The sequence below is a fragment of the Heliconius melpomene genome, unplaced genomic scaffold (assembly GCF_056956725.1).
Source record: "Heliconius melpomene rosina isolate 202511_hmr_F unplaced genomic scaffold, ASM5695672v1 ptg000032l, whole genome shotgun sequence".
Taxonomy (NCBI): Eukaryota; Metazoa; Arthropoda; class Insecta; order Lepidoptera; family Nymphalidae; genus Heliconius; species Heliconius melpomene.
This window is the reverse complement of record NW_028181866.1, coordinates 7,375-71,655: the sequence shown is the minus strand read 5'-3', so window position 1 is coordinate 71,655 and position 64,281 is coordinate 7,375. Positions and strand designations below refer to the sequence as shown.

General features: G+C 37.0%; 1 protein-coding gene and 1 long non-coding RNA gene across 2 annotated transcripts; one reads left to right on the top strand and one right to left on the bottom strand.

The window, feature by feature from the left end:
- Positions 1 to 20,582: 20,582 nt before the first annotated feature.
- LOC146526464 (uncharacterized) lies at positions 20,583 to 23,600 on the bottom strand. The gene has a single exon (XM_085207104.1). It carries the CDS (start codon positions 22,975 to 22,977, stop codon positions 21,574 to 21,576), a length of 1,404 nt encoding a protein of 467 aa, XP_085063230.1. The 5' UTR covers positions 22,978 to 23,600; the 3' UTR covers positions 20,583 to 21,573.
- Positions 23,601 to 33,219: 9,619 nt separating this feature from the next.
- On the top strand, positions 33,220 to 50,294 carry LOC146526463 (uncharacterized). Its single transcript, XR_014879410.1, has 5 exons — positions 33,220 to 33,722; positions 33,813 to 33,999; positions 49,107 to 49,217; positions 49,391 to 49,729; positions 49,803 to 50,294. It is a non-coding gene; the product is annotated as an uncharacterized LOC146526463 (long non-coding RNA).
- The last annotated feature ends 13,987 nt before the right edge of the window (positions 50,295 to 64,281 follow it).

Genomic DNA, 64,281 nt, shown 5'->3' with positions numbered 1-64,281 from the left:
GATACAAGGCAAAAAATAGTCAATCTACTGTTAAAACAGTAGGGTTGGCAGCACTGTTGGTGACATAAGCTCAGTGTTGCCGACCCTACTGTTTGATTTGAACAGTAGATTTGATATTTACACAAAAAAGCCTCTTGTTATCTGTTTTCTGTTTCATTCCAAAATTTAACTGTTTTTCAACTAGTGTTCTGCGCCACCTACAATATGCAAATATTTTTGTTAACCACTGTCCACAATAAAATGCAAGAACTACTATATGGCAATATTAACTTTTGCTGTGCTTCGATGACATTACCTCGAATTCAAGGGCAGATTAAACAGTCATATTTTTATGCACGGGGAAATCCCTGTGTAAGAATGACAGCTTCAATGGAGAATAATCACTAACTTTAAATTCTAGCTCATCGTATTGTCTTTTGAAAACAAAAAATACTTGTGAAAGAATTATTTTGATACGTCTATTAGTTTTTGAGATATTGTCCTTTAAAGTAAGCGTGCGACGCGAGATTCCGTCGGGCCGTAACCGACTCGCGTGACGTCACACGTCTAGCAAAACTCGCTCGCTCAGTTCGTCTTCGTTCACTCGCAGTTCGCGCTCTTCTTCAGCTGGCGTTCAATCACAAATTTAGTTTCGTTTAATAAATAATATATAGGTATATTTTGAAAATCTTTTTTTTTTTCACATACATAATGTAATAGCGAGCATTGTATTTTAAAATATTGAAGTTTTGATAGTACTTTGTACAAAAAAACAGTTCTATCCTGCTCGCTTTCATGGCGTGTTGTACCAAAATCTTTTGATTATTTTTATTGTGGTATCCATACTAGAAAGCTTGAATTTTTTCCAACAACACTTGGCTTGGCTTGGGCGTTACCACAAACTTAATCAGTACTTTAATAGAGGCATACAGGAAAAAAAGGAGAGCTCTGCATTAGATTTGCGGCCTTTTTAGATTTGCAGAAGGCCTTTAACTGTGTGCCTCGTCAATGTATTTGGAGGGCATTGCGATCCAAAGGGATCCCTGAGGCCTATTTTGAGATTATCAGAGATATGTACCACGATCCCGCTTTGCGATTCGCAATGGTTAGGACTGCTGATGGCGATACAAAACCCTTTAGATCACAGTAGGCGGTTCACTAAGACTCGGCTTTTAGTTCGTTCTTATTTATTGTAGTGTACTGTCACGGCTCACATCCAGGACCAGCCTCCATGGCTGATGATGTATGCCGATGACGTTACACTCATTGAAGAGAAGCAACTAATGCTGGAGCGTAAAGTGAACCTCTGGAAGGGTGCGCTTGAGAACGGCGGTCTTAAATAAAATGTGTCGAAGACCGAATACATAGCCTGGGGGAGCCCAGACTCGAGCACTGTCCTTATAGGTTCTGAGCCAGCCGTTAAGTTGGAAAAGTTTCAAGTACCTTGGATCCGTTATGCATGAGTCTGGAGGCATCGATCACGATGTCCATGGCTGGATAAGCGCTGCCTGGGCCAAATGGTGGGAGGTTATTGATGTGGTCTGCGACCGCAGAATACCACCCAAGCTCAACGGGCTGATATATAAGAGCATCTGACTGGTTCTATTATACGGCAGCGAATGTTGGCCAGCTCGGCACGCTGAGGAGCTTCACGTCACGGAAATGAAGATGCTGCGGTCTGACGCATTCGAGGTAGTCTTGGGGTCCATGACAGTGTTGTATAGTTTTCTTTTGATATTTCACTTCTGAAACCTAATTATATGTATTATTTATTATCGCCATATATCAATTCAATTCAATTATTTATTATTTAATTACCATTAGCTTTATGAGGCTATTAAATGTAAATATCGTTCACCATTTTATTTGAATTTTGAACGTCCATTTCATTCGCTCAGAGTTTTGTTAGCTTATGCAGTGTTGCCAACCCCGAGAAACGAGAAAACAGTAGTTTCATAAAAAAAATCAGGAGAAAACGGTAGATTAAGTAAAAAAATGCAAATTTCATACTGTATTCGTATAATTAAAACAATCACATACTTTTATTAGTTATCACACATTGGTATATAATCATATTTAACACAAAATAGAACTTAAAAGAGAAATCAAACGAAATAAAAGACTTATTATTTTGTTTGAAAAAATAACTTTTTCATTTTTGGGAATGTGTATACAACACTATTGTTACAAATACAATCTTATTTATGTAAGACAATTGTCAGTGTGAGGGCAATTTTACAGAAAATAAAATAATAATACCCACATAATTATTTATAAAAGAGGAAGGGAACGGCTATAAAAAGTGACGTTTTTGAAGGATTGAGTCAGTGCAGTCGTTATTCTGCCTGTCGTAAGGTGTAAAATTGTGACAGTGTTCAAGTATTTAAAATCAGTGTCATTGTTGGAACTATGCGTTTTAAAACGTGTATAAGTGTAAAGTGTTATATAGAAACAGTGTTAGAAGTGTGTATATGTAAAAGAGGAACAATAAATTGTGGTTATTAAGTATTTTATTATACTTAGCACCTGACATTTTTACAAATGTCAGAAGTGGGATCCAACACCTAAAGATAACTGGTGTTGTCACTACGCCCAAAGCAGACCAACCGGCGCACGACGACGAACACGGTACGTCTGCGACGGTGATCGTAGACAGAATAGACGCGGAGATAATAAGCGGAAGCGATCACAGCAACCGGGATAACCGAAGTTGTAGTCAAAAGCATAGTTATGGTCGCCGTCCAAGTAGCAGAAGGTACAGTCGAAATCGCAGAAGACGTGAACGTGAGGAACAAGGTAGGTGCGTGGTAGCAGGCGTGCCCGTAGTAGTGTTCAACAAAGCAACAGTGACCATGTTTATAAGCCGAAGCGTGAACAGTATGTTTGCCGCTAGCGTGACAGCCGTGCAGATGGCTCTTCTAAAGAAGACAATGAAAATCGTCTTCCTTGAAGTAAGCATCGTTATGAAGGTACGAGCATTTTATTAATAGTAACAGTAATATTAATCAAGTAGAAGTGCAGAAGCGGCACAATATGATAACAAAATTTTAATAAGATATTAAGATGCAAAAGTCAAAGTAGTCGCTATAATTAAAGTCTCCTTTATAACAAATCTAACAGTGTGCTAAAGGTCATCTTTTAGTTTACTTGGTTAAAGTCTGTAGAAAAGTAAATCGCGTAAATGAACTAAGTGAAAATGTAATCGAAAGAAAAAGTAATACAACTAACAGTAACGTGTTCTCAGTAAACGGCATTGTTTTGAATTCTTTCATTAAACTAGGAAGAACTTTAAGTGAAATAAAAGGTCAGAAGTATATTAAATGAAATAAGGATGAAATGGAGCCTTCAATAGGTTTTGGTAACTCGACAGTTACACCCGTAGATAGTTATGATATTTAATTATTATTGATGGCATTTTGGCAATAACGGAAGTGCTTAGTGTCTACTGAATATTTACTTAGGTTATGTTGTTACGGAACAAACATTTATAATGTTTAAGACTTACGATACTTTTAAAATAATAGCTAAATAAAATTATAATTCCCGCAGTATTATCATTTAGTAGAATTGAAGAAAAAAAAGTCTTATAAAGTCAAAGCATCAAACAACGGTTTAACAATGGTTAGTGTATACCATTACAGTATACATATGTGTTAGGGTAGATGTAATAAACTTATAGACGTGTAAAGAATATTTTGTTTTATAAGAATTAAATGAATTTAACGATAAAAATGGTAAACTTATTCTAAAATAACTTGTTGAAGACAAAAAGAAATAAGCTGTTAAAATATAGTTATGTGTTTCAATAATTATAAAAGTAATAATAGTAATTTAAATAAGCAGACCCAAACTTAAAGTAACTTAGAAATAGAAAATGAATAAAAAAAATAATAAGTGTTAATATAGATATTTTATTAAAGGAATACATTTTGAAATTGTTTTGCTTTTGATTCAAGAGAATTAGGTGGTGATCCAGCAAATTAAATGAATTGATATTAGTGCGGTAGTTTCTGCGTTATGGCGCTTTAGATTTTATTTACTGGTCTCAAGGTTAATTTGGTGGCTTATTGTATTCATTGCGGGCAACTTTTGAAAAACGTGTTAATTCCTCGAGATTCTCGCTGCTAGCGCCAGATTCCATAATGTAATTTGTACATAGTAGAACAGTATGGCTAGTAAAATGAGCCACGCGGATGTTTTAAGTTTTAATCCAGTTTTAAATGATAAACAGAACACTGATGTAGTTATTTATGTTTCAAGTAAATTCAACAAAGTGCAAAAAAATACGTACGGTTATGTTTATATTGTGTTTATCACAAGGCACCTGATGCAAAACCAACCAAAGATTAGTAATAAAAATAGTTAATTGTTGTGAATCATTGACATATTTTCCTAAACTATGAAATAATACAACCAGTTAGAGGAACAGATGCTAATTATGTAATTACAATATAAAATGTTATATTTTATATTTACTACTCCAGTTAGACTGACCAGATAGTTGACTTATAAGACAGACATTTAAAAACACGATTTACGTGTTAAGCCTATTGTTACCGTAATCTCTACTCCACTATCAAATGAGCAGGTGGATATAATCGGAGGAGGATAATAATATGTTCCAGTAGTGGTTTGAATATAAGAATAGTAAGGCGAGCAGCGTCATGTTCTGTTGGACTCTCTTGGCTAAACAAATTGTTTATTTGTATATTTTCGAGCTTTTTATCGAATGAGCTACTTTTATATTTTAAATTTGTACAATATAGAAAGTAAATATATTTGTCAGAGTATTATTTACAAATCAAGGTGTCATTAATTATTAGTTATAATTGAATTGAGTATAAGACTGTTTAGAGATCTTAGAATAAAAGTTATACAATAGGAAATAGAATACGGTGTTACAAGTACTTTTTATATAGTAAATGAATCTACTTAATTTAAAGTGTCATTACTATTATTATAACAAACCCTTTTGATGTATAGAAAAGTACACGATAATAAATAGAAATATTCTGTTTAGTATTGCTAGTGCTGTTTAATACTTACTTCAATTCAATCGTTAGCAATTGCGGACAATAATTGTGTTGTTAAATAATATTCATAATAAAGGAATCGGTTGAACGCCGACTGAGGTTTAAAATGTGAGTAGCAACTCTGATAATCTTATATTAAAGTCATTAAGCGTAGATATAAAGAATAAAATAGAGAAACAATTCGTAATAAAATTATAAATGAAGTATTTATAGAAAAGGGGGTCAAATATATAATAGCATAAAAGAACCGCCGTGTAAGTACCAAAACGAATTTTTCGTTAGTTTTTCGTAATAAAAAGGTTACAAGTTTTTAACAAAAAAAACAAATATGACATTTAAGATCTTCTCCCAAGTACAAAAGTGTAGGGGTGTTTATAAAGCAATAGTGGCCATAGATAAAGATCTTTCAGACGATAGTGATTCTCAAGCCAAATTGGGTACTCATGATGATAATGAATGTCAGTTGGGCAGATTGCCCTAGTTTCCGTTGGGCAGATTGCCCTAGTTTCAGTTGGGCAGATTGCCCTAGTTTCAGTTGGGCAGATTGCCCTAGTTTCAGTTGGGCAGATTGCCCTAGCTTCAGTTGGGCAGATTGCCCTAGCTTCAGTTGGGCAGATTGCCCTAGCTTCAGTTGGGCAGATTGCCCTAGCTTCAGTTGGGCAGATTGCCCTAGCTTCAGTTGGGCAGATTGCCCTAGCTTCAGTTGGGCAGATTGCCCTAGCTTCAGTTGGGCAGATTGCCCCAGGGTCATTTGGGCTGATTGCCCCTGTTTCAGTTGGGCAGATTGCCTCTAATGTCAGTTGGGGAGATTGCCCTAGTTTCAATTGGGCAGATTGACTCAGTTTTAGTTGGACAGATTGCGTCCAGTTTCAGTTGGGTAGATTGCCTCCAGTTTCAGTTGGGTAGATTGCCCCAGTTTCAGTTGGGCAGGTTGCTGCCAGTTTCGGTTGGGTAGATTGTCCCCAGTTTTAGTTGGGTAGATTGCCCCAGTTTCGGTTGGGTAGATTGTCCCCAGTTTCGGTTAGGTAGATTGTAGCAGTTTCATGTGGACAGATTGTCCCATTTTCATGTGGACAGATTGTTCCAGTTTCATGTGGACAGATTGTCCCAATTTCATGTGGGCAGATTGCCCCTGCTTCATGTGGGTAGATTGCCTAAGCTTCATGTGGGCAGATTGCCCCAGCTTCATGTGGGCAGATTGCCCCAGCTTCATATGGGCAGATTGCCCCAGTTTCAGGTAAACAAATTGCCGCAAAGCTGATCACCTACCAACTTGGGCCAAGTAGACGCGCAGGTAGCTGCTGCGAGCTACCTCGAGCAGACCATCATCGGTGACAACATCATCTTTGGCTCCGTAAGGTGCCTAGCAGGCTTCTGCCGCCACGTTTCACGGAGGATTATAATCTTCGCTGGCTCGCAGCCAGTGGAAGTCGAGGAGGAGTACTGTGAGGAGGGACAGATTGTCGCAAAGCTGATCACCTACCAACTTGGGCCAAGAAGACGCGCAGGTAGCTGCTGCGAGCTACCTCGAGCAGACCGTCAACGGTGACAACATCATCTTTGACTCCGTAAGGTGCCTAGCAAGCTTCTGCCGCCACGTTTCACGGAAGATTCTAATCTTCGCTGGCTCGCAGCCAGTGGGAGTCGAGGAGCACTGTGAGGAGGGACATATTGCCGCAGGTTCAGGTGGACAGATTGCCGCAGGTTAAGGTAAACAGATTTCCGCAGGTTAAGGTTAGGAGATTTTTGCAGGTTTAGGTGAGCAGATTGCCACAGATTAAAATGGGCAGATTGCTGCAGCTTAAAATGTGCTGATTGCCGCAGTTTAAAATAGTCTGATGGCCGCTAGTAAAGGTGGACAGTTTTCCGCAGGTTAAGGTGAGTAGATTTTGCAGGTTTAGTTGGGCAGATTGTCGCAGTTTAATATGGGCAGATTGCTGCTACTTAAAGTGGGCAGATTGCCGCAGGTTAAGGTTAGCAGATTGCTCTAGATTCAGGTGGGCAGATTGACCCAGGTTACGTGGGTAAAAATTGGCCCTAGTTTAACATGGCAGATTGCCTTTAAATATTGTTTGTGAAAGCTGTAAATCATTTTTGTAAGAGACATTATTACAGTCGATTGTGTAAGAGTTATGAACCATAGTTATTCTCCTTTTGTTTTGTTTTTTTTGGAAACACGAGGTCGTGTTTCGGTGCAGGACGGCCGAACTGTAAGACAATTGTCAGTGTGAGGGCAATTTTACAGAAAATAAAATAATAATACCCACATAATTATTTATAAAAGAGGAAGGGAACGGCTATAAAAAGTGACGTTTTTGAAGGATTGAGTCAGTGCAGTCGTTATTCTGCCTGTCGTAAGGTGTAAAATTGTGACAGTGTTCAAGTATTTAAAATCAGTGTCATTGTTGGAACTATGCGTTTTAAAACGTGTATAAGTGTAAAGTGTTATATAGAAACAGTGTTAGAAGTGTGTATATGTTAAAGAGGAACAATAAATTGTGGTTATTAAGTATTTTATTATACTTAGCACCTGACATTTTTACATTTATTAAAAATCAAAATAACTATAAACTGAAGTTTAAATAACTAGAAACCTATATAAAACACCAACAACATTCGAAAACACATATGGGTCATAATCAGAAAAGTGGACATTTTCGAATTCGTAACGTAACTGATAAGTAACAATACTGATAATGTTTGTTACGAAACTGATGTCATAAGGCATTATACACAACAAAATATATATTATATGAATAAAACTATTGTTTTTTTTTTATTTAATGAGACACAAATTAAAATTTTAAAGATTCAATCGTTGAATTAACAGATTATAAATGTAAGAAAACATAACAAAGTGACAATATTAACAATATAATAATGCTAGTTCGTAACGTAATATACTTATATTTCTAAAGATCACAAAGTTAATGATAAAATTAAATCCACTTTAAAATATATCAAAATTTGAGTTGTTATCACGGGAATTAAGTTTAATTCTTTGTAAGTGTTTATTCCGCATACCTTCATATTTAATAGGATTGGTCTGTTTAAGACGTTTTCTATATCTTTATTGTCTTTCAGCATATGACATAGGAGCCATGGCGCTTACTGAAAATAAAAAAATATGTATCAATAGGTATTTAATAATACTTCATGTTTATTGTTTAGATCTTTAAGAACGCTAGTACAGAACGTATTTGTTTTTAAATAAAAGCCTCGCCCGCTTGAGCTACATATTTATTAATTCACTATCTCCAGAGAAAAAAATAGTAATTACAAAATCACAACTAATTTCAGGAAGAATAAAAAAATGTTTTTTACTAAATCGGTTAAGCCGTTTCTGAGATAAGCGCACGCTTACGCGCACAAACACATAGACAAACAAGCAAACAGGCAAAAAACTTAAAAATCATTATTTTTGGTCACTTTACGTTATCGAAAGTCACCAATTATTTTTTCCATATGCCAACAATTTATTTTTAATTATGAACTAGGCTTCATATTTTCTCAGTTTCGTTACGTAACAAAATATAACAAAATTGAGAATAAAGTCTGAGAAATTCTAACCTTTTTAAATATTTGCTCATAAGCCACGTGTTGCATGTGCAAGCACTGAAGTACTTTTTTGAGATTTTGTAAAAAGAAGCAAATAACATAAACAAGAAAATGAAATTATAGAATACTTACCAAAGTAAAAGCCGTTTATAACCCTGAGATGTATCTTTAGGCATTCCCCTTAAAACATTTGAACCCCTCAACTGCTGGGAGAACACTACTTGTTGTAGCTACGATAGCATTGACTTTTAGAAGTATGGTGCCACAATAAAAACTAATATTAAATACCATCCAAAATAATTGCGTTCATATTTTAATTGTACGTTACTAGCCCTGAGTAACAAAAAGACAATATTTTGGGACAAATTTAATTAATTAATATATATTATTTATTAAATAATGTATCAATAAAAATAGTTCTACTTAATATTATGCATAAAGTAAAATAATATAAACATATCTTTACTTTTTAAAAATTGATTTGTTACGAATATTTATGGTTTTATTTGATTTCAGATATCAAATCAAATCAAATAAAACCATAAATATTCGTAACAAATCAATTTTTAAAAAGTAAAGTGGTGAATGGGACACGAAAAATTGTATGGGAGCATTTTGAAAAGTTTTTTGCAACTAACATAAAATATTATTATTAGCCTTAATACATTTAAAACATTACAAAAATCTTTAAGTTAATAAGTAAATTTATCGTAAATGGCAAAATATTTAAATTATCTTTAAAATTGTATTTTTAAAACGCATTCAAAGTAGCGGGACAAGAAAAGACACAAAATGTACACTTTTTATGATTATGACCCATATAGGTATTTACTCAATGTTAATTATAGCAGCTCTTTTAACCAATTCACAATATTTATTAATTAAAACATTTAAATTACTTTATAACTTGCTAATAATGAGCTATTAATAACCTAGTAACAAATCACATCGACTACAACACGTGTAACTTCAAGTATGTGAGGGCCAAATATGTCTTCCCGCTTAAATTAGTATCTTCTGTTCTGTTCTTTCTATTATGGCGTTCTGAGCGTGCCAGTTGAGCACAAAATCACTTCACCAGTGTCACGTTGAATGGAGCACTCACGAAAGAGGTTGTACGGTAAAAAAAGTTATACAATAGAAATTTAAGTTCTGCTATCCCTGCGGCAAGCCCCACTTCACATATTGCTGCGCAGTTCAGTGCATTCCGGTCTTTTGTGTTAAGTGCACTGGAGGGTTTACAACTGCAGGTAAATATTCTGTCAAAACAGTATGACCTTCTTGACATGAGGAGCAGAAAAAAGATACTGTTGATGCATGGTGTGCCAGAGGACAGAAACTTGAGTGATTCTGCCGCTGCAGTGAAAGTCCTATCCAATCACCTTAAAATGCCTGACCTGGAACTTAGTGACATTAGCCGATGTCAGCGCCTGGGTACCGTGGCAGCAGATAAGCCAAGACCCATTCTTGTGAAATTTCGGGAGTTACTCTTTCGGAATTCCTAACCAAATCCAGGCATGAGACCTTCATGGCAGCCCGGAAACGTCTTGGCATTAACAAATGCTGGACGAAGGAGGGCTATATCATTGTTATTGGACCTGATGGGAAGCGCCATACTATTTCTACATGCACTGAGTTGGATAACATCCGTGACGCGGCTGAGGCTCAACCTACTCTTACAGCACCTGCTGCGAGCTCAATTGCTAGTGATTCCAGGACAAAGCCAATTGCATAGGCCTCGCGAGCGAAGAGAATCATTAAGAAGTAAACTAAAGCAGTTTTGTAGGTCCTATTTTGTCTCAAGTACTGTTATAATAATGTTTTAATTCTTATGTACAATAGTTTAAGTGCTAGTATCGTTTAAAACTACTAATATTTCCACAAAATAGACATTTACCCACTATTTTCAACCTAACATTTACTATTATTATAATGTATAGTTTTTCGCTGACGTTTTGACGGCTTACTGACGTCTAACTTGTCAATGGCTAGAATAGTCTAGGCACGCTCGAAACGCCATATTTCGAGAAATCAATCAATCTAGAATAGTCTATTATTGGCTGTGGTTTTTGTCACAGATCAGTGTCTATGACGCTGTCTTAAGTGTTAAATTCAACGATAAATTTTAGATTATGGAATCGATTATCTTGTATTTTGTTTATCTTTTTTTTTTTTTTCTCTGTATATATGTTTTGTTTATTATTTTATAATTGTAAGTGAATGCTGGCATGGGTGTGATGCAAATTTATTAATTCTATTACTATAACTTAACTTAACTTAACTTTATAATTAATATTATTCATAAACTTATTATTAATTCTTAATTTATATTATCTATTTACTTTCTTATATATATTTATATATAGGAAATATATTTCTTCTTATATTATTTTTATCTATTTTTATATTATTTTATCCAGGTATATATTTATTTTTATATTATTTTATCTATATAGTTTTATGCAACGGTATGCTCAATAACGCAAATTTAAATGGTAACAGCTCCGATGAGGATATATTTTGTCAATGTTCATCTACGTCGTCTAATAATAGTTTTCACAGCACTTTCTCCCAACTCAATACTAAATTGGACATGACATTTCTTAATTCTAACAAGCACTTTAATGTGATACACATAAATGCACAAAGCATTCCCGCCCACTACCCGGATCTTTTGGCTTCCTTCGATGTTAAAAACGTTCATGCAATCTTAGTCTCTGAAACGTTCCTTAAACCATGCTTACCCTCAACATCCTACGCACTACGTGGCTTCCATTTAATCCGCAATGATCGAACAGGGAAAGGTGGCGGTGGAGTAGCCATTTACCTACGTAGCCACATACCCTTTTCTATTCTTGACAAATCCCCTACATTGTACTCAAATACTTCTGAACATATTTTTATTGAAGTCATTTTCGGTACCATAAAGCTTTTATTAGGAGTATTCTACAGCCCATCGCTTCACATAAATTATTTTGATAACTTTGAAAATTTGCTAGACAAGTATGTACCGAATTTCGACCACACAATTATTATGGGTGATTTTAATACATGCATAATTAAAAATGACTGGCGTACTAAACGACTTAAAAATATAGTGAATAGTGCAAACCTCAACCTTCTTCCTACCAGTGCTACCCATTTTTTCCCAAACACTATTCCTTCACAACTGGACTTAATGATCGTGTCTTCTCATGAACGTGTCGTCACTTTCGGCCAACTGTGTGCTGAAGCCTTTTCTTATCATGATCTCGTATACTTAACCTATAAGATTCGCACACCAAAAATCAAGCCCACGGTTATCATGCGTAGAAGCTTCAAGAATTTCAATAATGAGAGTTTCATGAAAAGCTTAAGCCAGATCGATTGGGATAGTGTGTTCAATGCTCCAAGTACCAATGACAAAATTAACATATTTAACTCTCTTCTTATTGAACTTTTTGATATTTATGCTCCTCTTAGACCCGTAAAACTTAAACATCTCCCCGCTCCGTGGCTTACAGACGATATTAAGAAACTCATGGCAAAGAGGAACTCTGCTAAGTCTAAATACAAAAGAAATTGCACTGAAGAAAACCTTATTAGGTTCAAAACACTACGGAATCGATGTAGTAAGACTTGCAGAGATGCACAACGTAAATTTATCCATTCCACTATTGAAAATAACAGCCCTGCTAAAGTGTGGAAATTCCTAGATGCAATGGGTATTGGACGCACACGGAAAACTATTAATATAAGCGATAAAATAAATCTTGATGAAATTAACAAACACTTTTCAAATGTTAACTTACTGAACCAAGAAATTAAAGCCGACACTATTAAGTCAATTTCCGATATCTCCTGCCCTTCTCCTTTTTATTTCTCCTCTGTTTCTACTGATGACGTGAAGAAGCATGTGCTGGCCATTAAATCCGATGCTACTGGTAGTGATCAAATCAGTCGGAAGATGATTCTCTTAACTCTCAACCCTGTACTCCCTGTCTTATGCCACATCTTTAATCATTCCCTTTCCTCAAACTCTTTTCCCAATACCTGGCGCCAAGCTATAGTAACTCCTATTCCTAAGGTACCTAATCCTTTATCTTTTTCTGACTATCGCCCTATCTCCGTTCTCCCATTTTTGTCAAAGGTGTTAGAGCGTATAGTCCATCATCAACTTTCATCCTTCTTAGCTTTAAATAAAATCCTATCCCCCTTCCAGTCTGGATTTCGCCCTGGGCACAGCACGGTTACGGCATTAAATAAAGTAAATGACGACATTAGGTTGGGTATCGATAATCAACAAATTACTATTCTTGTACTGCTGGACTTTTCGAATGCTTTTAACACTGTTGATTTTGATATCCTCTTAGCAATTCTTAAGTCCATTAATGTATCCTCTGATGCTATTGAATGGTTTTACTCCTATCTACATGAACGAGAGCAAACTGTTCGTATTAACGATCAACGATCATCCGTATGTCGTCTTAGTGCTGGGGTTCCGCAGGGTGGCGTCCTTTCTCCTCTCCTTTTTTCCATTTTCATTAACTCCGTTACCAAGCTCCTATCCCTTTCCTTCCATTTATACGCCGATGACCTGCAAATTTATTTGACCGCGGACGTGAATGGCATTGCGAAAGCTATTGATCTAGTAAATTCCAACCTGCATACAATCAGTACCTGGAGCAAGTCATTTGGTTTGGCAATAAATCCCAAAAAGTCACAGGTGTGTTTCCTAGGCAGTCGCCAACAAATAGCTAAATTAAATTTCCCTTCCTATCCTCATATTACCCTTGACAATTGTAAGCTGGAATACAGTAACACTGTTAAAAATCTGGGTATCAAGGTGGACAGCACTCTCTCCTGGGCTCCTCACATCTCTGAACTGAGTCGTAAGATGTACTACACTATTGGTAGGCTAAAGAGATGGAAAAATCTCTTGCCCATACAAACCAAGATCTCCCTGGCGCACTCTCTCTTGCTGCCTATATTAGACTATGCTGACACCTGTTATCTGGACATTTCGCAACAATTGCTCAATACACTTGAACGCCTACAAAACCTGGTTATTAGATTCATCTTCGGACTGAGGAAATTTGATCACATCAGCCAGTATCGTGTTAGGCTGCGGTGGCTTTCTGTAGAAAACCGTCGGAACCTCCACACTGTCACGCTCCTCTATTCCATCCTTTTTCATCCCGATACTCCTTCCTACCTTAAGGAACGCTTTTCCTTCCTTGGCTCTAACTCCTGTATTCCTTCCAGTCTCCGCTCGAAACGTGATAACGTGCTCGAGTTCCCGCAGTGCCGCACTCACTGCTACAGTAAATCTTTTACTGTAGAAGCAGTGAAATTATGGAATGCGTTACCACGCGACGTGAGACGGTCTACGACTATAAATATCTTCAAGCGTAAAGTTAAGAATCATTATCTTCGGATGTAGTATATGTATACCTATTTGTATCTTTATCATTTATGTTATCTTATTTTCTCTTTCCCAATTATATATATATATTTAATGTATATGTGTATGTATATTATCTATATATTTATGTATGTGTATTGTATATATATGTATATCTATATGTATTATGTATTGTATGTACAGGTTATATATTTATTAAGTTTACTTAAGGTTTGCACCACATTTTGCCCTCTCTCTTAGATGTCCTATCCTTGGATTGGTTGCCTGGAAGAGATCACTTTTAGTGATAAGGCCGCCTTTGTGCATTTTATGTCCCAAAATTGTACTTGTGATTCTTGTAAATGTGCAATAAAGACTTTTTATCTTATCTTATCTTATAGAAGAATGCATGTTTAAGAGAGATCCAGTTAAAATACTGCCTTCACCTATAACAATTAAAAAAAATAATTATATATATATATATACAATATATAAATAAAGAGAGTTAGTAATATCTATTATTTAACACAAATGTTAGTTTATAGTTTAATTTTGTTATTCTTAATATATTTACATAAAAATTTACATAACGGACTAAACACAAACATTAACAAACACTGAACATTAAGGGGGCGGGGAACTTTATAAGGAAGGATGTCATATAATGGACGGGTCAATTTAGGACAAGAGAAAAGGATGTGAGAAGGAGAACCGTCGTCGAGGCCACATTCACACAGAGAGTGATCCCTGACCCTGATCTTAGCCAGATGAACAGGCGTACATGCATGCCCAAAACGCAAACGACAAATTGTTGATATAATTCTCCGTTCAGTAAATTTTTGAGTAAAGAACCAAGGTCGCTTTGGGATAGAAGGTTGGATAGAAGCATAGTACTTACCTTTCAGAGACTTTGATCTTTCCCAGAGTTTGCTCCAGGACTCATCTAGATGGACAGATGCAAGGGACAACAAATCCTGGGCCGAATTAGAAAAGTGATTTAATGTGCCACACTGAGTAGCTAACTTAGCGCAGGAGTCTGCCGATTCATTCCCACTAATTCCAGAATGTCCTGGAATCCAGACTAAAGTAATATCCAAACCCTTTAGATAACATGAGTACAATTCTTCACGAATCCTTAAAACAATTGAAGATCTTAATTTACTATGAAATGGGTTACCTCTTAACGCCATTAAGCAACTTAGCGAGTCAGTAAAAATAACCGTCTGTCTAAAGTCATGGGAGTGTGCAAACAGGATTGCTTCTAATAAAGCAACAGCCTCACCTGTAAACACTGAAGATTCGGGAGGACATTTAAATTGTAAAATAATTTTGAATTTTGGGATCCAGCATGCTGCACCAACACAGCCCTCTTTAGAGAGCTTTGATGCATCAGTGAAGATGATCAAACCAATTGAGTTGAATTATATCTTGAAACTTTGTGTTGGTGCCAGGATCTTCTTTGATCAAGCCAAGATCTGTTATGATACGAGGAGCATAAACCAAAGCCTTGTATGATGTACAAAACAATGGGTTAGATGGAGAGCAGGACAAAGGATGAGGAAGATTGGTAAATTTAAGAAAACTATTAAGTACATATGGTAAGGGTTTGTCACGAGGAATAAGGTCGGCTAACTCGGATAGCTTAGACCTTAAAGGATCATCGGAGTCCAGGCAGTTAGAGATAATGGAGGCTTAACAATGACACCCATACGAGTTTTCCAAGCCAACATAAATCACTGCCGTAATGCTCAGCATCTCCTTATGCAGAGTATTAGGGAGTGGTCTGTTGGGCTTGCTGTGGTTGCAGAACCATACAATATACCCAATCACCCTCGCTGGTTTGGGGATGAATTAGGTACTGTAGGTATATTTTGGGGTGCTGGAGAACGGGTTCCACCTTGTTCACTTCTAGAAAAAGGTCAAGGATATGTAGCAGTACAGTGGGGTATTTTGGCAGTAGTAGGGTGTTATATCTCCCCTAACATACCTCTTTCCGATTACGAGGAGTATCTAGATAGACTGGTCAGCTGCGTTCACAGATGCCTACCCCGTCCGTTGATTGTCTTGGGAGACTTTAATGCCCATGCTAGGGCGTGGGGAAATAATAGAGATGACGCAAGAGGAGAAGTAACTCTTGAATGGGCAGCAAGTCTAGATTTACGGCTTTTAAACCGAGGGACAGAAAGCACTTGTGTGCGGTGGCAAGGAGAGTCCATCGTTGATCTAACTTGGGCAACTCCTGCAGCCATTCGCTTCCTGTCGAATTGGCGTGTAGCAGAAGAACTGGTAACGCTTTCTGACCACCGCCATATAATTTTTGACGTGTCCATCCGTCGCGAATTCAACCGCTCTAATTATTTACGTAGAGCAGGCAGTGCATTGCATCGATGGTCTCTTAAGAGGCTAAATAAGGATTATTTCCAAGCTGCTGCCATTGTTGCTTCTTGGCCAGAAAATACTGAAGAAGCTTTTGTTGACGCCGAGAGTGAAGTGGCTTGGTTCAGGAGTACAATGGTGTGGATTTGTGACGCGGCGATGCCCAGAATCAAACACGTCAACTATAGAGCAGAATACTGGTGGTCATCGGAGATCGCCCAGCTACGTGAGTCTTGCTTGCGTACTTGGCGTCGGTACACCAGGAGCCGAAGACGTCAGCGAGTCACCCCAGAAGAGACAAGCCGCGATTATGAGGCGTACCGAGAGGCCACAGAGGCGCTTCAGGTGGCCATTTCAGAGGCAAAAGCGCGGTCCTGGAGAGAGCTCCTTGATGGTTTGGATCGAGATCCATGGGGGCGTCCATACCGTATGGTTCTGGGCAAACTACGGCCATGGATGCCGCCTTTGACAGAAACTCTAGACACGGATCAGTTAAGAAGTGTAATTAATACTCTGTTCCCTGTGATCCGGTCACATTCTCCAGTGGTGTTCTTTCCTCAGGCTTGGTCTGACGAGCTGTGCGTAACTGACCTGGAAATGAAGCAAGTTGTACGCCGTCTCAGTGCTCGTAATACTGCACCAGGTCCTGATGGTATACCCGGCAGAGCTTGGGTTTTGGCCCTACCCGCCCTGGGAAGCAGGCTAAGAATACTATTTAACAGTTGTCTTCGTTCTGCTACATTCCCTAGGGCCTGGAAAGAGGCAAATTTGGTGCTACTTAAGAAGAAATCTAGTAACCAGGGTGCACCCTCTTCGTATCGCCCCATATGCTTACTAGACGAGGTTGGTAAGCTCTTTGAGCGGATTATTGCCAATCGCCTCAATGAACATCTTTCATGCGACGGTCCTAATATATCGGATAATCAGTTTGGTTTTCGACAGGGGCGCTCCACTATGGAGGCTATTCTGCGTGTCCGCTCTCTTACAATGGAAGCTACATCCCAGGGTAGAATATCTCTTGCGGTAAGCTTGGATATTGTCAATGCTTTTAATTCTATCCCTTGGGATACGATTAGCGAGTCACTAAATTACCATCAGATGCCCGTATACCTGCGGGCGATTATTGGGAATTATTTGCGAGATAGATACATTTCATACACGAATCAAAACGGTTACAGAATCCATAGAAGAATGTTTTGTGGGATTCCGCAAGGATCTGTCCTAGGACCACTTTTATGGAACCTTGCCTACGACGCTGTTTTACGTGTAGTACTCCCTAGGGATGTCGAAGTTATTTGTTACGCAGATGACACGTTGGTGTTGGCAACTGGGCCTACTTTTGAGGACACTAAAAGGCTTGCAGAGATCGGTGTTGAAATGATCGTCACAAAAATATATGACCTGGGATTGCGCATAGCGGCTCACAAGACTGAAGCATTATGGTTTCACAAGCTGCCGAGAAGTAGGGATCCGCCTGACACGTATGTTCGTGTAGGTGATCATCAGGTTCACGTCGGTCGGCATATGAAATACTTAGGGCTCACTTTAGACAGTCGCTGGGGATTTGAAGAACACTTTGACCGCCTAGTCCCTCGAATAGACAAAGTAGTGGGTGCCCTGCACAGTCTACTACCTAATCTTGGAGGACCGACAGAGGAAGTTCGTTTGCTTTATGCTGGTGTTGTTCGATCAATGATCCTTTATGGTGCACCTGTCTGGTCCCACAGACTGTCAATTCGGCGCTGTAGAACTAAAATTTGTAGTCTACAGCGCAGAGTGGCTATCAGAATAGTACGTGGTTACCGTACGATATCCTATGAGGCAGCTACATTACTGGCAAATTTTCCGCCTTTAGATATTCTGGCATCTATGAATGCGAGAATATACAGTCGGATTCGAGAGACAGCTGGATCTTCACCTCTGAGCACATTTGATATCAGACGACGGGAAAGCGATGTTGCATTCCAGACGTGGCGTACACGGCTTTGCGAAGAGCGCTATGCTCGCAAGCGTGTCGTTCAAGCGATACTTCCTTCCTTCGAGGCTTGGATGAGACGAAAACGTCGAGTTACGTACCGTCTTACACAGATAATCACAGGGCACGGTTGCTTTGGTGATTATTTGTTTAAGATCGGACGTCAGACATCTCCGATTTGTCTTCACTGCGACAGAGACTCTGATACTGCCCAACATACCCTTGAATCGTGTACCACGTGGGACACGGAAAGGCGGGCTTTAGTGCAGGAAGTTGGACGTAATCTTTCCCTTCCTGTGCTTATAAGAAAAATGTTGCGCAGGGAATCAGCGTGGACAGCCGTAGTCACCTTCTGTGAGACGGTCATGTCACGGAAGGAGGCTGCTGGACGAGAACGGGAGAGGGCCAATCGTCCTGGTCCCTCCTAGTCCTCAATGAATTAGATTAGACCATTGGTGTGCAGTGTGGGGAATCTGCGCACCATATTCTGGTCTGTTGGTGAATTTAATTTTAAAATATAAGAGAGCTCCGTAGAGGAGCGCGTCATCTGAGGAGGGCTACGGACGCGGTTCTACCAATTTCCCGGGTCCTCCCATTGTGTCGAAGTCGGCAGCCGCAGGGGTTTTAGTGGGTAAAAATCCTACATAATCTGATCCTCCCCAAGGATTTGATATCTTTTGAAGATTTCCCCTGCGAAAAAAAAAAAAAAAAAAAAAAAAAAAGACCTTAAAGGATGGGAAGCAAGCTGTAACATTTTGCCCACAAATCGATCGGAGAGATATTGACGGCGGATAGGAAGAGGAGGATCAACACACTCTACCTGGAGTGCGTTAGTGGGAGTAGACCTCATTGCACCTAAAATGATTCGGAGACATTTATATTGAATTCGATTGAGTTTTTCTGACGCTACTTTGTTAAAGGGGTCTAAAACAAATAAACCATAGTCAATATGACTACGAATTATTGCATGGTATAATAATTTAAGAGTATAAGGGTGTGCACCCCACCACACACCAGACACAGTTCTTAAAGCATTTATGCCTTTTTCACATTTTTTGCTGAGATACTCAGCATGTGCAATTCCGTTCAATCGTTTGTCGAGTATTAAACCTAAGAACTTTACACTTTCCGAAAAATTAATGGGAATATTATCATATAAAATGTTAAAATTTGGAATTAGTCTCTTTTTTGTAAATACCACCGCTTGACATTTAGCCACTGATAATGCCAGGCCATGATCAGAAAGCCATTGGTTAAGATAGTGCAAAGCAGTATTCAAACGAAAAGTTATGTCCTCCACAGATTTTGAGCTGTAGTAGAGAACGATATCATCAGCGTATTGAAGTATGTTGCAAAAACTATTGACAGACAGTTCGAGGTCATGTGTGTATAAATTATACAACAGAGGACTCAGAGCCGAACCTTGAGGAAGACCCTTCCAGACGAGTCTGGGAGGTACAGTAAGAAGCGGGTGCTTAACAGATACCGTTCTACCGGTCAGCAAATTGCATATGTAATGAAATATCCTCGGCGGAATACTCAGCTGTCGAAGTTTCTGCCTGAGTACCGGGAGAAGAACACCATCATATGCAGATGCAACATCCAGAAAAACACCAACTAGATACTCTCCTTTGGCATAAGCCCGTCGAATGTCTGTAGTTAAAATACTGAGACTATCTATGGTACCTAACCCCTTTCTGAAACCAAATTGAGAGGGCGCTAGTATATTCCTGCTTTCCACTAACCATTCCAAACGGTTTTTCAAAAGCCGTTCAACAATTTTTGATAAAGTAGATGAAAGAGCAATGGGTCTATAGGAATTAGGATCGGAAGAACATTTTCCTGGTTTAAGTAAAGGAATAATAATTTGGGATTTCCATGAGATGGGAGTATTGCCTGATTGAAATATAATATTTACCAGATTTAAAAAATGGCGCTTAGCTTGTTCACTTAATCTAGTAATAAAAGAATAAGAGACACCATCCTCTCCTGGACTAGTGTCCTTTAGATCCGTTAAGACGTTATTGAGCTCTTCAAAGGAAAAAGGACAATCCATTTCCTCTGAAGATTCAACCGGCGAGGATATAAAAAGGTCATAGGATGGTACAGAAGGAGGGGCCAATTTGTCAGCAAAATCATTAAGCCAAATGGAAGGATTATTGGAGTTCGGAGAGTTGACATTGTTAAGTGATCTGCGAAATCTCTTAACGTTTGTCCACACAAGAGAGGAAGAGGAGCGGGGACTTCGGGATTCACAGAAATTGACCCAGCCAAGTTTTTTCTTTTTACAAATGCATTTTCTAAACTTCGCATCACTGCGTAGGTACTCAATAAAATTCTCCATTGACATACAGGCCGCGTATGTCACCTCGGCAGACTTTCGCCGATCGACAGAATCAGAGCATTCCTGATCCCACCAGGGATTGAACTGCATCCAATTCTGAATGGAGCGCTTTTTAGGAATATGTGAGTCAGCTGCAGATAAAATGACAGAAATAAACCTATCATAGCAAAGAACGACATTCTCATAATTATCAGACTCAGGAAGATTGCCCAACATACAATCCACAGAGTCAGCATACTCAGACCAGTTTGCTTTTTTTAAATTATATTTAACAGTCGAATAGGGATTAAAAGTAGGAGAGTGTGTATTATTGCAGGATAACAGAATTGGGAAGTGATCACTACCATGGGTGGAGGGAAGTACAGACCATGATAGTTGGGAAGCTAGGGAAGGAGAACATAAGGAAAGGTCAATAGCAGTCCTAGGATTCTGATTAGGATTAACCCTGCGAGTCGGTGAGCCATCATTGAGAATGCAGAGATCCACATCGTCAATTATGTCTACCAACGAAGGAGAAAATCTATCACAGTAATAACACCCCCACATAGTGTGGTGAGTGTTAAAATCACCCAGGACCAGCACAGGGCTAGGAAGCGCAGAGATAATAGACTTCAGCTCAAGGAAGAGGGAAGAGGAAGGATGAGGAATATAAGCGGAAAGAAAGGAGATATTAAAAGCCCTCACAGCAACAGCATTAATCTGTTGACTGTGAGGTGGAAGAGGAATACGGGAATAGGAAGAGGAGTGCCGGATAAGAAGAGCACTACCCCCATACCCGTCACTTCTGTCCTCCCGTAAACAGGAGAAACCTGACACCCTAAAATGGGAATCAGGCAACAACCATGTCTCCGAGAGGGCAACAATGACAGGCTGATAAAGTGAAATAATATTCAGTAATTCATGCCTTTTGGGCCGAATACTGTTACTATTCCACTGGAGGAACTTCAATGGATCCATTATTAAGGATTTTATTATAAATTTTAGTAAGGTTCTGGGCAACGTGGGACGGTAAAGGAAATTCATCAGAGGAAGAGATTATGCTCACAAGGGTCTCTGTTAGAACAACTAACAGATCCTTTCTTGACATTGCTGAATTGTCAATGCCCTGATTAAGAGCACAACCATTAGGGAGGGAAGAGGAACAATTACCAGTTATTGCCTGGTGAGCTGACCTATCATATCCCTTTGCTAAAGGAGCGCGGGGACGGGGAGATTGGAACACAGTCTTACGGTAGGATTTGTTAGGACCGACTGGAACACTGGAATGAGGTAAAAGGGATTTATTATTAGGAATTGGTTGGTATGAGGGGATAGGATGGGAGAACACTTCTTTTGCCATATCAGCATAAGAGCGTTGGGAAGAAGGGAAACGTGATGACGCCTCCATATAGGATATGCACTCCTGTGACATTAAAAGTTTGATTGACTGTTGTCTTAAAAATTCGGGGCAGTCTTTGTCAGTGGCAAAATGTTTACTACCACAATACATACATTTAGAATCCTCCTTGGCTATGTCACATGCATCACCAGTATGCAACTGGGAACACCTGTAACATCTAAGCTTTGACCTACACTGTGCTTTAACATGGCCAAACCGACAACAATTTAAACATTGAATGGTAGGAAACTTGTAGGGCTCTACAGGGAGGGAAGAGTGATAGGAAAAGACCCTATCAGGCAACATCTGTCCACGGAACGTAACTACAACCGACTGTGTCGGAATCCATGTAGTTACCCCCTCACTTACATTCTTCCTATTCAATCTCCTGGCTTTCAATACTAAACCACACCCAGAGGGAAATACCAAGGACTCAACTAGCTCATCTAATGAGAAGTCAACGGGAACATCTCTTACTATACCCATTCTAGTGATGTTAAAGGTTGGTATAACAGCAACATATTTACATAGACTCAATAATGGGTTAGTCAAAAATAAATTCGCTGCAGTAGCATTTGAGAACTCAACGCTAATCTTATTGCGACCAATGTTTTTAATACCACCATCAATGATGTCGTTAATTTTATTCTTGTGCAGAAACTGGCCAAATCTGATAGCTCTAATAGAGGTACCAGCTGCCGGGTCAGGAATTTCCCTCGACACATACACAATGAAAGGGCCTTTATCGGACTCAAGGTATGACTTAGCATTTTCGGAAAGGGAGGGGTGAGTGTAAATATTTTGAATTGAAGGAGTTGCAGTGGAAGGATCGATTATGGTTTTTTTAACCATATCAACATCAGGATGAGAATCTACGCTTTGCCTTTTTCTGTTTATCTGTGCTTCTATACCACCCGGATCAGGGGGATCAGGCGGGGGGTCTGGATCCATTTTAAATCCTAACCTACAAACTTAAATATATATAATAACACCAATCTAACTACTAACAACACAAACACTTACTAAAACCAAACACCTTGATAATATGGAACCTCTAAAAACTTAAACTTTTCCACTTAAACTAATAAACAACACTAAATTAAATACAATCCTCACTGACACGTGTGTAAACCAAAACAAACGTTAGCGAAGTCAAAATTAGTATCTTAATAACAAAATGAAAAGAGCGGGCATTTTGACATTGACACATTGCAGTACTATATTTGACAGTTGACATTTGTAGCACGAAAGTCTCCTAACTATATATGTCGGAACGCTAGATTTAAAGAACCATACCATACCAACTATATATGATTGTTATCATAGATTGATTTCTCGATATATGGCGTTTCGAGCGTGCCAGTTGAGCACAATTCAATTGTTATCATAAATAATGTTTGTAATTGACATTTGACACTTGTCATTGATTTGGCGTTTAAAATATCCTGAAACTCTACGGTTCTCCTTCTCACATCCTTTTCTCTTGTCCTAAATTGACCTGTCCCTTATATGACATCCTTCCTTATAAAGTTCCCCGCCCCCTTAATGTTCAGTGTTTGTTAATGTTTGTGTTTAGTCCGTTATGTAAATTTTTATGTAAATATATTAAGAATAACAAAATTAAACTATAAACTAACATTTGTGTTAAATAGTAGATATTACTAACTGTTCAAGACCAAATAATAATTTTAAAATAATAGTTATTTTTCTTAATTTAAATAATTAACTTTATTATACATTATAATTAACATATTTTAAGTAGCAACATTTTATTTGTAAGTTGTTAATAATCTGTCACTATTGACGTTTATGTTTGTCATTCTCTTGTGAATCTGTTATTAAAAGGCTCGCAGCCTTTGACCACCCTTGCGAGTGAATTATTTTTCCATCCTTCTGAATCCTATTTATCCACTAACCCCTTTTTATTTATATATTGTATATATATTGTAAAGTGTTATATAGAAACAGTGTTAGAAGTGTGTATACGTAAAAAAGGAACAATAAATTGTGGTTATTAAGTATTTTATTATACTTAGCACCTGACATTTTTACAAATGTCAGAAGTGGGATCCAACACCTAAAGATAACTGGTGTTGTTACTACGCCCAAAGCAGACCAACCGGCGCACGACGACCAACACGGTACGTCTGCGACGGTGATCGTAGACAGAATAGACGCGGGGATAATCAGCGGAAGCGATCACGGCAACCGTAATAACCGAAGTTGTAGTCAAAAGCATAGTTATGGTCGCCGTCCAAGTAGCAGAAGGTACAGTCAAAATCGCAGAGGACGTGAACGTGAGGTACAGGGACGTCTCAGCAGGCGTAGGTGCGTGGTAGCAGGCGTGCCAGTGTGCGTGGTAGTAGTGTTCAACAAAGCAACAGCGACCATGTTTATAAGCCGAAGCGAGAACAGTATGTTTGCCGCTAGCGTGACAACCGTGCAGATAGCCATCTTCTAAAGAAGACAATGAAAATCGTTCCTATTCGTTCTTCCTTGAAGTAAGCATCGTTATGAAGGTACGAGGATTTTATTAATAGTAACAGTAATATTAATCATCAAGTAGAAGTGCAGAAGCGGCACAATATGATAACAAAATTTTAATAAGATATTAAGATTCAAAAGTCAAAGTAGTCGCTATAATTAAAGTCTCCTTTATAACAAATCTAACAGTGTGCTAAATGTCATGTTATAGTTTACTTAGTTAAAGTCTGTAGAAAAGTGAATCGCGTAAATGAACTAAGTGAAAATGTAATCAAAAAAAAAGTAATACAATTAACAGTGACGTATTCTCAGTAAATGGCATTTTTTTAAATTCTTTCATTAAACTAGGAACTTCAGTGAAATAAAAGGTCATTAGTATATTAAGTGAAATAAGGATGAAACGGAGCCTTCGATAGGTTTTGGTAACTCGACAGTTACAGCCGTAGACAGTTATGATATTTATTTAAATTATTATTGATGGCATTTTGGCAATAACGGAAGTGTCTAATGAATATTTACTTGGGTTATGCTGTTACAGAACAAACATTTATAATGTTTAAGACTTACGATAATTTTAAAATAATAGCTAAATAAAATTATAATACCCGCAGTATTATCATTTAGTAGAATTGAACAAAAAAAAGTCTTATAAAGTCAAAGCATCAAACAACGGTTAGTGTATAGCAACGGTAGATGTAATAAACTTATAGACGTGTAAAGAATATTTTGTTTTGTAAAAATTAAATGAATTTGACGATAAAAATTGTAAACTTATTCTAAAATAACTTGTTGAAGACAAAAAGAAATAAGCTGTCAAAATAAAGTTAAAAGATAGTTATGTGTTTAAAAAATTATTAAAGTAATAATAGTAATTTAAATAAGCAGACCCCAACTTAAAGTAACTTAGAAATGTTAATGTAGATATTTCATTAATGGAATACATATCGAAATTGTTTTGTGGTTGGTGATCTAGCAAATTAAATTAATTGATAATAGTGCGGTAGTTTCTGCGTTATGGCGCTTTAGATTTTATTCACTGGTCTAAAGGTTAATTTGGTGACATATTGTATTCATTGCGGGCAACTTTTGAAAAACGTGTTAATTCCTCGAGTTTCTCGCTGCTAGCGCTAGATTCCATAATGTAATTGGCACATCGAATAGTATGGCTAGTAAAATGAGCCACGCGGATGTTTTAAGTCTTAATCCAGTTTTAAAAGATAAACAGAACACTGATGTAGTCATTTATGTTTCAAGTAAATTCAACAAAGTGTAAAAAAAAATACGTACGGTTATGTTTATATTGTGTTTATCACAAGGCAGCTAACAAAACCTAAAAGATTAGTAATAAAAATAGTTAATTGTTGTGAATCATTGACATATTTTCTTAAACTATGAAATAATACAACCAGTTAGAGGAACAGATGCTAATTATGCAATTACAAGTTAGACTGACCAGATAGTTGACTTATAAGACAGACATTTAAAAACACGAATGACGTGTTAAGCCCATTGTTACCGTTATCTCTACTCCACGATCTAATGATCAGGAGGAGAGGAATCGTATGTTCCAGTAGTGGTTTGAATATAAGAATAGTAAGGCGAGCAGCGTCATGTTCTGTTGGACTCTCATAGCTAAACAAATTGTTTATTTGTATATTTTCGAGCTTACTATCAAATGAGCTACTTTTATATTTTAAATTTGTACAATATAGAAAGTAAATATATTTGTCAGAGTATTATTTGCAAATCAAGGTGTCATTAATTATTAGTTATAATTGAATTAAGAATAACAGACTGTTTAGAGGTCTTATAAATAAAAGTTATACAAAAGGAAATAGAATACAGTGTTGCTGGTGCTAGTTACAAGTACTTTTTATATAGTAAATGAATCTACTTAATTCAAAGTGTCATTACTATTAATAAATAAAAATATTCTATATAGTATTGCTAGTGCTGTTTAATACGTACTTTAATTCAATTGTTAGCAATTGTAGACAATAATTGTGTTGTTAAATTATATTCATAATAAAGGAATCGGTTGAACGCCGACTGAGGTTTGAAATGTGAGTAGCAACTCTGATAGTCTTATGTTAAAGTCATTAAGCGTAGATATAAAAAATAAAATAGAGAAACGATTCGTAATAAAATTATAGATCAAGTATGAAAAAAAAAAAGGGTTAAATATATAATAGTATAAAAGAACCGCCGTGTAAGTACCAAAACGAATTTTTTGTTAGTTTTTCGTAATAAAAAGGTTACAAGTTTTTAACAAAAGAACAAATATGACATTTAAGATATTCTCCCAATTACAAAAAGTGTAGAGGGGTTTTTATAGAGCAATAGTGGCTATAGATAAAGTTAGAGCGTGGGTAGTGTTGACCGTCTTTCTGACGATAGTGATTCTCAAGCCAAATCGGATAGTCATAATGATAAGGAATGTCAGTCTCGAATTATTTAATTTAATGAAGTCTTGTATAAGTTGATAAACAGTCTAGATAAATTTTAATACTATTAAATAAATAGCATGTATGAAGGTTGATGACGGTGGACGAGGCTAGGGAGGTATGTAGGGGCCGTGGCGTTTGGCACTCCTTTCTCTCTGATTGCCCCGCTAGGGATAATGCTTTATCTACATAAAGCATGGAGTTAAGTGAAGTTAAAAGTATAGTATACAGTGTATACTTATGTCACGTAGATAAAGTATACATGTATATGGATTTATTTACTTCTAAGTGAATTGTGATGTTTAATGTATAGTTTAAGATTTAGTTTTAGAGCAATTGCTCTAGTTCAAGATGGGCACATTGCCTCAGTTCAAGATGGGCAGATTGCCCCAGTTCAAGATGGGCAGATTGCCCCAGTTCAAGATGGGCAGATTGCCCCAGTTCAAGATGGGCAGATTGCCCCAGTTCAAGATGGGCAGATTGCCCCAGTTCAAGATGGGCAGATTGCCCCAGTTCAAGATGGGCAGATTGCCCCAGTTCAAGATGGGCAGATTGCCCCAGTTCAAGATGGGCAGATTGCCCTAGTTTCAGTTGGGCAGATTGCCCCTGGTTCAATTGGGCAGATTGCCTCCAATGACAGTTGGGCAGGTTGCCTTATTTTCAATTGGGCAGATTGCCCTAGTGTCAGTTGGGCAGATTGCCCTAGTTTCAGTTGGGCAGGTTGCTGCCAGTTTCAGTTGGGCAGGTTGCTGCCAGTTTCGGTTAGGTAGATTGCCCCCAGTCTCGGTTGGGTAAATGGTCCCTAGTTTCGGTTAGGTAGATTGTACCAGTTTCATGTGGACAGATTGTCTCAGTTTCATGTGGACAGATTGTCCCAGTTTCATGTGGACAGATTGTCCCAGTTTCATGTGGGTAGATTGCCCCGGCTTCATGTGGGCAGATTGCCCCAGCTTCATGTGGGCAGGTTGCCCCAATTTCAGGTAAACAAATTGCCGCAAAGCTGATCACCTCCCAATTTGGGCCAAGTAGACGCGCAGGTAGCTGCTGCGAGCTACCTCGAGCAGACCATCAACGGTGACAACATCATCTTTGACTCCGTAAGGTGCCTAGCAGGCTCCTGCCGCCACGTTTCACGGAGGATTCTAATCTTCGCTGGCTCGCAGCCAGTGGGAGTCGAGGAGGAGCACTGTGAGGAGGGACAGATTGCCGCAAAGCTGATCACCTACCAACTTGGGCCAAGAAGACGCGCAGGTAGCTGCTGCGAGCTACCTCGAGCAGACCATCAACGGTGACAACATCATCTTTGACTCCGTAAGGTGCCTAGCAGGCTTCTGCCGCCACGTTTTACGGAAGATTCTAATCTTCGCTGGCTCGCAGCCAGTGGGAGTCGAGGAGGAGCACTGTGAGGAGGGACATATTGCCGCAAGTTAAGGTAAACAGATTTCCGCAGGTTAAGTTTAGTAGATTTTTGCAGGTTTAGGTGAGCAGATTGCCACAGATTAAAATGGGCAGATTACTGCAGCTTAAAATGGGCTGATTGCCGCAGTTTAAAATGGGCTGATGGCCGCAAGTAAAGGTGGACAGTTTTCCGCAGGTTAAGGTGAGTAGATTTTGCAGGTTTAGTTGGGCAGATTGCCACAGTTTAAAATGGGCAGATTGCCGCAAGTTAAAGTAGGCAGATTGCCGTAGGTTAAGGTGAACAGATTTCCGCAGGTTAAGGTGGGTAGATTTTAACAGATTAAAATGGGCAGATTGCCGCATCTTAAAATGGGCAAGTTATCGCAAGTTAAAGTGGGCAGATTGCCACAGGTTAAAGTGAGCAGATTGCCGCAGGTTAAGGTTAGCAAGTTGAGCCAGGTTACATGAGTAAAAATTGGCCCTAGTTTAACATGGCAGATTGCCTTTAAATATTGTTTGTAAAAGCTGTAAATCTTTTGTAAGAGACATTATTACAGTCAATTATGTAAAAGTTATGAACCATAGTTATTCTTTTAGCTTTGTTTTTTTTTTTTTTTTGGAAACACGAGGTCGTGTTTCGGTGCAGGACGGCCGAACTGTAAGACAATTGTCAGTGTGAGGGTATTTTACAGAATATAAAATAATAATACCCACATAATTATTTATAAAAGAGGAAGGGAACGGCTATAAAAAGTGACGTTTTTGATGGATTGAGTCAGTACGTCGTTATTCTGCCTGTCGTAAGGTGTAAAATTGTGACAGTGTTCAAGTATTTAAAATCAGTGTCATTGTTGGAACTATGAGTTTTAAAACGTGTATAAGTGTAAAGTGTTATATAGAAACAGTGTTAGAAGTGTGTATACGTAAAAAAGGAACAATAAATTGTGGTTATTAAGTATTTTATTATACTTAGCACCTGACATTTTTACAATATATATATATATATATATATATATATATATATTGTTATAGGTGAAGGCAGTATTTTAACTGGATCTCTCTTAAACATGCATTTTTCTATTGTATAATATTATAACTTTTTTTTTAACCGTACAACCTCTTTCGTGAGTTCTCCATTCAACGTGACACTGGCGAAGTGATTTTGTGCTCAACTGGCACGCTCAGAACGCCATAATAGAAAGAACAGAACAGAACATCCTGAAACTATGGCCTATGATTTGGTAGTTAAGTAATGGATTACTATAGAATTATGATTATATTTAATAGATTTATAAAGTTAATGGTAATTAAATAATACATATATGATAATTACAATAAATAATATTTTATAATTGATATTTGACACTTGTCTAGGATTTGTAGTTTGATACATCTGCCTATGATTTGCTGGCTGGTGATAGAAAACAATGGAATTACGATAATATTTGACTTATAGTGTAGGGAACATTACTTATTCAAAATTAATATTAATATATTTACTAGAATCATCCGGACGCAGCGCATTGGAACAATTCAAACCTGTTCCGAGTTTTTTGTTATGCGTGCCGTAGGCTGCTAGCCAGCATCGCCACGTTTAAAGAGTCGGCTAGAATCGCTTGCGACATTCACTTGTGTATCCATTGCTCTCTTAGCTTGCATTCAATTCTCAACCTTAACTTCTTGCTATTACGTGCTAGTTTAGCTTGTATTTTCTATTGGTATTTATTTAAATTTCTCTATTTCCTTCTGTGATTATTTTCTCTTCACGTATCTGTGAGTTAAATAAATTTGGACAATTTCTCCACAAAATTTGGATTTTTAATTTTACTCATTTAGTGTAAATCTTGATGAAATTAACAAACACTTTTCAAATGTTAACTTACTGAACCAAGAAATTAAAGCGGACACTATTAAGTCAATTCCCGATATCTCCTGCCCTTCTCCTTTTTATTTCTCCTCTGTTTCTACTGATGACGTGAAGAAGCATGTGCTGGCCATTAAATCCGATGCTACTGGTAGTGATCAAATCAGTCGGAAGATGATTCTCTTAACGCTCAACCCTGTACTCCCTGTCCTATGCCACATCTTTAATCATTCCCTTTCCTCAAACTCTTTTCCCAATGCCTGGCGCCAAGCTATAGTAACTCCTATTCCTAAGGTACCTAATCCTTTATCTTTTTCTGACTATCGCCCTATCTCCGTTCTCCCATTTTTGTCAAAGGTGTTAGAGCGTATAGTCCATCAACAACTTTCATCCTTCTTAGCTTTAAATAAAATCCTATCCCCCTTCCAGTCTGGATTTCGACCTGGGCACAGCACGGTTACGGCATTAAATAAAGTAAATGACGACATTAGGTTGGGTATCGATAATCAACAAATTACTATTCTTGTACTACTGGACTTTTCGAATGCTTTTAACACTGTTGATTTTGATATCCTCTTAGCAATTCTTAAGTCCATTAATGTATCCTCTGATGCTATTGAATGGTTTTACTCCTATCTACATGAACGAGAGCAAACTGTTCGTATTAACGATCAGCGATCATCCGTATGTCGTCTTAGTGCTGGGGTTCCGCAGGGTGGCGTCCTTTCTCCTCTCCTTTTTTCCATTTTCATTAACTCCGTTACCAAGCTCCTATCCGTTTCCTTCCATTTATACGCCGATGACCTGCAAATTTATTTGACCGCGGACGTGAATGACATTGCGAAAGCTATTGATCTAGTAAATTCCAACCTGCATACAATCAGTACCTGGAGCAAGTCATTTGGTTTGGCAATAAATCCCAAAAAGTCACAGGTGTGTTTCCTAGGCAGTCGCCAACAAATAGCTATATTAAATTTCTCTTCCTATCCTCATATTACCCTTGACAATTGTAAGCTGGAATACAGTAACACTGTTAAAAATCTGGGTATCAAGGTGGACAGCATTCTCTCCTGGGCTCCTCACATCTCTGAGCTGAGTCGTAAGATGTACTACACTATTGGTAGGCTAAAGAGATGGAAAAATCTTTTGCCCATACAAACCAAGATCTCCCTGTCGCACTCACTCTTGCTGCCTATATTAGACTATGCTGACACCTGTTATCTGGACATTTCGCAACAATTGCTCAATACACTTGAACGCCTACAAAACCTGGTTATTAGATTCATCTTCGGACTGAGGAAATTTGATCACATCAGCCAGTATCGTGATAGGCTGCGGTGGCTTTCTGTACAAAACCGTCGGAACCTCCACACTGTCACGCTCCTCTATTCCATCCTTTTCCATCCCGATACTCCTTCCTACCTTAAGGAACGCTTTTCCTTCCTTGGCTCTAACTCCTGTATTCCTTTCAGTCTCCGCTCGAAACGTGATAACGTGCTCGAGTTCCCGCAGTGCCGCACTCACTGCTACAGTAAATCTTTTACTGTAGAAGCAGTGAAATTATGGAATGCGTTACCACGAGACGTGAGACGGTCTACGTCTATAAATATCTTTAAGCGTAAAGTTAAGAATCATTATCTTCGGATGTAGTATATGTATACCTATTTGTATTTTTATCATTTATTTTATCTTATTTTCTCTTTCCCAATTATATTATATATATTTAATGTATATGTGTATGTATATTATCTATATATTTATGTATGTGTATTGTATATATATGAATAACTATATGTATGTGTCTATATGTATTATGTATTGTATGTACAGGTTATATATTTATTAAGTTTACTCAAGCTTTGCACCACATTTTGCCCTCACTCTTAGATGTATTCTATCCTTGGATTGGTTGCCTGGAAGAGATCACTTTTAGTGATAAGGCCGCCTTTGTGCATTTTATGTCTTAAAATTATAATTTTAACTCTTGTAAATGTGCAATAAAGACTTTTTATCTTATCTTATCTTAAAATAAATAAGATCATATTAAATAGTGGTATCACATCTCAACCGCTATAATAGTATTATTGAAAATGTATTATATATCCTCGGCTATCTTCATTATAAATGTTAATAGATTTATCGTTCATATAATCAATTATTATTGTAATTGCAAATGTGGTAACTACAGTACAGGTAAGATATATGTAATTGTACTGGGCTAGAGCAGTGAAAGGCAAGTGTTGTTATAACGTTAAGGGATCCCTTAAGCCTACAATTATGGTCACAAGTCCATGGCACTACTCCAAGCTTCACATCATTTAAAAGGTAAAATAACATTACTTACAGTTACCAACCTTCTGATGTTTGTTCCACACGACAATCATCTTATATATTCCGACAATTATTCTAATTTATCTTTATTTATATTATCTACTATAATTTTTCTAACACATTCGATAAAAATGATAGATAGATAGATAGATAAAACTCTTTATTGCATACATAAACAAACACATAACTATATAGTAAGACAGAAGACGTAGAGTAGCATGCAAGGGCGACCTTATCACTATTAGTGATCTAATATAAATGTTTATTTATTGAAACTCAAATTTATTACATACCTTTTAAATGATGTAATAGCGATTAAAAGGTGCTAGTTGTTTTAATAAGGCATTAGGTAATAAGTTAATTAGTATTAAACAAATGTATTATTTTAAAATAATACAGTTGAGCATGAACACTAATCACTCAAACACACGAAGGAGGTTATACGGTAAAAAAGAGATTATATTACACAATAGGAGAATAAAAAACAAACAAAATTATAAAGAGAGGTCCAGTTAAAGTACTGCCTACTGCAATATATACATGGACATGGGTTAGTAATAAATAGTCTTTTACAAATAAGTTAGTTTATAGTTTAATATTATTATATCTAATATATTTACATAGAGGACTAAATATAAACATTGAACACTAACGGCCGGTTTCTGAATTGAGTATAGTACAAAATCTCAACTAAGTATTCTTAAATGGTTGAGCACGCACTTAAGTTTTTTACGTTTCACACTTCAAAACGTACTTTCGTCAAACTGTAATCAACTGATCATTTGCTCAAATACTTTTGAGCACGGCTGTTGCGTTCCCATACACGTATAAAAACCGATACTTATCGGTAATCTGTTAAATTTTGTATTAAGTTGAGTGTAAAACTAAATTAACATTCCTAAATTGTATAACGTATTTGTGTAATTATTATTTCGTGTAGAAGTGCTTTTTAAAACTAATAATTTCAAATATTAAAATATTCATAATTATAGTAATTGACCGTGTTTCACATGTTTAAATAAAACGGATTATTAATGTCAACCAGAAAATAAATATAAACAACAGAGTGTTACTTTATTTCTAATAAGATCTAAAATGAATAATAAACAAAAAACTAAGCGGGCACCTAACTACACTTTAGAAGAAAAAAACACTCTGCTTTCAATAGTAGCAAAGTAAGTATGTTCAATAATACTATTCTCAATATAAGTATATGGCATTAATATTGTTGTATATTTAGTTCTACTTTTATTACTATGCTTCAGATACCAAAACGTTATAGATTGTAAGAGGACAGGAGCATATTTTGTGCAACAGAAACAGGCAACCTGGAAATCCGTTGTTATGGAATACAACAGCATATGTACGATTGGGCCAAGAGATGAACACATGCTTAAACATTTTTATAACAATATTAAGCATCGCGCAAGAAAAGATTCTGCAATCAAAAATGTAAGTAATAATAATAAATTATATCAGAATACCCATTTTCGCAAACATTTGTATTTAATAGAAAAAACAACAAAAATATTATAAAACTAATATTACTTTATGTCACTACACTTTATGTCACTTTAAGACTTAGGTTCTGAAAAAATTACATTTATTCGTAGAGAGCTTCGCTGACGTTTGTTATGGTTGACACACGTGGTAGTGAGAGTATCTTATTTTTGTGTATAGTATTCATAATTTTTTAGTACAAATTGCAGTTTTTTAAATAAAAGATCTGTGTTGTTAAGGTGGTAGGTTTGTGTAAGTGTTTGTGTTGTTTTTGTCGTTAGATAAAATATATTAATAGGTAAGTTAGGTTAGTTAGTTGTAAAATGGATGCAGAGCATCCACCCGATCCCCCTGACCCTGGAGGTGGCATAGGTGGTTTACAATCGATTTCCCGCAAAAGACAAGGTGATGATACACCTACTAATAACAATGAAGCCATTAAAAAAACAATTATTAACCCGGCCACTGCGACTCCATCCATTCAAAATTTATAAGTCCACCCTTCCCTATCTGAAAGTCCTAAGTCCTACCTTGATACGGACAAAGGCCCTTTCATAGTATATGTGTCAAGGGAAACTCCAGACCCTGCAGCTGGGACTTCCATTAAACCCATTAAATTTGGCCAATTCCTTCACATAAATAAAATAACAAATATCACCAGCGATGGTGTGAAAAGTGTTGGTCGCAACAAAATTAGCGTTGAATTCTCAACAGCTACTGCAGCGAATTTGTTTTTATCCAATCCCATACTCAGCTTATGTAAATATGTTGCTGTTATCCCAACGTTCAATATTACTAGAATGGGTATTGTAAGGGATGTCCCAGTCGATTTTTCACTAGATGAATTTGTAAGTTCCTTGGAGTTTCCCTCTTAAACGTTGCGTAATGCGTTTAAATAGAAAGTGTGTCAGTGAGGGTGTGACTACATGGGTCCCGACTCAGTCGGTTGTAGTCACATTCCGTGGTCAAATGTTGCCTGAAAGGGTCTTTTCATATCATTCATCCCTCCCAGTTGAACCCTATAGATACCCTACTATCCAATGTTTAAATTGTTGTCGATTTGGTCATGTAAAATCACAGTGCAGATCAAAGCCAAGGTGTTACAAGTGTTCAGAGTCCCACAATGGTGAAGCATGTGACAGAAGCAGGGAAAATTTTTATTGTTTATACTGTGAGAGCAAACATTTTGCCTCAGACAAGGACTGTCCTGAGTTTGCAAGGCAACAGTCCATCAAAATTACAATGTCTCAGGAGTGTATATCATATATAAAGGCTTCCGCTCGTTTCCCTCCTGTCCGCAATTCCTATGCCGATATGGCTAAGGAAATATCCTCCCCACCCACACTTTCTAACACCTTATCACCAAACTCATCTGCCCCTGTTACTCCATATAAATCCTACCGAAAGACAGTTTTCCAGTCTCCCCGTCCCCGCGCTCCTTTAGCAAAGGGATATAATAGACAAGCTCATCAAGCCTTAATTGCCAATTGTCCTTCTTCCCTTCCTAATGGTTCTGCTTTAAACCAAGGTGTTGACAGTCCAATGGAATCTAGAAAAGATCTATTGGTTGCACTAACTGAAACCCTTGTGAGTATCTTCCAAACCGCTGATGAACTTCCTATACCGTCCAACGTTGCCCAGAATTTACTAACAATTTATAAAATACTAAACAATGGAGCCACTGAGCTTCCTACAGTGGAATAGTCAAAGTATTCGTGCCAAAAAGCACGAATTACTTAACATTATTTCTCTGTATAATCCTGTCATTATTGCCCTCTCGGAAACATGGTTGGTGCCTGGCTCCCGTTTTAGGGTACCAGGTTTCGCCTGTTTAAGGGAAGACAGAAGTGACGGGTATGGAGGTTGTGCTATCCTTATCCAGCACTCCTCTCCTTATACCCTTATCCCTATCCCTCTTCACAGCCAACAGATTAATGCTGTTGCTGTGAGGGCTTTCAATATCTCCTTCCTCTCGATTTATATCCCTCACACCTCTCCCTCTCTTTTCCTTGAGCTAAAGTCTATTATCTCTTCTCTTCCTAGTCCTGTGTTGGTCCTGGGTGATTTTAACACTCATCACTCATTGTGGGGGTGTTATTACTGTGATGGATTTTCTCCTTCGTTGGTAGACATGATTGATGATGTATCTCTTTGCATTCTCAATGATGGCTCTCCGACTCGTAGGGTTAATCCAAATCAGAATCCTAAGACCGCTGTTGACCTTTCCTTATCTTCTCCTTCTCTTGCTTCCCAGCTATCATGGTCTGTTCTTCCTTCTACCCATGGTAGTGACCACTTCCCTATACTCCTCTCTATACATAATAGACATTCCCCTGCTCCCCCTCTAAATTCTTCCTCTAAATATAATTTAAAACAAGCTAACTGGAATGAGTATGCCGACTCTGTGGATTGCATGCTGGGCAATCTTCCTGAATTCGGTAATTTTGAGAATATCATTCTTTGCTATGATCGTTTTGTCTCTGCCATCTTGTCTGCAGCTGACTTGCATATCCCTAAAAAACACTTCATTCAGAATTGGATGCATTTCAATCCCTGGTGGGATCAGGAATGCTCTGATTCTGTCGATCGGCGAACATTTGCCGAAGAATCATATGCTGCCTGTATGATTATGGAGAATTACATTGAGTACAAGCGCAGAGATGCGAAATTTAGAAACTTAACTGGGAAAAAGAAAAAACTTGGATGGACTAATTTTTGTGAATCCCTTAGTCCTCGTTCTTCTTCCTCACTTGTATGGACGAATGTTAGGAGATTTCGTCGTTCTCTTAACAATAGTTCCAGTCCTACTTCCAATAATCCCTCTCTATGGCTTAATGATTTTGCTAACAAACTTGCTCCTCCCTTTGTACCATCTTATGATTTATTTGTATCCCAACTGATTGAATCTTCGGATGAAATGGATGCAAATTTTTCGTTCGAAGAACTCAAAAATGTCTTAACGGATTTAAGAGATACAAGTCCAGGTGAGGACTGTATCTCTTACTCTTTTATTGCTAGACTAAATGAGAAGTCTAAGAGGCACTTTTTAAATTTAATCAATAACATATTTCAATCAGGTAACATCCCCAAATCTTGGAAGTTCCAAAATGTTATTCCCATCCTAAAACCTGGAAAATCTCCTTCTGATCCTAATTTATACAGACCCATTGCTCTAGCTTCTGCTTTATCAAAAATTATGGAACGGCTTATAAAAAATCGTTTGGAGTGGATAGTGGAGAGCAGAAATATCTTAGCACCCTCTCAGTTTGGCTTCAGAAAGGGGTTAAGTACCACAGATAGTCTCAGTGTTTTTACTACAGACATTCGACGAGCGTATGCCAAAGGAGAGTATTTGGTTGGTGTTTTTCTAGATGTTGCATCTGCATATGATAATGTTCTTCTTCCGGTACTCAGGCAAAAATTGCACCAGCTGAGTATTCCGCCGAGGATGGCTCATTTCGTATGTAATCTGCTGACCGGTAGATCAATATCTGTGAAACATCCACTTCTTACTATACCTCCCAGACTTGTCTGGAAAGGTTTGCCTCAAGGTTCTGCTCTAAGTCCTCTGTTGTATAATTTATACACTCATGACCTTGAATTGTCTGTCAATAGTTTTTGTAACATTCTTCAATACGCTGATGACATCGTCCTTTACTACAGCTCAAAATCTGTGGAGGACATAACTTATCGTCTGAATACTGCTTTACACTATTTAAACCAATGGCTCTCTGATCATGGCTTGGCACTATCAGTAGCAAAGTGCCGGGCGGTAGTATTTTCCAAAAAGAGAGTAACTCCTGATTTTCAAATTTATTGCGGTAATAATATTATCCAATTAGCAGAAAATGTTAAATTCTTAGGCATGATTCTCGATAAAAGACTGAACGGAATTGCCCATGCTGAACATGTCAGTAAAAAATGTGAAAACGGCATCAACGCTTTAAGAGCTGTGTCTGGTGTGTGGTGGGGTGCACACCCTTATACTCTCAAACTACTGTACAATGCCATTATCCGTAGTCACATTGACCACGGATTATTTGTTTTAGACCCCTTTAACAAAGTTGCTACTGAAAAACTCAATAGAATCCAATACAAATGCCTACGAATTATTATAGGTGCAATGAAGTCTTCTCCCACCAACGCACTGCAGGTTGAGTGTGTTGATCCTCCCTATCCTATCCGTCGCCAATTCCTGTGTGATCGGTTTGTTGGTAAAATGTTACAGCTGTCATCCCACCCTCTATGGTCCAAGCTATCTGATTTAGCGGACCTCATTCCTCCGGGCAGGCCCCTACCCTACTTGCTCAATAGTTTCCTGAAATTTACTTCTCTTCCCCATCCCTTGTCCTCTTCTCCATCTAATCCTTTATTCTGTACACCTTATAAAGCTTTAGTGCACCATCCTTCTGTTATCACTAATCTTGGTCTAACCAAGGGAGCTGCTGACACCAACACAAAATTTCAATCCATAGTAAATGAAAATTTTTCAAATCACATCCTCATCTTTACAGATGCATCAAAGCTTTCAAAAGAAAGCTGTGTTGGTGCAGCTTGCTGGATACCAAAATTCAAAATTATATTACAATTTAAATGTCCTCCCGAATCATCTGTGTTTACTGGAGAGGCTGTTGCTTTGTTAGAAGCAATCCGTTTCACAGACTCCCATGACTTTAAACAGACTGTTATTTGTACTGACTCTTTAAGTTGCATATTGGCTATAAAGGGAAATCCATTTCATAGTAAACTAAGGTCTTCAATTATTTTAAGGATTCGTGAAGAACTGTACTCATGTTATTTAAAGGGTTTGGATGTTACTTTGGCATGGATTCCAGGTCATTCTGGAATAAGTGGGAATGAATCTGCAGACTCGTGCGCAAAATTGGCCGTCCAGTGTGGTAATTCAGATCACTCTTCTATTTCGGCCCAGGATCTGTTGTCTCTTGCATTAACTCATTTGGATGTGTCATGGTCTGAATTCTGGGAATTGTCAAAATCTCAGAAAGGTAAATTCTATGGTGCTATTCAACCTAATATCCCCAGGCGATCTTGGTTTTTCTCCCAAAGATTTACTGAACGGAGGATTATATCAACTATTTGTCGCTTGCGCCTAGGACATGCATGTACGCCTGTGCACCTAGCTAAGATCAGGGTCAGGGACCACTCACTGTGTGAATGTGGCCTAGACGACGGTTCCCCTCCTCACATCCTTTTCACTTGCCCGAAGCTAATCCGTCCCTTATACGACGTCCTTCCTCATAAAGTTCCCCGTCCTCTTAATGTTCAATGTTTGTTAATGTTTGTGTTTAGTCCTCTTTGTAAATTTTTATGTAAATATATTAGATATAACAAAATTAAATTATAAGCTAACCTTTGTATTATATTTCTTATTACTAATCTCTGTGTTATGTATATAATTTATTATACTAATTTTAACTTTATTTGTAGGTGAAGGCAATTTTAACTGGATCTTTTTTTTTTCTACATGCATTTTCCTATCGTGTAACACTGTCTATTTTTTACCGTACAACCTCCTTCGTGTCTTCTCCATACAACGTGACATTGGCGAAGTGATATGTGCTCAACTGGCGTGCTCGGAACGCCAGATTTAAAGAACCATACCAGACTTAGGTTCTTTTCCTTTTTTTTTCTGCCATTTTACATTTTATTCTTACCATTTAGTTCTTATCTTTATCTATGTATGTATGTAGTATATATATATATATATGTGTGTATGTATTTGTATGTATGTATATTGATACGGTTATATTTATTTATGTATGAATTACGTTTGCGGCAGTCGAGGGATTGAAAAAAAACCGAATAATTATTAATTATTTATTAATTATATATTAATACAATTATTCTTAAAACTAATGACTGCTTTAATCGAAGTGAGAATAAAGAGTGTTTTTAACTTCTAATAAGATATTATAATTACGAGAATTAAAACACAGGTGCATTGGACAATTCGAAGAAATCGCTGGGTGGTCGCCTGAGATCAGGCGAGTACTTTGGTACGTCAGCATATTCGTAGGGTTAGGGTTCCATAACTCCTCCACCCCTAGAGAGGCAACTATTTGAGAATGTTGAGTGAAAAAGTTGCCGGAGTACACGCTTCCTTAGGATCTTCTGGGTTATCTCCATTTTCCAAACTTTCCTCATTCTTTCCAATAGTTTTCTTATACTTTTTATATTGTAATAAAATGATAAGTGCACCTGCACTGAATAATATTGCGTATACTGGTATGGTTGTATGATATACTGTAGTATCTTTTTCGTGTTCAATGTGTAGCGGTGATTGCATCACAATTTTATCTTTGAGTCTATGGAGTCCATGAAGATTTATAGATGATATATTAATAGTTGTATCTAGGTGAGCAATTTCATCGGATATCTTTATCAATTTTAAGGGCTGTCCTCTTATTTCGTTGTTGTCGTTGATTAACGTAAATTCTTCGGATATAATTTGGCATCCTAGGGGAATAGTTATAAGGTAGCTGCCTTTTAATGATGTAAATTCGTGTTCATTGCATGATATTTGTATCTTTTGATTCTCAGGAAACGATATAATATAGTGCATATCGTCTAGTTTCTCCATAGATCCTCGTAAAAGATTAACTGTAGTTAAGTGACAAGATTCTTTCAATATTTGGTTAATAATTAGCTCGTGGATACAATCGGAATTTGTACGTATCTGATGGTTGAGTTCTACTTGGCAGAGATACCAGCTGCTATGTTTCGGGCATTCGGCCTCTATGTACAAGAATGAATTATCGTTTGTTGCAATGAAAGGAGAGGATGGGATAAGAGCCTGTGATTTTTTATTAGGTACTACTGCTAATCTATATAATAAAAAAATATCCTTAGAAATAATAGGAAATCGGAATATAAAAACTATTTGCTTATTAGCATAGTAAGAAGCCGGTTGAATTATATTATAATATTCTCTTAATTCTAAATTTAAAATACTATCTTTTCCGTAGATAGTCTTAAGCTTGTCTATCATTGAACTTAATATATCTATACTAATCATAGAATGGTGCATGCTTGATGCATGTATAAAAGCTAAACTATTTTCTATTCTTAATAATTCGTTCCTTAAATCGTCTATGTTTTCACTTAATATTACTAATAGTTGGCCAAATTTCGCATATTTAATTAAAGTCAAACCATTATTCATTTTGTTAGAAAGTATTAACATTAAGGTACTATTAATTTTACTTTGATTTTCTACTAGTTGAGTCAAAACGCTATTATATTTAGTGATCCATTCTTTGCTTATGCTTAATTGATTATTAATTTTATTTGTAATTTTCTCTTGATTATGTTCTAATAATTTTATAGCTTCGTTATACTTTAAAGCATCAGTATAGTCTAAGTTCCCTGTAATACTTTTTATAACTGTTCCGAGTCCATCAATGATTCCTCTTTTAGATCTAGTGGGTTGTAAGGATTTAATTTGAAGTAATATCTCGTCTAATTTGTTAAGCAAGTAATTTATCTGTATTTCATATACTGAATAATATCTAATGGCATGTACCTAAGTAATTGATTTTTATAATTGTGTAAATGATTCTGTAGACTGTGTGTGCTATCTTTTTAGATTTAATGTCCGCGAATTTAATGTCCTGAAGATGTACCAGGGGTAGCATCGCAAACACTAGGATCCTGTAACAAATTTGCTGCTTTAGGGATTCGCTTTAGTCGCGATTTTGCCATAGGACCACGTTTCTTTTTAGTGTAAATATGTATGGGTAAATCGACAAGGACAGTGTCTTGTGTATATCTAGGGGCTGTTTTCTGTCTTTCAGCTAATGGATCGGGTGCATATTCTATCTCAGGTTCGCGTGTATTATTTCTATTTTCAATAAGGGTCGTTCAGTCACTAAGGGATGATTAGTTAATGATGTCGTACTCTTTTTTCATCCGCTCTTTATAGGTCTGTAAGTATTGTTGTAACATTTGTCGAATGAGGTCAAGGTCAAGACAGTCTCGGGGGTCAAAATGTCCATTTAATAGATCGAAAGGTCTATGAAATTTATTAAGAGGTCTATCGTGACTACTGTCTGCCGTTAACGTAGAGGAATTAGATCGATGAGAGGCGGCTATTGTTGAAGAGTTTAATCTTTCAGGAACCGATACCGTAGAGGAATTTGATACCCTGCGTAAGGTATCGGACGGATTGCCTAATAGGGAATTTAATTCGTCGATTTCGTCTATTAATGAATTTGTTTCTTTTGCATGTATTTCTATTCTAGAGAGAGCGTCCGCGTTAGTATTACTCTTACCTTTTTTATATATCACTGTATAGTCAAATTCGCTTAATCGTAAACGCCATCTCGTAAGCCGTGAATTTGGCTCTTTTAGGTTCATCATCCATTGCAATGGTTTATGGTCTGTAACTATTTTAAATTTCCTTCCAAATAAGTAAGGCCTAAAGTACTTTGTTGCCCAGACTATAGCCAATAATTCTTTTTCTATGGTACTATAGTTTTGTTCACTGTCGTTAAGGGTCCTAGAGGCATAGCAAATTGGTCTATCGGATCCTATAGGGCCTTGTGATAAAATAGCACCTATAGCCACATTGGATGCATCAGTTGTGAGGTTAAATTCTTTATTGAAGTCGGGGTATTGAAGTATTGGGTCATTTGTTAAAACTGTTTTACACTTTTCAAAACTAGATATGTATTCGTCATTTAAAATGATTTTCCTACCTTTTTTTAGACATTGTGTAAGGGGTTTTGTTAATTTTGCGAAGTCTGGAATAAATTTACGATAATATCCAACTAAGCCTAGGAATTGTTTTATTTCTTTTGATGTTTTCGGTATGGGATATTTTTCTATTGCAGCTATTTTTTCGGGGTTAGGTTTAACTCCGTCTGCACTTATAATATGACCTAGAAAAGCTGTCTCTCGTTTTAAAAATTCTGACTTATCCATTTGGATTTTAAAGTTGGATTCTCGTAGTCTCTGAAAAACTTTACTTAAATTCACTATATGCTCCTGTAAGGATGTACTATAGACAATGAGGAATGGTAATAGGTATGAAATAATACTTCAAAGTTCGTTACAGTAAAGTTTTTACGTATACAAATACACTAGTTTGTGTTTCATTAAAAAAAACCAAGTAGTTATGATTTTACAGGCATTTGAAGTTTGCAAAAATTTCAAATGCCGCTAACAGGGTCTGCCAACGGTGATAGGAGATCTCGCGCAGTACTTTGTTTGTTTGTTACTCGATTGTATTTAGTGTTAATACAATTAATTAAAATGGATGAAGGATTCGAAAAATGTCAATCGGATAACCTACCTGTAATAGATAGATTTATGGTTGCCGATTATTTATCGGAAAATAGTGATTTCGTCGCCACAGAAATGCGAGGAGTAAAAATGCGAAGATAAGTTTTGTTGTCTAACTAGTAATATTAATTCAATTTGGGGTATAGATATAGATAATAACTATCTTACGTTATTTAATCTGAAATTATTTATTTAAAACTGTAATGTAACCTAACCTAACTAGTTTCATATTGTAGGTAACGCTATTTGCGTTAAAAGTACCAAACTTTTTATTCAAGTTCAAAGTAGTAAGATTGTTTTATAAGTGAAAATAATATAATAATAATATAACTAAATTCATGGAGTAAGTTGAGCATGCACAATTTTTTTTTAATGTACATTTTTAATATTTTTATATACTCGTATGTATATCTGAATAATATTTCTATTGTGATTATTGAAGATCGGCAAGAGAGAGTTATGGTCGTGATGCGTACTATTGCGTGCTATTGCGTACGTATAAGTTAAAAGAGTAGGTTATGTATGTATTGCCAAATGTAGATTACAGCAGAACACCGTGCACGTATTAAACTATATTATTGCAGCTTGGAATGCAATGAAAAGAAGCAATAAGTTTATACGTAATCTGCGAAGATTGTGCCGCCAGCAGAGGTGATTGTAAACATACCATGGCATTTATAATGGGCTACATCGTCGAATCCCGGCGTGTGTTGCCAGGGTCTGCCTTCCTGCTTAACCTACTCCACTTTACACGATTTGTAACGTCCTGAGTGGTTCGACCATTGGCACTCATGTCTTGCATCACGACATCCAAACACCGCATTCTTGGGCGTTCGGAGGTCCAGCTCCAGGGACAGGACAGACATAGCAAGGAACTTGCATCCGACATAGTTCCTACGCCGGCGCGCAACGTTGCTATACCATCTTAGGCCACGCTCTTGGAGCTTATCCGCTACGTCATGGACCCCAAGACTACCTCGAATGCGTCAGACCGCAGCATCTTCATTTCCGTGACGTGAAGCTCCTCAGCGTGCCGAGATAGTGCTGGCCAACATTTGCTGCCGAATAATAGAACCAGTCAGATGATGCTCTTATATATCAGCCCGTTGAGCTTGGGTGGTATTCTGCGGTCGCACACGACACCAATAACCTCCCACCATTTGGCCCAGGCAGCGCTTATCCAGCCATGGACATCGTGATCGATGCCTCCAGACTCATGCATCCAAGGTACTTGAAACTTTTCCAACTTAACGGCGGGCTCAGGACCTACAAGGACGGTGCTCGAGTTCGGGCTCCCTCAGGCTATGTATTCGGTCTTCGACACATTTTGTTTAAGACCGCTGTTCTCAAGCGCACCCTTCCAGAGGTTCACTTTACGGTCCAGCATTAGTTGCTTCTCTTCAATGAGTGTAATGTCATTGGCATACATCATCAGCCATTGAGGCTAGTCCTGGATGTGAGCCGTGACAGTACACTACAATAAATATGAACGAACTAAAAGCCGAGCCTTGGTGAACCCCCTACTGTAATCTAAAGGGTTTGGTGTCGCCAACAGCAATCCTAACCATCGCGAATCGCAAAGCGGGATCGTGGTACATATCTCTGATAATCTCAATATAGGCCTCAGGGATCCCTTTGGATCGCAATGCCCTCCAAATACATTGACGAGGCACACAGTTAAAGGCCTTCTGCAAATCTAAAAAGGCCGCAAATCTAATGCAGAGCTCTCCTTTTTTTCCTGTATGCCTCCATCAAAGTTCTGAGTAGTCTCTCCATTAAAGTAAAAAGTTAAACTGATTAAGTTTGTGGTAACGCAAGCCAAGCCAAGTGTTGTTGGAAAAAATCAAGCTTTCTAGTATCGATACTACAATAAAAATAATCAAAGCTAAAGATTTTGGTACAACACGCCATGAAACCGCGCAGGATAGAACTGTTTTTTTGACAAAGTACTATCAAAACTTCAATATCTTAAAATACAATGCTCGCTATTACATTATGTATGTGAAAAGAAAAGATTTTTAAAATATACCTATATATTATTTATTAAACGAAACTAAATTTGTGGTGGACCGCCAGCTAAAGAAGAGCGCGAACTGCGAGTGAACGAAGACGAACTGAGCGAGCGAGTTTTGCAAGACCTGTGACGTCACGCGAGTCGGATATGGCCCGACGGAATCTCGCGTCGCGCGCTTACTTTAAAGGACAATATCTCAAAAACTAATAGACGTATCAAAATAATTCTTTCACAAGTATTTTTTGTTTTTAAAAGACAATACGATGAGCTAGAATTTAAAATTAGTGATTATTCTCCATTATATCATCCATATAGACTAGGCAAATAGAGTTTTGTAGGCCTTTCAGCACATCGTCCATCACTCGCTGAAAGGTCGCCGGAGAATTTTTTAATCCCATGGGCATACGAAGGAATTCATAATGTCCATTTTCTACGTTAAATGCCGTTTTATGTATGTCCTGAGGATCTGTTTGTACCTGATAAAATCCGCTGGCTAAGTCTAAAGTCGTAAAATACTGACATTTTCCTAATTTATCTAATACGTCGTTAATGTTGGGGATAGGATATTTATCGTCTATTGTTTTTTCGTTTAATTTGCGAAAATCAACAACGATTCGCCATTTTCTTTTACCGGATGCGTCGACCTTTTTAGGCACCACCCAAATAGGTGAGCTCCATGCCGAATTAGAGGGTCTTATTATTCCTTGATCGAGCATTTGACCTATTTGTTTCTGTCTGTCTTCCTTCTTCATGTCTATGAACATATGGGTATCTATAGCTTTTTGTGTGGACGGGGACTTCGTCGGTGGTTTTAATCGAGTGTTTTAACTTATTTGTAAAAGTAAGAGGCTCGCCTTCTAGATAAAATACGTCAGCGTATTGGCTACATAGTATTTCTAGATTTTTCCGTTCCTCAACGTTAAGATGCTCTGTACGAAGTCGCGTCAGAACGTCTTTTACACGTTGCGATTGTTCATTGCATCTAAAAGTGATATTATTAATTTTTGCATAGACGGCTCGGTCCATTGAGAATATTACGTCATTCCTACTAGGATTTTTTACTTCTACGATACCTCTGCTATTCTTAACGGACGTAAGGCATTCACTAATTATGCAATTTGAAATTTTTTGTTCTTTTACGTATGCTTCGCCATCGTGTATATTAATAGGAATATTTAACAATTTTGATTGTCCTGCTGGGATTATATCTTCATATAAATTTACATTACGGGAGTCATGTACGTATATGGGGTTTGAAGCAGTCTTGGTAATAAGTGTTTTATTTTTATAATCTATTACTGCTTCCCATTTGTCTAACAAATCGGTTCCTATGAGTCCATCGAAAAAATCATGAAATTAATATACATAAAATGTTATATTACGCGGGTCATTAAATTCATTAAAGCTCGGTATAGTTATTGAATAGTCACTTCTAGTTTTGGCATGAACATTACATACTTCAAATGGATCGTAGTTTAAAGGAAAATTATTAAGATATTTTTCTACAACAGTTGGACTTAAAAAGGATTGATTGGCTCCTGTATATGGAAGGTGACGTTGTGTATGTAGATTAATTTCTATCTTAAGGTGTCGGACTTGGAGATTTTCTGAAAATCCTGCTCATTATCGTCAGATGTAATCTCATTAATGGTTTCTATTTGTGACGTAGTGGGATTATCGGTATAGTTTTGGGGATAAGCTTCATAGTAGTCATAGTCATAGTCATAGGGGTATTTTATGTATTCGTTACTGTAATACGGTTCAAAGTCTGTGTAATAATCGTACGAGTAATCGTCTTCAAAGTTATTAAAATTTATTTCCCTTGATTTAAAATAATTTCTCGGGGGAGGATTACCGTATTTTAACCAATTATGTCCTGTAAGTGTATGCTGTGTTGGTGGCAGTGGTCGAGACACAAAGTGGCTCACACCGCTCATAGGTCTAGGAAATCCATTGCCTTGATTGGGCTTCTGTGTGTTACTATTTCGAGGCGGTAACTTAAACATATGACTGTTAGGGTTGTAGTTCGGAGGTGGTGCACCGAACATTCTTTGTGTGTGCGTGGGTAGTCTAGGGTGTTGGTGTTCATTATTAAATTTAAAAGGCTGTGTGTTAGATCTATTTTGGTATATAGGTATACTTAGTGGAAATGTGCGTGGTGCGAATGTGTGGTGAGTAGCGTTAGGTCTAGCGTTACGGTTTTGTTAAATTTTGAAACCTCGTAACGGCTGTGCATGTACATAGTATTAAGTTCTTCCTGTACATATTCCAGAGCTTTTTCTATAGTTGGTGGTCGCATACAACGAATGCGGGATCCTAATGGTTCTTTAAGACCACGAACATAGGCCTGCATTGTTACTTTTTTATATAAATCGCGCTTTGCTTCGATAGTGGTGGATAGTGTCTCATGTAGTGTAACATAGGTCATTAACATGCTAAACAAATTTTGACAATGGTCATAAAATTCTTGAGGGCTTCTATTACCTTGTGTGGCTAAGGAGAGATCATTGTATAGGGCGGTCTCATCCCTTTGGTCGGAAAAGTTATTAATTAAAAGTGTTTTAATACCTAGCCAACTATCGGGTATTCCGTTTGAATTAATTTTGCTTGCTGCTGTGCCCGTTATCTTGTTTAAAATTCCATTTAACAAACATACGTTAGAAAATTCACTACCAGGTAATTCACTAAGATATTGGATCGCTAAATGGTCACAAATTTGAATAAATCGAGTTAAAATATTTGGGTTCCCGTCGAACTCCGGGACAAGGCGGAGGGCCTTAAATATGGTGTCCGGATCGTGAGACATGTTAACTAAATTAATTAAATTAGAATAACTACAATCTAAATTTAAATTTTTTATTTCTTGCGAATTAATATTTCTTAATCTATCTATACCTAACCGACGGGCTTGCCTAGATGGAGGCTCTCGGGTCCTAGATGTGTTAGGATGGAAAATTTTGGTAACTTATGAATAGGAAGGAGCCACACGAGAACAATTCTTATGTACTCACATAAATTGCATTATCTGGTCTCTTCTCAGTTGAATCGAAGGCTGGATTCTACTCCCGGCTGCCACAGGTCCGTAGATTCTGGATTCTCGAACGGTGCTCGATAGCCACCCGGGCGGCACGCGACGCGATGATAATTATCGAGTAATTAATTTAAACCGATCGCGAACCGGCCCGCGAAAATCCTACCGACTGCGCCAATTACGTTTGCGGCAGTCGAGGGATTGAAAAAAAACCGAATAATTATTAATTATTTATTAATTATATATTAATACAATTATTCTTAAAACTAACGACTGCTTTAATCGAAGTGAGAATAAAGAGTGTTTTTAACTTCTAATAAGATATTATAATTACGAGAATTAAAACACAGGTGCATTGGACAATTCGAAGAAATCGCTGGGTGGTCGCCTGAGATCAGGCGAGTACTTTGGTACGTCAGCATATTCGTAGGGTTAGGGTTCCGTAACTTATGCTTTGTATGTGTTATGTATGGTAAATATATTGTTATTTATTTTATACCCTTAATTATATTTTTTTTGCACCCTACCCCTATCTTAATTTGCTATGTCCTCTGCCTTAAGGTTGCCTGGCAGAAATTGCTATTAAGCAATAAGGCCGCCTTTTGTACATTTAGATAATGTTATTGTATTTTTGTGTCTTTTCTTGGGTGTACAATAAAGAGTTATTATTATTATTATTATTATTATTATTAATATTACATAAATGTTTAGAAAACGATACTTGGAGCAATTGTCTGTTCAATCAAATGAAGACTTTTCTTTACAACCATCGACTAGTAGCCAAGCCGAGCTGTGGTTGTTGAAGTGGCAAATAATGAAAGTGTATGTAGACTTTAAAATGATTAAATAATTTATATTTTTTATAATATAACTCTATCTATAATGTTACAATATACCTCATTTAAATGATAAAATAAACTTTAATAATGTCTAAACAGATCATTTTTTTTAGAAGAGTTGTGGGAATTTCATGTTAATATTTTTTTTGTTTACAGATTATTATAAGTGAAAATCTACTAAAAGATTTCAAGAAGTGTGCTGATGATCAGGTTTAAAGTGTTATAGGAAAAAAAAATATTTTGGGAAACATAAAATATCACCTCTTGTGGCGGTTGAACAGTTTCCAATACATGCCAGTTCAAATCCTATTTTTATATGTTTACCAAATAAATAGTAATACAAGCTTATAATTTATGTTAAAATAGTTTTTAACTGCCTCAATATTTTTTCAGAAAAATATTAAGAAAACAGGTGGTGGTACTAAATACTCTCAGTTTTGGATAACCAAATACACCCCAATGTAAACCCATATGATGAAGCAGCTGAATATTTTGGTAGGCCTAGATCCTAAATTTTACAATTAACCAAAAAGTATATTGATATATTTATTAAAATTATTTTTTTCAGGTGAAAATGTTGAAGAAAATTCCAAAAAAAGAGTTGGAACAAAAATCCAATCCATCTATAGATAGGAAAAGGAAACAAAAACTGCAAAGAACTACCTTATTAAAAACACAATCAGCAGAAGCGCTAAAAAGAATTTATTTTAAAAAAATAATTGAGTTGGCCTATTACCAAAAAAAAACTGAAATGCAAAGGTTTAGGTCTGAAAAAAAGAAAAATGAATTAGAAATTGAATTATTAAAGATTAAACTAGAAAAGGCCAAAAAGGATTTAATTTAAAGGAATACATCATACTTATAAATGTTAATTTTTTTACTCTTTTTTATTTTGTTTAGTTTTTTTTTCTTTAATTTTAGTGTGGACTGATATTATTATAGAAATATTTACAAATAATATGTTCCTAAATGTTAAATGAAAATTTTATGTTAAAATTTTATACTATTATTATCAATATCTGTGATTTTTGAGACTGCTAGGTTTTAATTAGGATTAAAAAAACTAATTTTATGTAAAAAATTGTTTTATTTATTAGCCTTTTATGTAGACAAATACTATTTAACAAAAAAAAATACAGTCGAATTGATAACCTCCTTTTCTTACAGAAGTCGGTTAAAAAATTACAAAGAACCTATATACAAATACTATTTAACACTTAATATTATACTGATATAAATTTAATCTAATACAATGAGCCATGACTCATAAGAGCATGAGTAAAATAATTTTAATACATACAAGTAACAAATCTATGTAAAAAGGTATTTTATTACATTTTTAATAATAATAATACACTTATATAATGTGAAATATATATTAAAATGATAACACAAGTTTCAAGTATGAAGCAAAACTGATTTATTTTCAAAGTACCCCACACTACAATTATCAAATATAAATGTCAATGTAGGTACACAATGTAACCACTATAAATTATATATAACATATCTTTCCCCCATACCCATACATATTGAAATACTCATTACAATACAATTAAACAGTTAACAAAATAATAAATTACAAAATATTAATCTAATCAGTGCTTGGGATTCCAATTATATCTGGCCACAATTCTGGTGGTGGTATCTCAATAGGCATATCCGGTGTAGCTGTTCCAGATCTTGAGCTGCGAGCAGTACGGTCATCAACAATCGGGTCCTGGTCAATTACTGGTGATGTTACAGTACGTGCTAAGATCTGGTCAGCATGTCTACGTTGCAGCTCACCATCTTCCGTTCGCACCCTGTAGGAGCTAGGACCCTCAATCATCTCGACAGTAGCTCTTTTCCACTTCTCACCTGGACCATACATCCGTATTAGCACTGGTTGGCCCTCAGCAAAAGTGCGTGCGGGTGTTCTGTGTGCCGCTGCCTCCAGTTGCATCTCAGTAGTAGAGGGTACTGAGTCCGGGTGGAGAGATGATATTGCTGTCCTATATCTACGACCGTTCAATAACTCTGCAGGCGTTTTATTTGTTACGCTGTTTGGCACCGTACGAAGATAGTATAAAGCTTTACTCAATTTCTCACTCCAAGGCATCTCAGACGACGACATTTTCTTTAATTTATTCTTGAACGTCTGAATGGCACGTTCGATCTGCCCGTTAGTTGCCGGATGATACGGCGGTGAGTACAAATGTCTGATTCCATTTTTAGATAAGAATGAATTGAATTCATCAGAGCTAAATGCTCTTCCATTGTCCGACACTAAAACCTCTGGAAGTCCCTGTGCAGCAAATATTTTCCTCAAAACTACGACGACTGTGGATGCACTCATTGAGGGAATGATTTCAGCTTCAAACCATTTGCTGTAACTATCAATCAACACAAGAAAAGTTTTTCCTTGGAATGGTTCTGCAAAATCTATATGAACACGGTTCCACGCTTTATCTGAGGTAATCCACGTTTGTGGGTCTGCTGGTGGATTATTTTTGACTACCTGGCATAGTTCATGTAGGGAACATTACTTATTCTAAATTAATATTATTACATTTACTAAAATCATCCGCACGCAGCGCATTGGAACAATTCAAACCTGTTCCGAGTTTTTTTGCTATGCGTGTCGTAGGCTGCTAGCTAGCATCGCCACGTTTAAAGAGTCGGCTAGAATCGCTTGCGACATTCACTTGTGTATCCATTGCTCTCTTAGCTTGCATTCAATTCTCAACCTTAACTTCTTGCTATTACGTGCTAGTTTAGCTTGTATTTTCTATTGGTATTTATTTAAATTTCTTTATTTCCTTCTGTGATCATTTTCTCTTCACGTATCTGTGAGTTAAATAAATTTGGACAATTTCTCCACAAAATTTCGATTTTTAATTTTACTCATTTAGTGTAAAATAAATAAGATCATATTAAATAGTGGTATCACATCTCAACCGCTATATTGGTGACCCCTAAATTGGTGAGCACTACAATAAATACCCGCATATGTTACGCGAGAGGCCGTTCCTGCATCAAAGAAGATAATAACAGCACCTAAGGCTATCTCTCAATCTGACGTGGAGCAGACACTTGAGAGGCGGACAAGAAGCGGAAGAAGAGTCAAGTTTCCAGACTACTATCGCCCTTAACCAGGTCTCTGGGGGGGAGTACTGTAGGGAACATTACTTATTCTAAATTAATATTACTACATTTACTAAAAACATCCGCACGCAGCGCATTGGAACAATTCAAACCTGTTCCGAGTTTTTTTGCTATGCGTGTCGTAGGCTGCTAGCTAGCATCGCCACGTTTAAAGAGTCGGCTAGAATCGCTTGCGACATTCACTTGTGTATCCATTGCTCTCTTAGCTTGCATTCAATTCTCAACCTTAACTTCTTGCTATTACGTGCTAGTTTAGCTTGTATTTTCTATTGGTATTTATTTAAATTTCTTTATTTCCTTCTGTGATCATTTTCTCTTCACGTATCTGTGAGTTAAATAAATTTGGACAATTTCTCCACAAAATTTGGATTTTTAATTTTACTCATTTAGTGTAAAATAAATAAGATCATATTAAATAGTGGTATCACATCTCAACCGCTATATTCACATGCACTCACCGTTCTTTCGATCTGGTTATCCATGCCTACCCACCATACGTACCCTCTAGCATATGCCTTTGTCTGGACGATCCCCGCATGTGGGGCATGTAATAGTTTAAGTACCTGGTCTTGAAGAGCCGCAGGTATAATGACTCTATTGCACCACAATAAACACTCTTTATTGTGTGAAAGAGCCTCTCTTCGCGTCCAGTATGGTTGCAGCACAGGGTCGCTATTACGTGGTGGCCAACCATGTAAAACATGAAACGAAACTCTTCTCAATATAGGATCCTTCTTGGTGAGTTCAGCAATTTTGCGCACGTCCAAATTCCAACCCCTAGGCTGCTCCTCCAAAAGTAAAACATCTCTAACCATGTCTCTAGTCGCTGTCGATGTATCCGGGGCTGTACATCTGCTTAGCGCGTCTGCGTTACCAATCAGCTTCCCGGGTCTATATTTCGTGTCATAATCGTAACACCCCAGCTTCAAAGACCAGCGCAACATTCTCGGTGAAATCTGATCCGGTATAGGTTTCTCCCGGTTGAACAAACCGATCAACGGCTTGTGATCCGTCACAATAGAGAACTTCCGGCCCGCTAAGTAGTCATGAAATTTTGTCAATCCAAAAATTATAGCCAGTGCCTCCTTATCGATTTGGCCATATCTTCTTTCATGCGCTTGCATCGTTCGTGATGCCATCATTATCGGCCTTTCTGAACCGTCGTCCATGACATGTGCTATGATAGCCCCCAGACCATACTCCGACGAATCACATATAAGGAGTAATTCTCTGTTGATATCGTAGCCAACCAACGTTCGATCCGACGATAGTAACCCCTTGGCCATCTCAAATGCTTCCTGTTCCTTTTTACTCCATCCCCAAGGCCTCTTTGACTCAAGCAAGCGATATAAAGGTTCCAACACGGTTGCCTTGTTTGGCAAAATTTTTTCATAAAAGTTATATAAGCCTAGAAAAGCCCTTAAAGTTTCTTTGTTAGTTGGCGCCGATTTTTCTTGTATCTCTTTCACCTTTGCAGGGGATGGGTGCAGGCCTTCTGCATCAATCATATGTCCCAAAAACGTAATACTATCAGCTGCAAACACACATTTCTTTAAGTTAAGACGCAAGCCCATCTCTTTAAGTTTCAATAACACATTTCTTAGGCGTTGATTGTGTTCATGTAATGTCTTTCCTGCTATGGCAATGTCATCCAATAAACATGCCACTCCATCCATCCCCGCGAGGGCAGACGACATCACTCTCTGAAAAATACCCGGGGCTGCACTCACACCGAAAGCTAGCCTATTCACCTTCGTCAGACCAATAGGTGTGTTGAGTGTCAAGAGCATCGCAGTTTCTTCATCTACCTTTAATTGAGTATAGGCTTGTTTCAAATCCAATTTAGTAAATATACGCCCTCCACTAAGTTTCACGAAAGCCTCAGTTGATGTTGGTAGGGGGTAAGTATCCGTGTCTATAGCTGCATTTACCGTTGAACGCGTTGCACCAGGCGTTGCAATTCATCTTCAACCTGATGTTTCAATGGAAACGGAACGGGGCGTGCTTTCAAGAAACGTGGCGTTATATTTGGCTTAACATTTAACGAAACTTCCGGCCCTTTGTACATCCCTAGACCTTCCATAAATAAATCAGGGAATTCTTCTTTATAAGGCCTAACTTGCTCGGCGGACCAACACAGGCCTGAAATCTGCAGTCCTAACGCCTGAAACCAATTTCTCCCCAACAGGCTTGGTTCACGACCGGAGACCACCACGAGCTCACATTGGGCTGCCTTGTCTCCGAGTACTGCGCGTACATTCGCAATACTTAACACTTTCAAGGGGTCATGAGTCCACGTCATGAGTTTTAAATTGGTAGAATTCAAAAGCGGGGGGGTGAGCCACAGTTTGTGATACGTCTCCTCAGATATTATTGTCTGAAAGCTTCCTGTTGCATAAAATCGCAAAGCTATCAATAACTGCAACATAGGAGAAATGCAATCCCGTCGTTGTATGTTACGCACTAACTTTGGCTTGATTTTGTTCAGAATAAATGTGACTGACGTTTTGGTGAATCGGAAGCGACTCTTAAATACTTCTTCACTGTAGTCCGTGAAGAAATCAGGTCGATTTCTTGGTATTCTGCGTCGTTGTCATTAAATATACATTGTCATAGTAAACACAGTGACAATCATATGATAGAAACGAGAAATAAAGATAAGCTTGTTACACCAAGTTTTCGCCTCCAGAAAGTTAATAAATCCTTTATGGGTCTGAGTGTTATACTATGTATGTTATAATATATATGTTATACGTGTATATAATAAAATTCCGCAATGTATTCTTAGTTTGCCACTACAAAAGTTTAAAATATCTGTAAAAAAAATTCTAACAAGTAAAGCGTATTACACTGTTCAAGAATATCTAGAGGATAAGCATGTATGGAATTAATGTCTACTGAATGTAATGCAGGATAGCTGCCAGCTAATGTAATAGATTGTACCATTGATTTTGAAAAGAGCAACTGTTGAGTTTCTTGCCGGCTCTTCTCAGCAGAACTGCCTTCCGAACCGGTGGTAGCTTTTTGTTCATATGTTCATTCGACGATTCAAAAGTGCTTATAATAATTGCCTATTTGAATAAAGAATATTTTGAATTTGAATTTGAATTTGTTGCCTGCGTGGACGCAGTGGAGGCATCGCAAAGACGACAAAGATGTATCGTTGTCGCTCATTATCTTAAAAATATAGATTGTACTTCGTATATAGTCCAGATAAAATTATATCGTCGCGAAAAACAATTTATTATTTGGGATGTGACGATGCACAGCATCTGTGAGAGGGCGCTGTATACTTCCCTTTGATTATCCAATGATGTTCACTTCCGGTTGCTGTTTTGGACCAATCAGCGATTCGCCGGAAGTCACGTGGTCTCAGGTGGTAGGGCGCCGGAACGTATAAAAGGCGACACTACGCTTCTTACCTCATAGCGTCGTTATTTCCCATCAGAGTAACATTGTTTAAAAGTGAAAGTGCCGTGGTAAGTGTTGGAGGTGGAATTTCTTCACATCGTGAACCGGATTTCTACATCGGGCCTACTCCTGGGAAGGCCTCCAGCAAAGATGTTCATCCTCATCAGAGAATTTGTTTTTGTGAAAATCAAAGGTAAAAAATGGACAACGGGTGAGTCATTTGAACCTCTTGTTTAACAAGTATCTACATGCATGTAATTCTGTTCTATTGCTTGGTATCATATATACCAATACAGTAGTGGATTCTGAGCTTCACCGAACACGGCTGTGTTATAACCTACAATAAGGTTAGGTTAGGTTATCTCAGATTTTCAGCAGTTATGGCCCAATTTTATTCAGTTAACGGGCATTGCAAAAAGCAAGAGGACTCATCGCTTGTTTCACGCTCTTGGGAACGTTCTCAGCATAATATCATGCGATGTAAACGGAGTTTACTAAATAAATCGGTTTTCACCGAGTTTACTTAGTTGTATATTATCTATTAATATACTACCTTCGTTTCAATGCGATAAATTCGTTAGGAGCGTATCCTGAGCGAGTTCTGAAAAAACTGTTCTCATCATATATATCAGGGAAGCAGATTATTTAATAGTTGCTAGTTGTCAAAACTAGATGGCGTTGCCCGTCACTCTGACGTGACACCGATCGGAAGTGGGATCGGAACAAGCTCCGGTCCCAACCACCTTTTATTTATTTGTAATAGGATAATTACTAACGTTGTTGAAATGTTCGGGAGCGTATCCTAAGCGAGTTAACGAATAACAATGGATATATCTGTGTGAGTTTCTTTTAGCTTCTTTTGACAATTGCAAGCGAATACTCGGAAGAATTAGACACAAGGATTCGAAGACAATTTCAAAGCCTCCTGGCAGGAAAAGTGTTTAAAAAATGTGTCTCAATCCTGGAGGAGAGAGGATAAAGGAATTGTGGATTTCCTGCTTATTCGTGGTTACTGCCATCGCTATGAACGTCATAACATTTAGCAGTGGGCGTCATAGTATTTGGCAATCAAGGGATCTTCTGTATGGCCTCTTCGGCAAAGATTCTAGCCAGTCACCTTATCTTAGTTGCCTTAAGGGGGACTCGGACTATTACTTGACATAAGGTATGTCCAATTATTTAAAGTGCATTTATCCGTACATTAGAATTTAAAAAATCTCGGTACTATTTTAATTAGGAATGCTCTCAATTGTACGGGAGGGGGGCAGTTATAAGGAGGCTGCCTCTGAGCGTATCGGAGGCAGTGGCTGATGGTTTGGGCTCCGTAGGCCCTTCCCGGTTTAATCGCGGGAATGCATCTAGCCATCTACCTCCATGCCACCAATAATCCTTTTCCAAGATTATTTGAAGCAGTTAGACCTTCGTCAACCCTACATGCATCAAAATTGAGAAGCATGCGTTGAGTATAAAACTCTAGCACATTTAATTATACATTAGCAATTCTCAGGTATCGGTGCATACCGGATATCGGTAGTTTGGAGTGAGAACCCGCCGACTGGTAACACAAGCCCAGAACTTAGTACAAGGGTATTGCATGATTGTTAATAACTTTATTTAAACAGATACAGATACACTGTATCTTTCTGTATACATTGTGTTGAGAAATACGGAGGCTGCCTCTGGATATATCGGAGACGGGTGTAGATGGTTTGGGGCTCTGAAAACTCTTTTCGACTTAATAAAGAGCATTCTCCATATTATCTCTGGCTTTATCCAATAAGAATTTTCAAGCGGTTCGAGAAAGCAAGAATAGAAAATAGTTCGACTCACGTTCGACAACTGATAAAGCAAACCAATAGGAAATTTTGTAATAGATAACGAAAGGTTTATCAAAAAAGAATAAAAAGTTCGATATATGGATTGTTAAGTAATGGATAAAAAGAAACAATGTGTCTAAAACTAAATTAAAGTCCACATAAGTATTATAAAAAGTCACCGAAGGTTTCTTCGGCTAATTTGGCATTATCCTCGTGCCAGTGAGTGCACATCCCCATGAGTACCTCGGCAAAAGTATTTAATACCTGACGTACTATATATTAGAAACTGTCTATACCTGTTGTGTATCGCAGTAACCATCAGAATTGAAGCTGATGTAGTATAAGAAATCTGTAATCCAGCAGAAAATATTTGGAAGAAGTAAAAATTTGCATCTAAATAGAAGGAAATGTTGGTAAGAAGCAGGAGAAAGTGGAAAAGAAAAGCCATTAAATAATTCAGAAGGCAAATCAAGACGAAATTAGTCTCCAAGAATTACAGACGACAACCTTTTATTACTAAGTTGTTGGATACCATAAAGTATGATACACAATAATAATGCAAAAAGACTATCAAAAAGTTTCATTCATTTTTTGTAACTTTGGTTCCAGAGCTGGGAAAAGTTAATGAAAATAATATCTTCATGGAACATGAGGGCTGTGTAAAGGTAGTTGTGCTAATTATTACTGTCAACAGTCTTGTTATATGATGTCTGCATATAGACCTTGGGCGATATCCGCGTGCGTAACGTAGGTATTCCGCTGCTTATTGCCTTGAGTTTTGCATAATCTGAACCTGGCTAGCGAGGTGTACACGTAGTCGCAACTCCAATATGGCGGTGAGCATGTTGGATGTCTACGACATCAAGTCCGGGGAAATCGGACGTTTGAATTGAGTACATCTGTATTTAAATCGTATAAATTTTGACACTGTAAAGTTACTTCTAAAGGCGAATTTCAGAGGGTGAACTATTGTAGTTCTAAAATACAGCTAAGAAGCGATAATTGAAATATTATAAAATTGATAACTTTATATGTCAATGTATAGTAGTATCAATTACTTATAACTTTATTACACTTCGAAGAATGATATAAGCATTAGTCGGCCTAAATTTTGGTTGAAAAACTAATGAGCTTATAAACTCACATTTTCTAACGCGTCGTATGTCAAATCCAGTTTTCTTCAAAACTGTACCTAAGTAGCAGATAGGACATTCACATCATGAATTGTCGGTCGGGTCGCGGTTCTGGTGAGTATTCATTGATGCTTTTATGAAGTTATAATACTCAAAGTGTGTGATGATGGACTTAAATTTTACAAAGGTGTTCAAAGGTTTGACCAGTTTAACTCTAAATTGGAAAAATTGGAACATATTATTGGGCTGAGTACATAGTATTTTGTAAAGCATTCTATTAAATGCTCTAGTGTTACTAATATGTTGTACTAATGGCATCAATTACAAGGTAAAAATTAACTCGGGTAACTATTTCATCATCATCATCATCATCAGTCTGTCTTCGTCCACTGCTGGACGTGGGCCTCTTCAATGGCGCTCCGCTGGGCTCAATCTTCGGCTCTCTGCATCCGGACGTTGCCGCCACTTTGCGGACATCGTCACCCCATCTAGCGGGAAGACGTCCTACATTACGCTTGGTATCAGGCGTGGTATCCACTCTAGAACGCGTCTCTACTTACTATAAATTTATTATAGTTGTAGTAAGAAAGTATGGAGTTGGCCGGTTCTATCTAGGACCTGCTGTCTGAGCCGGATTTAATTTTCAATAGACCGGACGACATTTTCATGGGCATTTCGATCCTGCTCGTACTTCTAATATCATATTTCGTTTAGAAATATTTCGGTGAAACAGGTGAGACCTGTTGAAAATTACGCTCTAGAGACGGTGGTGTCATCCTAAGAAAAATGTTTTTCTAGGTTCTACATTAAGAATCTAGCTAGACCACCGGAAACAGGCTACAAAAGGTAACAATTTTGTGTAATTTAGAGGGGAGGCTACGCAAGGGCTTCAGGAATAATAATCGATACTTATATAAACAGGTTAGTAAATTATTATCAAAAGAAGTGAGCACGTCTAAGCTTATTATTTAGACGGTTATGAGAGCTTCCTTTCCTACTCATGCTTATCAGCGAGTTGCGAAACATCTTTCTAAAATCTTTTCATCTAAAATTTGCTTGTAAGCAGATTATAAGTAAATCTAATAATTGAAGTTAGATTGTTTTGGCTCAGCTTCCGACAGAGCGATTATTAATTGAATTAAAAAATTAAGCAATTTACAATTCTTTGTTTGCTTATAAATAAAACAATGTTACTCATGTTTTTTGTGGTTTTACAGATCAATTTATCTGAATGTATCAGAATCAATTTATACAATCATTCTGATTTAGATCACATAGTGTCGTACGTGGTCACCAGGAGTTATAAACACGTCTCTCACAGATGCTGTGCATCGTCACATCCCAAATAATAGTACAAGTTTTACATAACAATAAAACTTGTATTATTGTGGAGAGACGATGCACAGCATCATTTTAAGGCTCCTGGTGAGAATCTGCTATGAGGTAAGAAGCGTAGTGTCGCCTTTTATACGTTCCGGCGCCCTACCACCTGAGACCACGTGACTTCCGGCGAATCGCTGATTGGTCCAAAACAGCAACCGGAAGTGAACATCATTGGATAATCAAAGGGAAGTATACAGCGCCCTCTCACAGATGCTGTGCATCGTCTCTCCACAATAATACAAGTTTTATTGTTATGTAAAACTTGTACTATTTTCTCACAAAACTACGAGAAAGAGATTTGAGAATAGTTTAAGTAGCCGCGGTCGCACGCTTAACTTTTCACCAGGGTCTGTCTGTCGTAAATGTGTTCTGTGGTCGACTCCCATATGAAAAGTTTTGCCTGCACACATAGACATTTTTTGGCTGTTGGTGCTAGAACTGGCATTAGTTCATTCCGCGTTACGTTTAGGCGTGACCCTCCCAGGCTGCTTCTATGTTACAAGATTCAAACTTGCTTTCACATTACTATTTTAATTTTGTGTACCAACCATAATTTGTATATTTTATACAGAAATATATATTGTACCAAGATTTCTAGACATAATAGACAAATTACAATGCTGCAATTTTGTACTTAGTGTTTTGTTAAAGTGGAATTAAAAATACATGTTTGCTTAATTATAATGAATTTAATTTATCTGCTGAAGAATATTAGACAAAAAGAATTATACAATAAACTGGACTTTTATAATATTAATTTAATTTTCCACATGTTACTTTTTGTTTATTTTGTTATATTTGTCAATGGCAACAATGTTATCTGGGTTGGGTTAATTAACATGGCGGTCAATCTTGTTGTACCATGTGATTTAGCTGATCTTCTCATTTGATATTTTTAACATTCTTGTGTGTATTACGAATTAATATTTTTTAATTTAGTTAACGAAAAGATGTACTTTAAGTTAAGTGGTTTCGTGTCAGTATATTGAAGAGTTTGTTAAAACACGTGCTGGCAATATGGCGATTGTCTTTTATAGTTTTAAAACAGGAAAGCTAAATATTATGAAGTAAGTGTACAAATATTATAAAGCAAGTAATGAAAATTATTTTATGATATATTTTGGACTTAAAAATCAAACTCTTATTGCGAGTATACCTTCAAGCATTATAATTACCTTATTCATTTGGTAGCCAGTGTTTAGATTGAAGTTTTGTAGCTGTTAAATCAATACTAACACAACTTCCAAATTTAAGTAAAAACCTATTATGTAAAATGTTAATATCAGAGAGCAGTAAATGTTAGAATATGCGTGTTCAGTTAACATTACTGTTAGGGTCATTAAAAGTAATTTCAGAAGGGAATTATTTGTTTTTGAAAGAAATCTATAAGTAGCACAGTTCTATATTTTATGGTTTTTTCACCTAAATTTATTTCATGTTTCAGGGCACAGACTTGGGTCAAATGTTGTTGGCCTAAGACTTTTTTTGGAGTCATTACACCCACTATTACTATACTATAAACACTACCTATACTACCAATAGTCTTATGTGGTTAGTATGTCATGTTTTTATAAAAGCGAAAGGCAAACCTAAGCATATAATATGCTGTGCCAGATATAATTGGGCCATCCTATTCACCTATAAATGGTGAAGACTAGGTAAAGTTATTTTTTGTCATTGTAAATATATATTAGGCATTCTGCCTTTCTTGTTCTGGAGGCATTAAGAGTTGAGTGGCGGAACTCAATGCCGCGCTGCACCAGAGCAAGGAAATAAAAGCATAAGTTATCAGAATATTTTGTTTCCTTAAGTGGGGATTGAACCCACTACTGTCGCATTACAGTCACACCCTTGTGCTGCTGCGCCTCAACTGCCTCTTATATTTAGTGTTACTTAGGCAAAGGAGTGTCTTACCAGTGAGACACAGTCACAGTATGTGGGATACAGTGAGAAGCTGATTTATTTTATTTTTTATAATTATAATATTAAAGCCTAGTTGAAAATAAAAAAATACCAGTAGAAACTAACAAACATGCAATAATATGAATTTTAAATGAATTCTTTTTTTACAGATGAAAGAGATTCCTTCTAAAGCAAGGGACCTTAACTTTTAAAAAAATATAAAATTTGAGAAATAGAGCAAGACGTGAAGATGACATAAAAACATTGGTTTAGAGTCAACAGCATGAGAAGAGGTATTTTATTATGTTTTACATTATTTTTAAAATTCCATTCCTTAAATGTGAGTACAATTTGTGATACAACTCCCGGGGAAATTACCAAAAGAAAATAAAATTAATAATAAGATTAGGAAATAGTTAAATATATGTATATATAATATTTAATAAAATATTCTTTTATGATTTATGTAAATTAATGCCAAGTTTTTCTTTGCTCCAATTGAAAATAATTAATATTCAAATATAAACCATATATGCTGGAAATTTAGTTTTGATATGACTACTTAAAGGATAGTTAACCTTTAAGTATGGACGTCGGGTCTGATAGACCCATCTAGTTCTACGAATTCTACAAATCGGCTACTTTTCGGTGACCTCTGCCACTAAGTCGCTCAGTACCTTTCGTATTAATGACAAAATGAATGTAGATAGCAGTGGTTGTGTCTCTGGGTTCAAAACACGTGAGTATTTTACTTTCTAAACGGGGCCTGGGTCTGTCAGACCCGACGTCCATGTTTCCCATACATGAATGATTTGATGATAAAATGGAAAAAAATAATCGACCAAGCACGTCAGGGCCAAAAATATCGGTACTTTATAATCAACATCAAACAAAAGAATTGGACGACGACATTTTATAAAGAAAATAGCACTTTATCAAATAAAAAGACGCGTTCCGTATACTAAATTACTCTAAGAATTGAGAATGACTTTGACTCGCGTTTCGCGATCTGATCTATCATTTATTGAACATGAATTAAAAAAAAATAGCTTTGGGTTCTTGAAAAACATGTACACTTTGCCCCCAAAGATATATAGCCTACAATGTTGAAAGCCATTGTGTATCGATGTTCAATAATACCTTATCTTGAGGTGTTGTCAAAATTTTTGTTTTATAACATAAGATGTAATTTCTTTATTTTTTTTATTTGTTAGACTTTATATTTTGTTAAAAACTTTTTTTATAGTATTATTTTCTTAAGAGTCATCCCATGTGGCCAAAGACTGAAATTATGACTTTAAGTTACTTAAATCGTTGTGATGCGTAAACTTTAATAAAAAGCGATTTTATTTATATTCATTTTGCTTGATTTGAGGCTATTCATGTAAACTAAAACATAAAATTGTCTTCTTCCCTTAAAAAACAGACGGAATATGACCAATAAATACACTGGTCTGACAGACCCGACGTCCATATGTGTGTTATAAAAAAATCACGTACATAGTTAAAGGTTAAGAAAAGTATATGTAATAATAATGAACATGATAATTATAATAATACTTGTGTTAATAATAAATAATAACGAACTAATACTTATGCTACTTGCAGCTTACATTTAAGCCAGCATTCTAAAGCATAACTAAGCCTGGAAGTGGGGACTCCCGCAGTAAGTGTTTAGAGTATTTTTAAATTGGATGTTTAATAATCTAAATTTCAAATATGTTGTGTTAGTTGATAATATATTTCAATGTTTAATTAAATTCGCGTGTAATTTTTTTCATAGCACCAAATCACTCTGCTCTGCACACTGATGTCCTCAATGGCGCGGAAAAGTCCCCTATGATCGACAACCCAGCAGAAACAATAGCAGCAGAAGAGTTGGATGTCTTGTTGCAATAACTTCACATTCTCTCCCGTAAGTATTTTTAAAACATGTACATACCAATAAAAAAGATTTTATTTGTTTAGAAAACGAATAAATTATAAGTTTATTTTAAAAAATCGATTTCATAAAGCAAACTTGTATTAAATTAACCAAATCATTACTGTGGTTATTACGGCTTATTGTTCCTTTATACAACTATATATAAATTTGCAGGCCGCAACTGAAGGACCCCTCGAGAAGAATTCCCAGTTCAGTGTATAATAAATCATTAGAAATGTGAAACAGCCATTTGTAATTAATGTTTGATATAAAATAAAACATTTTTACATATTTATGTTCTTATAATATTATACTTACAAATAACAATTT

Excerpts from the sequence above, each read along its gene's own strand:
- LOC146526464 (XM_085207104.1), bottom strand. The coding sequence starts at position 22,977 with ATGGATCCAGACCCCCCGCCTGATCCCCCTGATCCGGGTGGTATAGAA.